The 68,379-nt window shown below is 36.0% G+C and overlaps 9 protein-coding genes and 1 non-coding gene across 18 annotated transcripts; 7 read left to right on the top strand and 3 right to left on the bottom strand.

The window, feature by feature from the left end:
* The first annotated feature begins 3,382 nt into the window (after positions 1 to 3,382).
* TRNAP-CGG (transfer RNA proline (anticodon CGG)) lies at positions 3,383 to 3,454 on the top strand. The gene has a single exon. It is a non-coding gene; the product is annotated as a tRNA-Pro (tRNA).
* A 150-nt stretch (positions 3,455 to 3,604) lies between these two features.
* LOC133873847 (probable small nuclear ribonucleoprotein G) lies at positions 3,605 to 5,973 on the top strand. The gene is made up of 4 exons (XM_062311627.1): positions 3,605 to 3,742; positions 3,890 to 3,912; positions 5,453 to 5,574; positions 5,691 to 5,973. The coding sequence occupies exons 1-4, from the start codon at positions 3,708 to 3,710 to the stop codon at positions 5,748 to 5,750; spliced, it is 240 nt and encodes a 79-aa protein (XP_062167611.1). The 5' UTR covers positions 3,605 to 3,707; the 3' UTR covers positions 5,751 to 5,973.
* An 8,699-nt stretch (positions 5,974 to 14,672) lies between these two features.
* Positions 14,673 to 19,380, top strand: LOC133873841 (rho GTPase-activating protein 5-like). Its single transcript, XM_062311621.1, has 5 exons — positions 14,673 to 15,469; positions 17,015 to 17,135; positions 17,366 to 17,485; positions 17,761 to 17,991; positions 18,624 to 19,380. The coding sequence occupies exons 1-5, from the start codon at positions 15,063 to 15,065 to the stop codon at positions 19,233 to 19,235; spliced, it is 1,491 nt and encodes a 496-aa protein (XP_062167605.1). The 5' UTR covers positions 14,673 to 15,062; the 3' UTR covers positions 19,236 to 19,380.
* Positions 19,381 to 21,148: 1,768 nt separating this feature from the next.
* Positions 21,149 to 23,599, bottom strand: LOC133873839 (putative pentatricopeptide repeat-containing protein At3g11460, mitochondrial). The gene has a single exon (XM_062311619.1). The coding sequence runs from the start codon at positions 23,597 to 23,599 to the stop codon at positions 21,668 to 21,670; it is 1,932 nt and encodes a 643-aa protein (XP_062167603.1). The 3' UTR covers positions 21,149 to 21,667.
* Positions 23,600 to 25,029: 1,430 nt separating this feature from the next.
* LOC133874231 (ABC transporter B family member 29, chloroplastic) lies at positions 25,030 to 30,740 on the top strand. Its single transcript, XM_062312100.1, has 10 exons — positions 25,030 to 25,651; positions 26,293 to 26,379; positions 26,466 to 26,573; positions 26,889 to 27,155; positions 27,480 to 27,563; positions 28,213 to 28,429; positions 28,542 to 28,627; positions 29,232 to 29,419; positions 29,640 to 29,769; positions 30,117 to 30,740. Exons 1-10 carry the CDS (start codon positions 25,061 to 25,063, stop codon positions 30,261 to 30,263), a joined length of 1,905 nt encoding a protein of 634 aa, XP_062168084.1. The 5' UTR covers positions 25,030 to 25,060; the 3' UTR covers positions 30,264 to 30,740.
* Positions 30,741 to 32,417: 1,677 nt separating this feature from the next.
* On the top strand, positions 32,418 to 38,170 carry LOC133872435 (replication protein A 14 kDa subunit B). 2 transcript variants are annotated; one of them, XM_062309939.1, is made up of 3 exons: positions 32,418 to 32,532; positions 36,760 to 37,018; positions 37,883 to 38,170. In XM_062309939.1, the coding sequence occupies exons 2-3, from the start codon at positions 36,763 to 36,765 to the stop codon at positions 37,945 to 37,947; spliced, it is 321 nt and encodes a 106-aa protein (XP_062165923.1). In that variant the 5' UTR covers positions 32,418 to 32,532; positions 36,760 to 36,762; the 3' UTR covers positions 37,948 to 38,170. The 2 variants fall into 2 exon arrangements, with proteins under 2 accessions (XP_062165923.1, XP_062165924.1); XM_062309940.1 differs by having other exon boundaries at positions 32,521 to 32,657.
* Positions 38,171 to 40,501: 2,331 nt separating this feature from the next.
* LOC133872961 (heterogeneous nuclear ribonucleoprotein Q-like) lies at positions 40,502 to 47,136 on the top strand. 2 transcript variants are annotated; one of them, XM_062310658.1, is made up of 9 exons: positions 40,502 to 40,689; positions 42,319 to 42,798; positions 42,880 to 42,996; positions 43,211 to 43,351; positions 43,525 to 43,698; positions 44,352 to 44,559; positions 44,656 to 44,837; positions 45,919 to 46,004; positions 46,856 to 47,136. In XM_062310658.1, the coding sequence occupies exons 2-9, from the start codon at positions 42,328 to 42,330 to the stop codon at positions 46,989 to 46,991; spliced, it is 1,515 nt and encodes a 504-aa protein (XP_062166642.1). In that variant the 5' UTR covers positions 40,502 to 40,689; positions 42,319 to 42,327; the 3' UTR covers positions 46,992 to 47,136. The 2 variants fall into 2 exon arrangements, with proteins under 2 accessions (XP_062166642.1, XP_062166641.1); XM_062310657.1 differs by having other exon boundaries at positions 40,503 to 40,689; positions 42,266 to 42,798.
* A 5,836-nt stretch (positions 47,137 to 52,972) lies between these two features.
* LOC133872209 (F-box/kelch-repeat protein At1g57790) lies at positions 52,973 to 55,456 on the bottom strand. Its single transcript, XM_062309655.1, has 2 exons — positions 55,314 to 55,456; positions 52,973 to 54,342 (listed from the first exon to the last, which is right to left on the bottom strand). The coding sequence occupies exons 1-2, from the start codon at positions 55,343 to 55,345 to the stop codon at positions 53,244 to 53,246; spliced, it is 1,131 nt and encodes a 376-aa protein (XP_062165639.1). The 5' UTR covers positions 55,346 to 55,456; the 3' UTR covers positions 52,973 to 53,243.
* Positions 55,457 to 56,233: 777 nt separating this feature from the next.
* Positions 56,234 to 63,857, top strand: LOC133874087 (probable galactinol--sucrose galactosyltransferase 1). 6 transcript variants are annotated; one of them, XR_009901202.1, is made up of 8 exons: positions 56,234 to 56,573; positions 60,816 to 60,926; positions 61,233 to 61,458; positions 61,815 to 62,429; positions 62,974 to 63,065; positions 63,149 to 63,256; positions 63,356 to 63,490; positions 63,580 to 63,857. XR_009901202.1 is itself a non-coding variant. In XM_062311918.1 (8 exons), exons 5-8 carry the CDS (start codon positions 62,974 to 62,976, stop codon positions 63,614 to 63,616), a joined length of 372 nt encoding a protein of 123 aa, XP_062167902.1. In that variant the 5' UTR covers positions 56,253 to 56,573; positions 60,816 to 60,926; positions 61,040 to 61,099; positions 61,233 to 61,458; the 3' UTR covers positions 63,617 to 63,857. The 6 variants fall into 6 exon arrangements, 4 of the variants coding, with proteins under 4 accessions (XP_062167902.1, XP_062167900.1, XP_062167901.1 ...); XR_009901201.1 differs by having other exon boundaries at positions 61,815 to 62,449; XM_062311918.1 differs by lacking the exon at positions 61,815 to 62,429 and adding an exon at positions 61,040 to 61,099 and having other exon boundaries at positions 56,253 to 56,573.
* Positions 63,858 to 64,877: 1,020 nt separating this feature from the next.
* Positions 64,878 to 67,631, bottom strand: LOC133872278 (F-box/kelch-repeat protein At1g57790-like). Of its 2 annotated transcripts, none has more exons than XM_062309755.1 (2): positions 67,441 to 67,631; positions 64,878 to 66,435 (listed from the first exon to the last, which is right to left on the bottom strand). In XM_062309755.1, the coding sequence occupies exons 1-2, from the start codon at positions 67,470 to 67,472 to the stop codon at positions 65,319 to 65,321; spliced, it is 1,149 nt and encodes a 382-aa protein (XP_062165739.1). In that variant the 5' UTR covers positions 67,473 to 67,631; the 3' UTR covers positions 64,878 to 65,318. The 2 variants fall into 2 exon arrangements, with proteins under 2 accessions (XP_062165739.1, XP_062165740.1); XM_062309756.1 differs by having other exon boundaries at positions 64,878 to 66,430; positions 67,441 to 67,551.
* Between the last annotated feature and the right edge of the window lie 748 nt (positions 67,632 to 68,379).

Below are 68,379 nucleotides of genomic sequence, written 5' to 3'. Positions count from 1 at the left end.
ATGGCATCATTGGCATGTAAAGCTGATAAGATCAATAAATAAATGGGAATTCATCATTTGCTGAAGAATCTATTGTGTTTGAATCAAATGCCAACCATTAAATATTGTTACTCTAATGCCCAAAACGACTCTTTAAATCCCAAACAACCATCTATACCTTATCCCTATATACCTAGCTAAAATTATTGGAGCCTAAATTCAGTCACTAATGAAAAGAAAAAACTAATCCTCCATTGGGTTGTATCACGCATTTTTAAACATCTTGACTCTTGGGATTACGCTAAAATTGTGTATTCATTAGATTAAGATTCTTTACAACTATTTGACCGACATCGAGAGAATTCGGATTATGAAACTTATTTGACTAAATAAAAATTGGGCAGCGCAATTATTTATTCGGTCAGATGAATTTTATAAGTGATCTCTTACAATCATTTATCCGAATTCTTTCAAATTCAAACAAATAATTATAGAAGATTAAGAATCCGTTTTCATTAGCTTTATTGGGAATTTCTATCTTTTCAAACCGCTCGTTTTAAAACTCTTAAACATACCTGAACGAGGACAGAGAAAAAAGAAGAGGATAGTTAGTCTAGAATCCAAGGAAGAGTGGTTCGTGGGTGGCATGACGCATGTTGGATGCCACAATTATTGGGGTAAATTAATCAAGTGTAGGGCATATTCTTGAGGATAATCATGGAACCACATAAAAAACTGAAACGCGTTAGGTGCAAAAAGACGTGCGAAGACCACAGAGAAATGAGAAATCTGGAGCGGCCGATCGAGGCCGGAGACTTGAAACAGGGGATCGTTGACATGGGAAGTGCCTCCACGCAGAAAAGGACACAGAGTGTAGAGTGTAGACGGGGGTGGGGGTGGCCCATGACACGCATTGACTCCGAGAGTGATGGCGATGCGATGGCGTGCCGGATGGTTCATGACCATTTGTACTTGAGAGCGTACCGCATTGGCGAAGACTTCTGGAACTTCCAAAAGCTAATCAACTAAAAAGATTGCCAAAAAGAAAGAGATATGTACGTCAACAAATCTGTCAATTTGCCAAAATAAATCCAATTTGTGGAAACGTTTTCTTTAAGGGCTTTGGTTGCTGTACTACAGCATCATAACATTAGCACAATATCCCTTCATACGAGGATGAAGTTTAGTGTTTGGGCTCTATCCTCATGTGAAGAAGTAATGTATACATGTTATGCTGTTGTAATAAAACTAACATTTCCCTTTCTTTACGTGCTCAACGTTTTTTATAACAAAAATGGTTTTTGTACAACATAAATGTGCACAATATTTACACAATAAGACATATGGGTAAGATTTTCCGTTGTACACATTTATGTTGTGCAACTAACACATCCTTTCCTATAAGGATGTGGCTTGCATACTGTAGTAAAAAACTACCTATGCATGCTATTGTGAAAAACAATACCGTTTTTTACTAAACAGTTCAATTTTTTGCTTCAAAAACGTTGCTTTAAAAACTAAATAATACAAAATTTATTAAAACTTTAAAATTATTAAAGAAATTATTATTATTATAAAAAAGCAAAAAATATTAAAAACCCACCCCATTTTTGGCTAAGGGGGTGGAGCCGGCTCCACCCCCCCCCCCCCCCCCCCCCCACCCTTTTGTTTTTAGTTTTTAATATTTTTTTGCTTTTTAATAATTTTTTTTTAATTTTAAAGTTTTAATAAATTTTTTATTATTAAGAGGACATGCCGTAGTGAAAAAGGGTATGCGGTAGTGAAAACTATTGCATGCAAGCCAGATTCTTCCAATAATATATCAAAAAATACTTTCAAATTTTATATATATATATTTTAATGACATGAAAATATGGGAACAAAGAATATTCTTGCAATTGGTTTGTCTAAATTGCACCTTTTTTTGTGGAGTTGTCTAAATTACGTGTAATTTGAACAAACAATTATAATACGCTGAACCGAAATAGGTTAACGAAAAATATGTTCAAATTAACAAAAATAAATAGCTCATCAAGAGATGGAGGCTACTTTTGGGAACGGGTTCAAAGCCCTTCATTCTGTGTCATCAAACTAGTAGGTTATCAATTGCTTTCTACCAATCATTAAATGAACTTCAGGATGATTGAAAAAGCAATCAATCCAAGGATTAGGGTTCTCTACCCTTAATCTGCCTGAATTTCAGAAAGGGAGGTTGAAGGATCTACTTGCTTTGGGGATACGGACTTTGCACTTTAGGTTGTCCATGACAAGTGAGTCCTATAATCATCTCTCTATGGGCTATCCAAATTTTATTTGAAATTCAGACATGTTAAACGTAGGGAATCCTTGTCCCAATCCAAAATAGGGTACTAAAAGCCCTAGTCAATCTCTTTATGCTATCCTTAATTCTCTCTGTTAAGATAATTGCATCACTAAACTTTAAATTTTAAGGAAAAATGTGTGTAGAGGCCCCTGTGGGTGGATTGTTTATCAACCAATTCTTATGATTTAAAACCAATTAAATCATTTCTTATGATATGCATTACTATCGAGACACCCTTTCTGTAAAGTTTTTCATGGTAAGTAATGTCACGTAAATTAGTAGCCACGTTATATCTAATCAAATTTTCACAAGTTGTACATATGTTTGAGTTAACATGCACCACCACATCATTTAAAAAATGACACAACATAAAAGGGAAAGGAAAAGAAAAAGAAAAAGAAGAAGAAGGTGGTTCTAAGTGATTGAAACATCCCAAACGTCTTTAAGAGGGTTGGACCACACTATTTGAATATTTGGAATAGTTTGGCCATACCAAATGATCAGTAGGGATGACCGAATGACTCCGATCTAACTTTACCAACAGCTATCTCCATGTATCCTACTATTAATTTGTCAAACTTCATGTCTTTGACTTCGTTGGATGTACCAAATGGAGTCTTAAGACATAAAATTCCACATTTTTTTCAAAAGATTTTCAGAAGATATATATTCTAACACCGGTTTTACTATTCCATGGATTGACTAAGTAGTCATCAATAGAACTTTCTTCACAGTTGCATAAAATATATGATTAACTAAAAGAACAACATGTTGAAGGTTATTTTCTATTCAAAGTGAATCTATACAAATCTATAGTCTAGATTCTCATACCAATAGTCAATACCTAAAAATAAAGAAACTCATCAACTAAACTTCCAAGCAATTGGGTGTTTTGTCAATATCCAAAGCTAAAAATCCGTACATATTCAACAATTTTCAAATTTATGACTTTTAATCATCAACCATATATTTTAAAAAAAAAAGAAAAGAGAGAGAAAGGGAGGGAGGGAGGGAGGGAGGGAGATTCCTGAGTTTCGAAATTTAAATTTCAATTTATTTCTCTACCTACAAATCAAAAGTGGGTGTTTGGTCTAGTGGTATGATTCTCGCTTCGGGTGCGAGAGGTCGCGAGTTCGATTCTCGCAACACCCCATGAGTCTTTTTGTTTTGGTTTTTTTAATTTCTGGTAGCCGTGCGCCGTGCGGCCCATAAGGGATGCGTTATTTATATGTGGGCCGAGTTTAAAAACCACACCGCCTAATCCAGGCCGTCACTTTTTCGAGGCCCAATGTCCATATATCCAATTTCCAATCTTCGCGTTCTCTCACTCTCAAACTTCCTCTAGGGTTTTGCCCAGTCTCTCTCTCTCTCTCTCTCTCTCTCTCTCTCTCGCAGAGTCTTCAACATGAGCAGATCGGGCCAGCCACCGGATCTCAAGAAGTAACCTCTCTCTCTCTCTCTCTCTCTCTCTCTCTCTCTCTAACACACACACGTGGGGTTTCTCTTCGTAATTTCGTTTTTTTTTTAAAAAAAAAGTTCTAGAGTTTTTTTTTTTTTAATTATTCTATTTTCATTGTTTTGCAACAGATATATGGACAAGAAGCTCCAGAGTAAGTTCCCTTTATTTTTATTTTCCATTTTGGTTTTTTTAATAGTTTGTAACGAATATAGATTCGCTGCTAAAACTGCTTAGAGCTTAGTTTTCAAGCTTGGGGTTTTCTTTGTTCCTCATCATTGTCTTGCACCCATTAATTCTTGAGAATTTTCTCTTATTTTGTAGTTTGTTTTTTTATCCGTAGTTCATTGATACTGCCCAAGTGTGAATGGGTAACGGTTTAACGTGTTTTGCTGAATTTCGTTCCAAAACATTTTGTGGCTGCTGACTCTTTTGTTGCTGTGTGTGTGAAATTAATTGTAACCGTGACTGGTCCTTGTTCATGAACTAGTTTTTCTTGTCTTAATCAATGGGAAAATAGATTTTAGATTGTTGTTGGGTTTGTCGAGGGGCTTTCACTTTAAGTTCGTTTGGTTGTCATTCATTGTAGTTTTGATTGAAATCTCAGATGTTACTTCCATAATGACATCTTTTGTGGGTGCTTTTGGCATTGCGATTTTGTAGATAGAAAGTGTGATTTTAAACTAGATTGCAGAAAATGGATTGTTTGGCATTGCGTTTTAAAAAAATTGCGATTTGCAAAAGTAAAAAATCTGTGTTTTCAAATTGCATGGAAGGATGTGATTTTTTGAAAACGCACAATTTTAAAGGTTAAATTACGATTTTAAAGGTCAAACTGCGATTTTACCAAACGCTTAATTGATTCTTTAAAAATTATGTTTTCAAATTGTACATTTTAAAATCGCTATTTTTAAATCACACTTTGAGAAATTGTAAACCCAAACGAATCCTACTATAAATCGCAATAATGAGTAATAAGTCATTGACATATCCTATGAAAGTCCTTGGCATAACAATTTTAAGTTCAAAAGTGATAATTTGCAGTGGTTTTTTTAGCATCATGTATTGATAGGGATCTTTATATTGTTTGAAATTCTCTTTTCAGCTTAATGTGTGGTAACCCATCATCCAAAGGCTCATGTTTATGGTGTCAATTTTGATCATGGGTTTGTGGATCACTTGTGAGCCAATTTACCCCTTGTTTGTGTTCTATTCAAAGTCTCGCTTTCATGAAACTCACTTGATATCTTGAGAGTTGATACTGTGCTTTTACATCTAATCCTCTGGGCTCATTTTGAATAACACAACATTCAAGATTTTTGACATGTCAAGTCCAGTAGGTCTCATCCCTAAATTCCTTATCAGCCTGGTTTCTAATTGTATTTTGATTTCTATTTATGGTGCCTCATAATATTGGATGTGTCCATGAGCAAATGCATATATAAGTGAGATACAATTATTATGTGTGCACTTGTGTTTGTGTGAGGCGTGGTGGGTTTGTAGCTGCCATCTGATTGCGTATGTAACCAAATTGTGTTTTCTTTGTAATTTGTAGGCTCATATATATCTAGTTACAACACTTTCATGGGCAATCTTCTTGTGACAAACAATGAGATATTGAAATATATATTCTTAACTGTACCAAATACAAATAGTTTGAATTATTGAAGCATTGGTGGTGTTGTATATTGCAGTCAAGTTAAATGCAAATCGGATGGTCGTTGGAACACTTCGTGGATTTGACCAGTTTATGAATCTAGTGGTTGACAACACCGTGGATGTGAATGGAAATGAGAGAAATGACATAGGAATGGTGGTAGGTCCCTTATCATTGTCCTTTTTGTGGCAATCTTTATAGTTAAACCACCATTAGAGTAGTGATAATTTAATAAGCATATACTTCTTTTGCTGATATTACTTTTACTGCTGCAGGTGATCAGAGGAAATAGTGTGGTCACCGTTGAGGCTCTTGAGCCAGTAAACAGATCTTAGTGGTTTTATAATGCTGTGGATTCTGTGTATGATCTGGTGTTTGTTTTGGACGCCATGGCTACTATTATGAGAAGGAAAATATTCTGTAATCTGGATTAGTTGCTGATTAGGTGGACCGTTTTTAGCCCTTATTTCTGCATTCCTTTTTGTTCTAGCGGACTTAATTGTGGTAAAGTGTATTCTATGGGTTCTGATGGAATGGCAACGACTTTGGTTCATGTAATGCTTATATAGTCTTAGAGCATATCCATCAATTGGAATTAAAATAGCTATTCAAAAAGTATCGATCTCTACTTTAACCACTGGCTATTTTAAAAATATTCCAACAATAATTTCTATTCTACTCTTCATTTTCTTAAAACATTGTTTTTTAATCTTATTCTTTATTTTTTATTTTTTCTCACTTCTCCCTCTCACTCTCCGGTCTCTCCCAACCCCAACCCATCTCCGGCAATGACGATACAGAGATCAGGTCAGATCTGACGGTGACGGCGTAGTCGACGGAGGCGTGGATTTTGGTGTGGGAGAGGAAGGCAACGGTGTGCTGGAGGTTGAGCATCTCGCCGCGAAGCTTATCGGGCTTGGTGTCAACGAGGACGAGTTCATTGATAGCCTCCACGTCTGCACCTGCCGAGCCTTCCTTAAATCTCTCAACTTCTACCTCCACTTGCCCACCCACACCCAAGACCCAGAATCGGTGTGATCGATGGTGGCTTCTCGAGCAGCAGGCGTTGCTTCTTCTGGGTGACGAGAATGGCCCAGCGTACGTGGAGGTCGGTGGGCAGGGGCATGTAGACGGTGTCGACATCTGGATCGTCAAGGACGGCCTCGTTCGGCGCTAGAGCTTTGGGAGGATCGGTCAGATCTTGGCGTCGGCGTAGAGAAAGGAGACCGGTGCCTATTCAGAGGAGCGGCGTCGACATCGGTGTCGGACCTCGTCTTCTCCGGTGGGCGAGAGAGGAGTGAGAGAAAGAGGGAAGAAAAAAAAATAATAAAAAAAAAAAAAAAATAGTATATATGTGAATAGTGAATAGTCATTGTTCATGAAATTAGCAAAAAAGTTAGAATAGTTACTCTGCTAAAAGAAGAAAAAGAGATAAAAGTAGTTAAATTTAACTTATTAGTTAAAGTAACACTCCTGCCGGAGATCTTAGCGGTTAGCTTATATGCTTTGCTTTGTTTGCTGTGTCATAGAACTTTCTACTCGGATATTTCTTTCAACTTATCATACATGTCGGATGTATATCGAATCACTTGAATAATATATTTAGCTATGGTCATTGAATAAACGCCTGAACTGTTTATGCGTAGCATATTATTAGGTTGTTTGTTCTAACGTTAATTCCTAAGATTTCTTTTCGAAACTATTAATTTCCAAGATTTGGATTAAGGACTGAGTCTCCATTCTCTCTCTAGAAGTCACCTTACATGATGTTATTAGTGGCTGGAGACTGCTTACTGTAATACGCTTCCTTCGGATAATGTCTTGGACGAAATTTTTTCCTAAATTGGATTGGAAATTGTTTTTTGTAATACAACCTATTACACTGAATATTTGTTCTTTGGAAAAAAATGTAAAATTATTTTTTAGAAAAAATGCAAAATTAGTTTTTGTGTGGTTCAGATTTGCAATAAATTTCATAGGGTTTAAAAAGTGGCTTGAAACATCTTATGGTAAGTATTAGTGGCACGTAACTCTCCAATCGAAACTTTTGTTTAAAATTTTGATGGAAATCGTTACATAGTCACGTTAGTACTATAATAAAGGACATAAATTTTCTAAAAAGAGTAATGAATCATTACTCTTTTACATATTTAAATGACACATATCAATTTTATATGTGGGTTGTATGAAATTTCCTACAAACCGGTTTGTAGGAAATTTCTGTCTTAATAAAAAAATAGAAGAATAAATGGATCCGGTCGATCTTGCCAAACCTACGGTTTTGAACGGTTCAACCACTCTGGAATCACATGACCAATCTAAGGATAGTTGAATCACTCCATAGTTTATATATATATATATTGTATTGTTATTGGTGTGATGTGGCACTCTGACCGTTTCTGTTAAAATTTCAAACCAAAGTTTGGGTTAGGGAGTTATTTGTCATTTATGCTTATTGCAAATTGGTGCAATTACATTAACTGGTTTTTGTATTTTTTTTTTTTAATTTTTAAAAAATGTATATTAAAATCACATACTCTAAAGACAAATGTTAATTTAAAAGACTGAATTGAAATGGTGACTAGCATCTACAATTTGCTTGAAGCTGTAAGTTTTTATTTATTTAATTATTTTTTTTTTTTGTTTGCTTGAAATTGCTATCATAAAAGGTAATTGATGTGATATAAAGTATAAATAATTTATATATATAAAAAAAAAAAAATGAAAAGCTTTTGTTTTGTATTGATTTTTTTTTTATTTGAATAGTAATAAAAAAAAAATTAAATATTTTTAAGTTCACAATTTTTTTTAGAAAAAATGAAAATAAAAGGAGAGGGGATGAGATGAGATGAGATGAGATGAGGATGAGAGGAGGTTACCAAAAAGGCAAAAAGAGCCAAGAACAGCATTTGTTACCGTTTTCGATTTTTTCCAGCTGGGTTATATTTCCAAGGATAAAAGCCGTGCACTTTGAGGGTACATGAAAAGGTGAACATGCGCGCAGCTGCCCGCCATGTACAGTTTGAATTTGAAATAGAGAGAGTCCCCATGGAATCGCAACGGCCGGGTGTCTTCTCTTCTCTTGAAGTTCTAAAGGCGTTCGCTTTCCAGTGGGTGTCTAATAAAACAGCTCGCCTGCCGGCCTTCTGTGTTGCTTTTTCTTTTCTGTGTACGTACGGTCTGATAACTAGAAACAAAGGCATCAATAAGCTTGTTGTTCGTTTAATGAAGCTTAATTAATTAGATTGAAACCAGCATTAATTAAGAAGTAGTAATCCAAGCAAAAACGGAAGAAAGAATGAAGGCAACGTACTCTCTGCATGTTTGCTTTTATTAATTATTAAGCTAAACACCAATCCTCTCTCTGTGCTGAATTCAGGCTGCTGCATGAAGTACTGATCGATAGTGATATTAAATATGCTCAAAAATCTATAAAAGAGTAAAAATAGACAACTCATCTCATTCTCACACACCCACAAGGCAGAATCTGTCTCTGTTAAAATAATACCACTAGCAAAAAAACAATTTCCTAACATGTAGTATTGTGTTTTTACAGCTATAGTTCTCTCTTTTCTTTTGTTTTTTCCTCTCTTTTCTTTTTTTTCTGTAGCTACAGTGCTATTGCTGATACAGAAGTAACAGAAATAGGTAATTTTTCTTGTCCATATTAGACTATTAATTGAGTAATTGAATTTACTTTCTTTTTTTTTTTTTATCACTTGAAAAAATGATGATTTTAAGGACAGATTTTCTCCAAACTGGGTTGGAGGAAGTTCATCCAACCCAATCTATGAAAATGACGTGTGTTAAAATATCAATTAAATAATTAAATTATCTACGGCTACTCGGTCTTATTATTCTTATTTTTCCTTGAGTAAGACGTTTCCTTCTTCTTTTGGATCTAAACAGATCTAGTTTCACAGTTTCTTGATCAAAAGGGCAGAAAAGAGGGTCACCTTAAAAGGAATTTACTTGTCACTATCTTTGGTTGGTTCCATGAATATATTAGTTAGTAATGGGCTGTGAATTATAAGTATACTTTGTACTCATGTGAATCGTTGAATCTAGATGTTGTAACTTTGCAGATATGAGACTTATAATGATTCCAGCATACAGAACCTTACCAAAACCAAAAATATAGTGCTAAATTAATGTATAGTGTTCACTAAATACTATAATGTGTCTATGAAGCAAGCATGTAATGATAACCGCATAGAAAAAAAAACATCCATAAATTCTTGAAAATTTTTACTTATTTGTTCTTTTTAAAAGCCCCGGCCATTTTTACATTCATGAAATTAGTCCAACGTGCATAATTTTTACTCCAATGTTTATTTGAATTGAATGTTTAGAAAAATATGAAAAGTCTTTAAAGTGCATAAATTCTCATTGTTTGCATTATGCATGATAGATAGAATTACACCCTTCACGAGTCTTCAATGTACAACAATTTTCTCTGCATTATGTTCTATTACAAATCATTATTTGCATTATGCATGATAGATAGAATTACACCCTTCACGAGTCTTCAATGTACAACAATTTTCTTTGCATTATGTTCTATTACAAATCATTGTTTGCATTATGCATGATAGATAGAATTACACCCTTCACGAGTTTTCAATGTACAACAATTTTCTCTGTATTATGTTCTATTACAAATCAATTGTTGTATAATTTATTTCCATTTTTCTCTTAATTTTTATTTAAATCTTATTATTTCATGTATTTGAATCAAGTGATAAGTCATTCTAATTGATATATTAAATAATAAAAAAATATATAATATAAATATTTAAATAAATTTAATTTAATTAATATTTAAATAAATTTAATTTAATTAATATTTAAATATAAGAAAATTATATCTCTTAAACTTGTCGTCTTAAGCCTCAAAATTTATCGAACCGGCCTGTCTTACACATAAGAGCATGGTTAGAAGAATTGAGTTTTACGATCCTAACCCTAGCTTATGGAGTCTTGTTACGAAGAAAATTCAGTTTAAATTAGAGTTTAACTGGCCAAGAATCAAATCGCAAGTTAATTGAATCAGAGTTACTGTCTAACAAAGACAAAATCTCACTACCAAAAAAGAGGAGTCTTATCTCAGAACAATTTATTCAATATGAGTTTATTAATCAAATATCTCTCTTAATTGGAGTACAAATCATACTTAAATATATTTATTGATCAAACCCTGACCTTAATTTAGGGCAAAACTCATTTATTGAATTACCAAAAACAATACAATTGACTATTAAATAAATAAAATAAAATAAAATATAAAACCTAAATACTAATAACCCAATTAAATAACCATATAACAATTCAAATTTTTTTCTTAATTATTTCATCAATTATAGACTTTTGCATCGATCTCTAAAAAATATTATAGTAAAAACGTTGTACCCATAGAAACAAACATTGAATGAATATACTTTGTGCTCATGTGAATCATTGAATACAATTTTCTATTTTTTATTTTAACGAAATATTTGAATATTTCATTGATCAAATATTACGAATATAAAACTTTTACATCACAAAGTATAAAGTTAAAGCAAAATCGTAGCTACCTGCTACGAGATTACATAGTTATAGATACAAACAAAATTCTTACAATAAAATGTTATCTATGACTTTCATTTTTCACTAATCCATTATCCATATACAAAAATAGTTAAATAGCATATCTGCTTCGAGCAGTCTAGATCTAAGACAAAGTAACCAAATATTCAAAAAAATTATTTAAATCGGCTGTGAGAGATAACCCTTCACACTTGACTAACCTTCATCCTATAAATCGCCAATGAGAATAAATCTAAAGAGAAGAAAATTCGTATTCAAAGCAAAATCACAACTATAGAGTTTAACCTCTACTAATTGGATTGGTTAGCTGTAAGTGAGTAATGTTCACTGAATAATCAATTGCAATCCAAGTATAACGTACGCAAGCATGTAAATATAATCACAATATACTGTTTGTTTAACCATCTGCCATCAATTATTTGAGGGGTGTGAGAAAAAGAATACCAAAGAGGTAAACAAGCCAATTAGAAGTTACTTAATTAGTGAAGTTATAATTACCCAAAACTCAGTTTAAACACCCCTTCTTCCCAAATATGGAGAGAACATGGCAACTGCCCTTTTGAGTTTTGAGCCATAATTATAAACAATTCTCTCATTAGAAATTGATAAGAAATTTTTGAACATTACAACCTCTTGAATCAACTTACACCTTCCCTTACTACTCCTAATTCCAACTCCAAACTTTGTAGTTTAATCATTGGGTGAATTGAAAATTTTATAAATCTAACAAGTATATCCGCTTTTATTGATAAAACTTTTTTTTTTTTTCGAAATAAAAATATTAACAAACAACCCAAAATACAAAACACTCAAAATTACTTTCATATTTATGTCACATCATAATATTTTTCAAAAAAAAAAAAATACAATCTAATAAATATTGACATACAGAGTCGATATCACCTCTACACGCTGTAATCATTCTTTTTTTATTTTTTGTGACGAGTAACCCTATCATTCTCAACCCAAATGATCATTGTTAGGTATTGAAACTCTTTGTACTCGTATAAAGATCGAGTCGGTCCAATAACTCTAATTTGGGCAATTCATTTTAAGCATATGCTCAAATTTTACCACAACATATTGTATATTAAAAATTTAAAACTTTCTCTTTCTAGTAACCGCTGACCTCTATCTAAAAACATAAAACTCATCTTTTTCCCAACAACCGCCGACCTCAATCTTTATTGTCACGGTCGATCACTACTACCAATCTCTTACCACCACCTCCACCACCAATCTTATTCCATAAGAATTGCAATCCATGTCATTCCCTTCTTCCCATGAAATTATTGCACTTTGCATAGTGAACTAATGAGAGGCACATATAGCGATTAGGACCTTATACAATTTCAAAAATTATAGATTCTCAAATTATAAAATTTAAGCATTAAAACGCTTAAAAAATGTCACATATTTTTAAAAATGTGACATGCTATCGAAACAGTCAGAACATGATAAAAATATACTAAATTTTTAATTGTAACGTGTTACATTTTTAATATATGGCGTTTTCTAAGCGTCTTGATCACTAAAACTATCATAAATTTCGTAGGTTTTTTTTTTTAAAAAAAAAAAATTATAAAAAATCTTGATCCGAAGGACTATGGAGAATCGATGCTACATGCTTCATGCTTGGCAAACTGGGGGACCCGGACGCTGACATTTTTGTTACATTATCAAGATCATTATTAAAAGCTAACTAGGTCTAGAAGTAGGTGGTCTTAACTCTTTAACATTAATTTAACCAAAAAAATAAAACAAAGAAAGCTCTTAACATTTACCCAAAAACAGTCTCCATCCATTTTGTAGTTGGTCTCCCATTGGTAATGGTATTTGGTCTTCTTCCCTGTCAGAGTCAGCCGTCAGGTGCTGTTTAGAAGACTTGTTTAATTAGACTATGCTTCCTCTAAACAAGTAAACGTAGGGTAATATTAGATGGAAGGTTTTAATTTTTTTTTTTTATTTCGAATTTTAAAATTATTATTGAATTAAAATTTAATAATAATTTATTTCAAATTCAATAATAATTTTAAAATTATATTTTTTTTAAGGGACAAAAATGAGACAAAAGTTTTTATTCTAGTATTACTCCTAAAAAACAAGCATATTCGGCGTCCAAAAGAAAAAAAATTCCTCTTATCTTATTGTGACGTCTTATATTGTATGGGTATATGAATAGGTATGTGCTTATATAGTTATATATATATTTGCATCATTCTTGACACAACGCGTTTTAAAGCCGTGATGATAATGAATTTATCAGAACTCTGCAGTTAAGCTTTTTTCTGCGAGAGTAATACAATGATTGACCTCTTGGGGAATTTGGTTCGAATGAGCCAAAAACAAACAATATTATGTCGTTAGGGATGGGTCGTTACAACTGGTATCAAAGTCATTGCCTAGCCTGAGATATTGGGAGCGTGCACAAACTCATAAAGGTCGTTAGCGGAGACGCTAGGTCCCAAAAGGGGGTGATTGTGACGTTTCACATCTCCGGGTATGGGAATGAGTATGTGCATGCTTATATGTATATTCGCACCATTTTTGATACAACGCATTTTAAAGCCGTGATGGCTATGAACATACAAAAATTCTACAGTTAAGCGCGCTTATACAAGAGTAGTACCAGGATGAGTAACCTTTTAGGAAGTATGCTTCAGAGAAGCAAAAAACGAACAATATTATATAATTGTGGTGGGTCATTACACATATCAAAGCACTTAGACAGATCTTCATTACATGGGAAGAAAAAGGATTTAACCAAATAAACAATATATTCTTAGAGTTAGGAAAAAATCCAGCAAAAAGGTTTAATGAAATTAATTAATATTGTGATAATTTTCACATATTATTTCTAGAATTTCTGAAAATGACGATTGGCGATAAACTTGGATGATGGTAAATATTTGCATGAATAGTATTATCCCTTTTATATCACTCACCATTTCTGCAACTTCTTAAAAATTAAAATAGTATGATCTACTGGAGGTGAATGTATTGTATAAAGTTCGTCGAAGATTGATGAATAATAATTATTAAGAAAATTATAACCAAAATTGTAATTTTTATTTCCACAATTGTGTAATACAAACATCCATGTACTACTCACATATATAAAAATTTATACATGAATTATTCCATCACAAAAAATTGTAAAGCCCAAATTCTAAAAGTGTCAGCCTCAATTCTTAAACATTTTCAATACAAGGGATATAAATCATAAAAAAAGCTGCCCGTTGAGCTGGTGGTAACTATCCAATAAACAATGTCGTGAGCACGCTGATTTGTGCTCCTGTTAATCTTAGTGGCAATTTAGCTGTCAAATGAATTGAAGAGACCAGAGTTTGAAATAATAGGGCAATCCTCCGATTAGTGGTGAGATGACTATATTTTTTGGTTGACACTTGACATGGACACATTATTAAAAGAGATGTGTTTGGTGTTATTCTCTTATTCATCTTTTATATATATTTTTTGCAAATTTATTATTAGATTTTTAGAATCTCACGCGTGGTTTCGCTTACCAAAATAAGGTAAAAATGGGATAAAAATATATTAATTTCGAACATTTTTGTTTTTTATAAAACAAGTGCCCAAACCGAAAGGGCGGAAGACGCTTAAATATCTTTAAGGTGATTTGGATGGCTTGGCTCTGAAGCAGGAACACTGCCCACCTCCCCTTTATTTTCGCAAACTGGAATACAAAAACCAATTCCTCTGTCATCATCTCCTCCTACTCTACCCTACAGGCTACAATCTCCATCCCTACCCTACCTTCTCTCTCTCTTCCTTGCTTCTTCATCCCTCAATACAGGAAAAGCCAGCCAGGACAAGGGAGAAAAAAACAAAAGGAGAGAGATTAAAGTGATGATAGTCACGTCTTACCCTCCATAGACCTTCCTTGAATCCAACTCTACTCCACATTCATTCCCAAATCTTGGTCTTCCGTAAGACACCCACAAGAAAATTCAATAAAAAAATCGATTTAGAAGGGAAAAAAAAAAAGGAGAAAAAAATAATAAAGATTGTGTCTTGCCCACAAATAATTGCCCAATATGACTGAGGTACTCCAATCCCCATCCCCATCTCACTTCCCTTCACCTTCAAGCTCTTCCACACCCAATGATGGCTCACACCCACATGCCCTTATTAACGGCCAGACAATAGAGGGGCATTTGGGAACAGAGGAGGAACAAGAAGAGGTTGGAGGGGGAGACAGGAAAAGGAAGGAAAGAGACAGAGAGGGAGATCAACTGTCTCTTTTGGCGCTTTTGGTAGCTGCTTTTAGGAAGTCTTTGATTGGGTGTAGCACTGCTGGGTCAGGGAAGCTCTCATCCATGGAGATTGGGTGGCCTTCCAATGTCAGGCATGTTGCCCATGTAACCTTTGATCGCTTCCATGGCTTTCTTGGCCTTCCTGTTGAGTTTGAACCCGAAGTACCCAGAAGGGCTCCCAGTGCCAGGTCTGTTTCTAAATTTCGTCTTCTCTTTCCATTTCTTTACTTTAGAGTTATTTCCTGGTTAATGGGTCACCGTGTTTTTGTTTGTTTTGAAAATTTGTACATGCTTCAAGTTATATTCTGCGTTTTAGATTTGTTGGTAAGTTGGATTCTTTCTTGATTTTTTTTTTTGTCACGTGTTACTTCTGTTGTGAAAGTTATGTTCTTTGCTTCATACAACTGGGTTGCTTTGGATTTTTGAAAAAAAAAGAAATCCTGTTTTGGGTTTATGCCCCCTTCTAAGGCATCAAAATGCTGATATTTTACATATTTTCTTGTTTTCACGAGTTGGAGTCTCTCTCTCTCTCTCTCTCTCTCTGCTTTAATTTCGTGTTAATATATGGAATTTTGTTTTGCTTTGGTAGTTGGTATTAGACCTAAACTTATCCGCTATTGTGGAAAATTCGCTATATAATGTATTCAATTCCACCAATATTCTTTCTATGAAGATATAATAGAAGTCTATGTTTACTCTTTTTTTTTTTTAACACAAATGTATCAAACGGAGTCATTTTCTGTTTGTCTTATAAGATGTCAGCTGTAGGTATCCTTCCTGAATACATACTGTATAATATTTGAAATGTAGTTTTTGATAGGGTTTTGTAAATTCTCGTATTGCTTTTTTCAAGCAAAAACATTATGCACATCATCTTTAGAAGCAGGAGAGTATTTCAAAGTTACTACCTGAACAATTGCTTTGATTTCGATTTAGGTATTGAACAGTGATCTGCAGATATCGTTTCTCCGGTTTAAATCCATTCAGCATCAAGCATTGCTTTTTTGTCTTTGACCTCTTATTAGTAGATTCTATTCCCCCATGTTTTGTCCATTTCCATATTACGCAATTTGGAATCTGACCTGCTTTTGAAGGCTGCCATTTCAAGCCATTAACTGAGATCTTTAGTGAATATTTTGCTGCTTTTTCTCAGTGATCTAAAGCTAAAACCAGATTAAATATTCTAATTCCTGTCTCTTGATCCATATTTTGACAGTTTCATTAGAGAAGGAAATTATGTGGTTTTACATGCCCAAAAGAAGTATCCAACTTTTTATTTTTTTTCTGATGGTCTCATTCTTGATTCTGCATGCTTAGATGTTCTTTCTTTTTCTCCTCCTCACTTCTCTCTGTATACCTACGCAAAGAGTTTTGTGTTTATCATTACCACCATAAATTACATCAGTCCCCTCCATTAAATTCTCATATACAGGAGAATTCATGCGCGGATCCTTGGTCACTTTCATTTTTTGATATATGTTATACAATATACTTCTGTTGTTTTTGTCCTATCAATTATTTGCTAAGCTAAAAATGCCATGCCAACCAGACAAGGACAAACACTAACTCAGAGGGGAAAAAAAAAAGAAGAACAAACAGTATTACTCAATATCCTGTGTTCATTCTTCCTAAACGTCTCTGATAGGTTGCAGACTTGCCGTTCCTGTTTAGTGTCATGATTATGGTGTCCAAGCTAATGTTACACTATTAACAGAGATAATTTTCGTGTGTAGTGCAAATGTTTTTGGGGTTTCAACGGAATCTATGCAGCTTTCATTTGATGCAAGAGGAAATAGTGTGCCAACAATACTGCTGATGATGCAAAGGCGGCTGTATGCACAAGGGGGCTTGCAGGTACTTGATTATCAATCCCTTGTTATCCCTTTCTTCTTGTATGTGAAGTAGAAGTGGTTAAATTTATTACAGTAGAGGTCCAATGATTACATCCTGTAGTGGCCAATAGGGCTCTCTTCTACCAGGAATGCTTATTTAATAAGATTTTATCATTTTAGCCCTGGAGCTTTAGAATTCTTCAAACTTTTCAACTCCAACAAACATTGAATAATTTGAATTCAAACATGCAGGCAGAAGGAATCTTCAGGATTAATGCTGAAAACAGTCAAGAGGAGTATGTTCGTGACCAATTAAATAGGGGTATGATACCAGATGGTATTGATGTGCACTGCTTGGCTGGTCTTATAAAGGTATGCTCTGCTGACTGATCTTCTCCTGATCAATTATTTAACCAAGAGACTTGTTTTGCAATTAAGAGATTGTGCTTCACTTGTGCCATTGTTTGCAACTTACCAGCTGAATTGCTTTTCCTTTGGTGGTCAAACTGTAAAAGGTGCTGGGTCATGGGTTGTGATTTGTGAATAATACTCCCGTCCCTCTCATCATGCTAGTGGATTCAATGTTGAGCACATCCTATTGTCAACTTCACATTTTAAATTAATCTGATGTTTTTATTCTCCTATAGGCTTGGTTTAGGGAGCTCCCAACTGGTGTTTTGGACTCTCTCTCACCAGAGCAGGTGATGCAATCGCAGTCAGAAGAGGAGTGTGCTCAGCTTGTGAGGCTCCTTCCCCCAATAGAAGCTGCTCTGCTGGATTGGGCCATAAACCTAATGGCAGATGTTGCACAACTGGAACACTTGAACAAGATGAATGCTCGCAATGTTGCTATGGTATTTGCTCCAAACATGACTCAAGTGAGTGAAAATTATTTGCTTTCTTAAATTTAAAATTCACATATTTGAGCCAACTCCATATCTGTGTTGTGTGGAGCTGAGATTTGACTGTTTCCATGTTCATATCTTCCTCAGCTGTGGTAATGGTTTTGCCATAAACTTTAGGACAATACAGAGTTTGTTAGGAAGGATGACAAACAGGGGAATTTTAGTGCACGCGTGAGGTATTGTAAAAGATGTTCTAACACTGACATTAACACGGTCACTTTCGATGGAGTAATGCTATAAGGAGGACTCATGTCCTCTTTGAGTCCTCCCAAAATTGATGCCTTTAAAATCATTATCGGATCAAAATCCAAAAGTGATATATCACACATTTATCGGTAATTTTAAAGTCCACATCAATTTTAGGAGGACATAACATTACTCCTTCCGATGAGAATTACCCAGGAGCATGCCAAAATCTTCCTAAGGTCAGATAATTGTGCAGGTGTTTATTAATCTCTACTTCTGTCACTATTTGTCAGATACAGTCACCATTTGGGCCTGGGTGCAATAATCTTGTTCTGCCATCCATCTATACTAAGAGCCTTATCTCTCACTAAATCTAGTAACAGCCTTTCTGAATTTTTTTTTTTTTTTTTGCAATGCAGATGGCAGATCCATTGACTGCATTGATGTTTGCAGTCCAGGTGATGAATTTTCTCAAAAATCTTATCGTCAGGACTTTAAAAGAAAGAGAAGAGTCTGTGGTAGAGTCGACTCCTGTTTCTCGCCTAGAGCCTTCTGATGAAGATGGTCATCAAAGCTCTTTTCAAACATGTCTCGAGGAGGCCGAAGAGGAGGACAAGGGGGATGAAGATAAATTCTTTGCCGCCGAAGAACCCACAACAGAGAGCCCTAGTAACACAATCCAAGGTGACTCCACAACTGAACGTGGAGCAGAAAATTTCCCACCTTCTAGTCAAATTGTCAATCCTAGGGGGAATCATTCTCTGGTCGATAATTGCCCCTGTGAGGTTCTATCTCAAGTTAATTCCTCGGTAACTGGACTTGAAGATGGTGGTTTAACAGGGCCAAGTGGAGGGGTTCGAACAAATATTTCCAAGAGCAAAACTAGCCTATCAAGTTTGTCGAGCTTCAAGAGGGGGTCCAAAAAGGTGGGCCTGATGTCTCGGTCAGGAGGTCCCGCAGAGAAGACCAAGGGACCCGGAATTGTTGGGCGCATAAACTCAAGGACAGAGCTGGTTGAAGCTTGGCGGTGAAGGGCATCGGAATGCTGTCCCCGGTAGGGTCGGGGAATTGGCCAGCAGGTGAAACCAGTTGGCTTGTTGTGTTTTCACCTTTGGAAATATTCGTGTATGATTTCATGTGTGCTTTTACACAGTGCTTCTGAGTGGGGTTTTTTGAGTACTTTTCTTGCTGTAACTTGTCCTTAACCAGTTCTAACATGTGTGTTTGTTCATGGTACAGTCTTTGATCAATTGAAATTCCTTACTCCCCCCCCCCCCCCCCCCCCCCCCCCCCCCCGGTAATGTGAACTCCACTGAACTCCCTCTTTCTCTCTCGAGAGTTTTTTTTTTTTTCCCATGAAATTGGTTCCAAGGAACCATAATAAAAAAAAAAAGAAAAGAAAAGAGACGTTCAAAGTTCAATAGTTTGCAGTCCCTGAGCTTGCTTAACCGCCTGTAATTTGACCATAAGTATAGTCATTGCAACTATTATCTATGTGAGGATTAGTTTTAAAACATATATGAGGACAAAGAATTTGTAGGTGTGGTATTTGATTGAATGCTAATTTGACGAGCTGTCTCTATTGGATCAACTCTTGATCATCATCAACAACCCCATAAACAGAAAGACATCAAGGATTAGATCATTAGAATAGCATCGTTGCATATGTTCTTGGGATAATATTTGTAATTATCTTGTAAAGCTGATGAACATTACCTGTAATATTCTGTAAGAGTTCTCTCTCTCTCTCTCTTAACCTCAAATCTTGAAACTCTAAAGAATCAATGATCTCATGGGTTTAGTTTTCCACGAGGAAATATTTTAATGCCGTTTATTTCACGTAATTAAATCTTTTATTATTGCACAGCTTGCTTGCTATAGCTTTCATAGTGCAGCCTTGGGCCCTTGGTTGTGCATTGTTGTTGTTGTTGGTGGTGGGGTTGAGGCGTAGAGTGAGTTACACGACGAATATAAGTTGCTTCCAAAGGAACTTCTGTGCTGCTTCCTCCCCACTGATCCTGGTGCCACTTCCATCTCCAATGTATGACACTTGGGGGCTAATAGAGCTGACCACGAGGGTGTGGTCTAGTGGCATTCGGGTTGTATTAGTGGGGGTTAGATCTCAAAGGTCGAATTCCGTAACGGGAAGCGCATGGGATTATTGGCTTAGGTGTTGCTAAAGTCCTTGGTGGGGTTGGTGGCTTGGTGCTAAGCTATGATATATGATTTGGAGTCATTCTAGTAGCCCCCTCCTGCCTTTTTTATTAGAAAAAAAAAAAAAAGAACCAAAAAAAAAAAGAGAGCTAATCGAGTTGAGTTATGAATGCTAAGCTCGGTTCGTTTAATTGAGCTAAGTTCGAGTTTATCACCGAGTTAGATATTTCGTCAAAACTTGGAACTTGAGCTTTTTTATGAGTGGCTTAATCAATGTATTTTTTTTTTTCATACTAATCTTTAGTTAATTACTTATTATTAAGATTTTATTATTTGAATTAATTAGATAAATTAATTCGAATCTCAAACAATCCAATGTCGAGTCTGTATATATATTTTATAGTATGTATATAAATTTATTATACACATAAATATACTCATCTATACATAAACATACATATTTCTACATTAAGACTCACAATCACAATAATTTAAGCTATATCTATTACATTATGGATATAGCTAAAGAATATCTATTCATTGATGATATTCTTTACGGTATAAATGTTGAGACCAGAAGCATTAGATTAGATAGCTAAAACGCTTTCTGTCTGAATCATTCCCACATTAAGTACCTTAGTGGTCTTCAATAAGAAATGAACCAATGGAATCAATTACGCGGCATGACCTAGCTTGAACCAACCCTTTTATACAAGCTAGGATAGCCCCTTGAAGCCTGAAGGTCATCTATCTTGCAACCCTTGAAAAGTTGGCTTTATTAATAGGATAAGCGAATTCAAATCAGTGAAATAAATGGAGAATTTCTCCTCAATAATAGACAATTATACTTCTCGACTACTTATCTCAAAAGCTTAAGCTAATAAAAAATTATGAATTTAATAATTTAACTAATATTCTAACACTAATAAATTGATTGAGAGTCCAACCGATGTTATTTGTTCGAATGATCACTAGGAAAAAAATATACCCTGTTTTGACCCACTGGAAACTTGTAACCTCCTTAAGAAGAACTTGGTTAAGATCCTTGTCCTCTACTTTCAGATCAATACAGCTTTCTTCGTGGCTTTGGTGCTCAACAATCCACAGCCGCTCAGCAAGAATTTGAGCAAATATTGGAGGCAGCCACCTTCAGCAAAACCCCGCAATCCCATGAATTTCCAATATTCCTGTTCAATTTACAAATTTCAAGCTTGAACCAGACGTGACACATAGCCATGCATAATGTCCATTATTTTGAGACATTTTGGCATGCAGCTCTTTCACCGGGGCTTGTTGATCTTGAAAGGTTTCACCAATAATCTTTGCAAGAACAGGTCCCATTCCTAAAATGGTGGAAACGAGTTGCATCTCTAACAACAAATTGACGATCAACAGTCTTGCTAACCAACTTTATAAAAAAGTGACAATTTTCACAGATCCTCAGGTTCTTTATCACAACAATCTCTGTCCCTGGCCTAGTGTTTAAGAGCCCAAATGCAATTGCCAGTTTTTCACTGTGCACTCCCATACCACTTAGAAGTTCTTCATTACTTCTTCGCTGTTGATCATTCTTATAAAACCCAACATGTTCCTTCGCTACATTTTCCAACTCATCCAACATTCTATATATCTCCCCTATTTGAGGATGAGTTGCATCCCCAGCCAAGAAAAGGTGAACCCTCCCTTTATATTCAACATAGCTATAACCAGGCTCCTTTTTGAGTTTTCGCTCTCTCATCATTGCTCGAACCTTCACGACCCCCTCCAAATTCTCTGCTTCACGATATATATTTGATAACAACACATAATAACCGATATTCATTGGTTCAAGCTCAATGACCCGCTCAAAAGCCAATTCTGCTAGCTGTATATTTTTATGAATTTTACAGGCACCCAAAAGGGCACCCCAAACTGGACCATCAGGTTTTACCTGCATTGACTCAATGAGCTCCTTAGCTTCGTTGAGTCGACCAGCCCGGCCTAAAAGATCCACCACACAAGAGTAATGCTCTGGACCTGGCTGCAACCCATAATTCATCTCCATTGCAGCAAAATAATCCATGCCCTTATCAGTTAGTCCTGCATGACTACATGCAGACAAAACACTTACAAAAACAGCTTTATCAGGTCTGATTCCAGTCCTACTCATCTCATCAAAGAGCTGCACTGCAATTTCCCCATGTCCATGCATTCCATACCCACCTATGATTGCCGTCCACGAAACTAAACTTTTCTCTGGCATGTGATCAAATATAGCACGAGCCTTTGCCAAATTACCACACCTAGCATACATATTAATCAGAGCATTACTCAGAAACGGGTTGGGACCAAACCCACTACACTGTATTCGCCGTTCTACCTCATGACCAACCCTATGGGCACCAAGGTGAGCGCAAGATGAGAGAACCCCAACAAGCGTCACGGCATCAGGATGAATCCCTCTCAACTCCATCTTCTGATAAAGGTCCAAGACATGTGTAGCCAGTCCATTTTGAGCATATCCAGAAATCATTGCATTCCAAGTAATCAAACTCTTTTCAGGCATCAAATTAAACAATTCCAGCGCAAAATCTACCGCTCCACATTTCACATACATTGTCAGCAAGCAATTCGCAACAGCATTATGAGTGTCCAACCCAGACTTCACACAACAACCATGAAGACACATCCCAAGACCCAAATGCACGGGAAGCGTACACAAAGGAACTAACCCCAACATCGTTACTGAATTAACTGAAACACCCGCTTCCCTCATTTTACAAAACAACACAACCCCATCATAAAATCTCGAGTTCAACGTATACCCAGATATCAAAGCATTGTAACAAACAGTCAGATTTCTTGATTCGTCACTTTCATCAAACAAGTTGCGTGCACAATCAACAGAAGAGGATTTACAGTACATTGATATCAAAGAGGTCTGTACAAAGGGTTCGCGCTTGCACCCGGTCTTGATGACGTGGCAATGGAGCTGTGCACCGGATATTGGGAGAGAGAGTGCGGCGCAGGATTTGAGAACGAAAGGAAAGGTGAAGGCATTGGGTGAGTCGCCAGAGCGGAGCATTTGGCGGTAGAGAGTGAGAGCTTCGGTGAATTGGCATTGCTTTGCTAGTTCTCTTAGGCGAGTGTTCCATGGGCTGGTTGTGATTGTGCCTGTGCCTGTGCCTGTGCTCGTGGTTACGGTGGTTTGGAGGTTCAGTAGTTTGTTTGTGCGAGAGATGAGCGATTGTTGGACAGTCATGGGCGGAGTTCACTCGCTGTAGGAGACGTTTGAATTTATTGAAAGTTTGGTCGTTTAGGATATTTTTGAAACGACATGACGTTTAGGAATAGCAAATGTTTGTATAAATGGGGGGAAAAGTATAGAACTTAACCATAACTCCTTACTTTTTATATATATATATAACACAACTCCTTTATTCTTTCTTCTTTTGAAAGGTCCTATTACATAATTATATGTACCTACAAAAGAAAAAAGAAAAAAGAAGTAAGAAGTGTATGAGATTTAATCTCAAATTTATAATATATTCAATTTATAGATATTTATTGGATCTTAAACAATGCAACATAATAAGAGATTTACTCCCAAATCTCTTCATTCTTACACACAATTACAATATTTACAAAATTATACTAGTTGACTCTCGTCTTAACATCAAATCCCTCTACCTGATAGGACCCGAACTAAAGTGACCCATTGGAGTTGGGTAACTAGGCCAAAAACCACATGTCTCATGAGTAAGGTGGATTGACCAACCAACAATTCAAAGAATAAGGAAAGGCGTGTTATAAAAGATAACCATCATGTCACCTCATCCTAATTGTCACACAATATTCTTGACAATATAAATCAGGCAACGCTTAATATAACCGACATACATATAGCACTACTTAACACTTAAAAACATTTGCAAGAGGCAAGGACCTAATAAGGATGTACCATATCCACATACGACACCCGGTAAAAAAATGTACCTCACTAGAGGATGTTAATCGGATGCCACGCCCAACTAGGATTATACCCTATAACTCGATAACACGTGGTTTAATAGCCTAAGATAAATTATACACTTAACACTTCCTATATATATGTCTAGTACATATTCATACAATTAAGTTTCAAATCTAACATTAAATTTGTAAGACCCAATGTAAATTTCATAAATCCAAAAATAAATTTAAAAATGAAATGTACAATAGATATAAAATACTTTGCATATGGAAGGAAAGACGGTTGACATACATTATGAACAACTTACTATTTTGACACTTTCCCTCTCTTTCATCTTTAAATCCCTTTCTGAATTAGGTATCAAAGATATTCTGGTCGGCACCTGAAAAAATTTCAAGCTTGCCTCTACTTTTTCTCACAAACATTCTTGGTCTGAGGTCGATGCTATACAATGTATATTTTCCTTAAATTTTAATAATTATTTTAAAATAATTAAGATTTTGTCATTTTAGCGTTTAACATTTTTATTAACTCAATACTATAATTTAAATATATGGTACTTTTATATTTTAAAAATAATAAACATTGATATTACAAAAAATAAAAATAAAAATAATTTAGAAAATTAATAATATGATGAACCTATAAATACGGCCCTCCTGTCTCACTGTCTTCTTCCCTCTGAAAATGCTCATGTAGTTCCATTCCAACTCCCGCATCCTCTGAAACACCAAAATCAAAAACAAAAACATGTCTCTGATTCTTCTAAACCCTCTTCCACCACGCCTTACATTCCTCAAACCCAAACCACTTCTCTTCCCTTCCACAAAACCCTCCTTCAAACCCCTTAATTCCACCAAAGTCCCCTCCCTCCTTCCCTCAAACCCCACCACCCAAAAACCCCATCACCACCCACTCTCCCAAACCCTCCAATCACTCAATTCCCTCAAACCCTACCTTCTATCCCAAGCCAAACCCATCCTCGCCGGCTGGCTCTGCGGCCTCGTCTCCGCCCTCTCCCTCTCCAAGCTCGTCCCCAAGGTCGGCAAGCTCTCCACCGTTTTCACCAACGTCGACGCTCTTCGACTCAGGGACGAGGGTTTGGTCTTGGGGGCTCTGGTCTTGGCCCGCCTGGTTGCTAGCTACTGGCAGCAAGCGCTTCTGTGGGACGCGGCGCTGAATGCTGTGTATCGGATTAGGTGTCATGTCTTCGAGAGGGTTCTGGAGAGGGACCTTGCATTTTTTGAATGCGGTGCCGGTTCCGTCTCGGCCGGAGATATCACATATCGGATCACCGCCGAGGCCGCGGATGTTGCGGATACGGTCCACGCTGTTCTCAATGTGAGTGGGGTTTTCTTTGTCTTTTCAATCTTTACTACGGTTGTAATGTGCTGTATATTAATGTTTATGTTGGACTGAAAGGGAAAGTGATCGGTTGGGTAAGAATTTTCCATTATAGGGAAAGTTGAGCTGCTGTGTCGATTCTTATGTGCGTATGGTTTTTGACTTTCTGTGGTTACATTTATTGAGAATTGTAGTCTCTAATGTCTTAGAAGTTTTTTGGGGAGATAAACACTGGGAATCTCCAAGTGAAACCTGATATAACTTGTTGGGATACTCAACTGGTGAGTCTATCGCCGAATCGGCTACAACTCCGCCTAAACGGAAGCTTCGTTGATTTGTCGTATGCTTAACATGTTGGGGAAGATAAATACATGCAGAGTCTCCAAGTAAAGCTTTGATATAACATGTGAAAAGTTTAAGCCTAAGCCAACTGTGGGTTCGGTTGTGATATATCGACTTCTCACTCTTACGACTACTACTCACGCGTATACTCAAACAGAAGTAGTATTTTATTTTATTTTTTTAAAAAAACTTTATAGGCTTTAGATGGCACACACATGATTTAAGTTAGTATCTATGATGTCTGTTATTGCCCTTTCTGTACTCTTAACTATTAAGTTTTTAATTTTTGATGGCAGACAATTGTACCTAGCACTCTGCAATTATCAGCAATGGCAGCACAGATGTTAATTATCAGCCCTACCCTTTCTTTGATTTCAGCTGTGGTGAGGAACAAATTAGTAGACTATTTTGTCAGTGGTTGTTTACTTGATTAAAGGGAGGTGACTAATTTTGTTTGGTGCGATTATAGTTAATTCCATGTATGGCTCTTGTCATTGCCCATCTTGGTGAGAAACTCAGAAAGATATCTAAGGAGGCAAATATGAGTGTTGCTGCCCTCTCAGCCTATTTACATGAGGTACATTTTATTCTGTTACTCAAATTTCCTGTGCAGCACTTCATGAATGCTTAAACTCGTTTTTTGCATGTACAGTTTGTTTGGGTTTTTTATTGCTAATTACTCTCACCTTTTGGTTGTTTCTGTTAATCTATAAAAATTGTTGAATATGAGTCTCTCTCTCTCTCTCTCTCTCTCTAATGTGTGTGCGTGTGTGTGGGTTCATCTATTGTTATCCTTTCTTCATGCTTGCATGTGTGGAGTTGCTAACTAAATCTTCTTTGCTATAACACATCAGCTGGTGCAATGATGTCATCTATTTTATATATGTTTTAGGTTCTCCCTGCTATTCTATTTGTGAAAGCAAACAACTCAGAGCTGTGTGAGAGTGCCAGATTTCGAAGGCTTGCTCACACCAACTTATCTGAACAATTGAATAAGAAGAAAATGAAGGCATTCATTCCTCAGATGATACAGAGTTTATATTTTGGAGCATTACTTACTTTTTGCGCTGGTTCACTGGTGGTTTCAAGTGGTTCTTTTGACAGCTGTAGCATGGTTTCGTTTGTGACATCATTGGTTTTTTCAGTTGAGCCAATTCAGGTAGTACTATATGCTGATAATAAATCTTTTTCCCTCTTCTTTTTTACCTTCCCCTTCATGAAATTTATTACCTGCTACTAACTTTCCATTAACTGCCCCCCCCCAAAAAAAAAAAGAAGAAGAAAGAATTAGTTCAGAAGTCTCTTGTTAGCACCTTTTCTTTTCCTTCTTTTCTTTTCTTTTTCTTTCTTCTTCTTCTTCTTCTACTTTTTTTAATGGGAAAAAACGGCCAGAGCCATTTTGCTAATTGTACTTTCTGTTATTATGCTTCAGCCGCTGAGGAGTTCTCTTAAGTTATCAATCTGAATATAAAGCATCACGCAGGGTGTGGGAAAAGCATACAATGAGTGGAAGCAAGGAGAACCAGCCATTGAACGCCTGTTTGATTTGACCAGGTTTAACTCTAAGGTAGGTTTAAGGTTGATTGATCTTTAATTGTAACCCTGAATATTTCATTTTAATTTATTTATTTATCTTGAGGAACACTCTTTGTGATTTTTTAACAAAACATTTGGCCCAAAGGATAGAATAGGATAGTTATTAGATATTAGAAGTTCCAAAGTAACATCGAACATCTTGTTTACCTGTGGTTATTTCATTCTGTTAGACCTTGATTAGATGCCTATTTGTCAAGCATGCATTTACATGTCATGTCTGGCTGATGCCTCATTTGCTCTCAGCATTAATTTAGGTGAAGGTGCCTCAGAGAATTGTTGTCTATGACCATCTAGGGCTGAGCTACTCTCTCTTTCTCTTTCATACTGTTAACCACTTCAAGAAAAGGAGAAGAAGCTTTCATGCTTCGGAACTGAGAAATTTTTGAATTTCAGTTTTCATTATAAAAGTAATGGCCTAAGGAATGACATTATTGAATACTTATAATGAATGCCTATACTCAGAAAAGAACAGGAAAATAAAGAACAGAAAGAGGAAATTTAACAATGCATGCTTGAAATCTTTTGTTGGCATATTTCATATTTGGACCAATATCTTCATACTCTTAGTTGCTTATCATTGTTATGATTGTTGTGATTATTATTTGCTTTGCTGAATACAGGTGATCGAGAAACCAGATGTCATTGATTTAGATGATATCACAGGAGAGGTGAAATTTTGTGATATCTCATTTAGATATGGGGATAATATGCCCTTTGTTTTGAATGGATTGAATCTCCACATCAAAGCTGGAGAGACAATTGCTCTTGTTGGGTCCTCTGGAGGAGGGAAGTCAACCCTTGTAAAATTGCTTCTTCGGCTTTATGATCCTTTATCTGGTTAGGCTTTTGAACTTCAAATAATTGCCAACTTTTACCGTACATTTTTGGACTTAGAAAAGTTACCTCTTACTAATCCAGAGTGCATATCTGTTCTTTACGTCTTAAACAGGCTGTATACTTATTGATAACCATAACATCGAAGACATCCGGTTGAATAATTTGAGGAGACATATAAGTTTGGTTTCTCAAGATATAGTAAGTTAGTGATGCCCGCTCTCTTCTTCTTCTTCTTTTTTTTGTGTGGTAGGTTTTTTTTTTTTTTTTTTTTTTTTTTTTTTTTTTTTTTTGTGGTGTTGGGGGGGGGGGGGGGGGGGGGAAGAGAGAGAATCAGACACTTATAAGAGCTTCACTACATGTCCACAAAATCAAGACCTCTTACTAAACGCTACAATGACCATAAGTTGTGCCAAACGCTTGTACCTTTTATTTATGTTCTTTTCCGACAAGTTCTAAGCAAGGAATTGTCTGATTTGCTGCTTTCATGTATCCATATAACTTTCATGTGCTTGATTGCCATGGAGTAAGTGGTTACTTCATATTAATTAGATCTAGGGAATAATTGGCGTACACCTGGCCAGCTCCCTAGTTGAAAAATAGTTTGTCGTATGGGGAAATAGTCTGTTCTGTTTATAGTCACTCAAGAGGCATAGTCCAAAGTTCCTTTTCAAGTGCAACTTTTGGCTGGTTTTAATTAAGATGTTCAAGAAATTGCTGTGGGAACTTTGTGAATTTGGAACATATGGTAATTTAGGGGAACCTTTTCAAATGGTTTATCGTGATAATATTTGTTATGTATTAGACATTGTTTTCAGGAACGGTTGCCGAAAACATTGGGTATAGGGATCTGATGTCCAAAATTGACATGGAGGGGGTTGAGCATGCGGCTCAAACTGCAAATGCTGATGAATTTATCAGAAAACTTCCAGAAGGGTACGAAACTAACATTGGACCGAGAGGCTTGATTTTGAGTGGAGGCCAAAAGCAAAGGTGAAGCTTTATATGTGAACTCTGATTCTGATATGATATCAAACATGATCCTCGTTGGCTAAGGTTTAATTCGATAACTGGGACAGCCCTGAAAATGAACGTCCAATTGGTTTACTTGATTAACATAACTTCTCATTTGCTGTGTGTAGCCGATGTATTTTTTTTCTTTTTTGAAAAATATATGTTGGTTAATTAACTACGGGCTTACTCATTAATGCAGACTAGCTCTTGCAAGGGCACTATATCAGAATTCCTCTATATTGATATTGGATGAAGCAACTTCTGCTCTAGATAGTAGGTCTGAGTTATTGGTGAGACAAGCTGTGGAGCGCATGATGGAAAATCACACTGTAAGTACAATAAGTAGTTCTATTAGTTTAAGCTGTATGGATGCATTTTAGTCAGGGTTTATACTTACAAAGTTTTTCTTAATATATGAAGTATCATCATGGCTCTGAATCTTTTGTTAACTTCTGTGCTTACCCACAAATGTGGACTAGCTCTGGCATGTGAACCCTTATCAATATTTTCTATATTGATTTGTTCTCCAATGCACAGCCGTGATCTATGATGATCTTTGATTTTTTTTCTTTTTTCTTTTTTCTTTTTCTTTTTTGTCTCTGTTAAAGCGCACGCGCACACGGACTATATCTTAATTGATCAAATATTGTGCTTAAGCTAGCGTATATGTCTTTAGGTACTGGTCATTGCACACCGGTTGGAAACAGTTTTGATGGCTAAACGAGTAGTCCTTTTGCGTGATGGGAAGCTAGAGGAGCTAACTCGCTCGGCTCTTTTGGGTGGTCACCATGACTTGGCGGCATCCACGGGGCTTGTGATTTGAGAGCACTGCAAAAGGTGATGGAAGGAGTGACTTTTTATTCAATGGGACCATAGGAATCAGTATAACCGTGACGAGCTCCATGGTCTGTGATGCGTTGTGTATTCATCTTCATCCTGAGAAAAAAAGCATGTCCCCACGCTGCAGTAGAAGCCAGAAGGCAGCAACGGTTGTCCTCCAAAGTTGCTTGGGAGAAATTCTTTAAATTGACATCTTTTCTTAGAGCATGTGAGAATTAAAAATGCATGGGAGAATCACATGCTCTATGAATAGATGTTAGTTTAATAGACTGGATTAGAAGAAATTTCGTCAACCCAATTTGGACGAAAACTTTCCGAGAAAAAATTTGAAAGGGCGGCTTCTTTATAATTTTCTTCTCAAACCTAAGGGTGTTCCCTTTTTGGTTACAGGGATTTGTATTAAAAACTAAGAAAACACAGTTTAGATGTCAAATAAAGATATATGGTTGACTGATTTGAAGTTTTGTTGCGTTTATATTTATTTGAAGAATTTGGATCTTTTATTGGATAAAGTCAATTATTGCAAGAATACATACATATATCACAAATCGGGCTCAATCTTTGGTACGCAAGGGGCTGCTAGTTATGCTGGGAACCACGCCTCATAAAGCGGAGGTCACTAGTTCGAATCCCCCACCTCCCTCTTGTGTGGACATGTCCAAAAAAAAAAAAAAAAAGGGGGGGGGCTGCTAGTTACCGTGAGATATCTTCACATATGAGCTGCTTATCCACCAAAACCATGTGATCTAAATCATAGGCCGTTCAAATCAATTTAGATTATCCAGTCAAATTATAAAGGAAGTAAAATGTTTAGGGTACTCTGATTTTTACTATAACTCTGTATAAACTGTTGTAATAGTTTATATAATATTTATCTCCTCAGTTATAATCAAAATCTTTGTAGTAAAAGTTTGAGTATCTATATTTTATTACATTGAAAGTTGATATGGCAAAATCTTAACTACATAAGTTGAAAATAATTTGGATTAGAATCAAAGTCAACTCCTTGTAAGGTGTTTGTGATTCACAGAGATCCGATTAGATATTTTAGAGCTTTTCTGATATAATTTTTAGCCTTTTGCCCTTTTTGGGTTGCTTGTGATTCTTTCTGCTTTTGTCGAGTTTTTTCTTTAAATTTTTTTTTCATAACAAAATTGAAAACAAATGGAGGAAAATATACAAAAAAAAAAAAATATTTTTACAACTATTTAAGAGCAATGCTACACGTAGAACAACTTTACAATTCTTTTACAACTTTTAAAATAGTTGGAATAAAACATGTCTACACTTAACTTCGATTTCTAAGAAAATGTATCCGATAATAGTGTGTTACGGTTTCATATCTATTGTTAAGAAGAATGTTGCATACTATATTCACATCATACCCTCATCTTATTGGATTGATGTAGTAATGCTTATCAATTTTTATTTTAAAAAATAATAATAATAATAAAATTAAGAACTAATAGAACGGGAGGTGAGATATTTAGCATTATTATATTCTTAAAATGTTAACCTTTTCAAACTTTTTCTTAGCCCACTGCTCACACGTCATTAAAGGGAAATGTTAAATACTACATCCACGTCTAACTCCCATCTTATTAGATTAATGTGGTAGTGCCCATCAATCCTTAATTTATTTTTTTTACTAGGGTCAATTCAATGGCAAATGGGCATCGGTATATTAACCTAAGAGAATAGGGGTAGAATGTAGGTGTAATGTATAACATTACTTATTATTAAATCTATCGTTGACGGTTAATTAATGCCTTAACTTACTTGCATAGGGACCTAGTATAAAAATGATAAAGTTTTTATTTAAATTGAGTTAAATGAATTTTTTTTAATTCAGTCTATTAAATTAACAATTATTTAAAATAGAATGGGATCCTCCTCATTTTAAATGAAAATTGATACGATCTGATTTACGATTAAGTTGTTTTGTTACAACTGAGTATGTACATTGATTCAAATGACATGACACCATATTGACTTTGAGGTCCATTGAATTATGTAAAAAAAAATGCAAATTAGAATTTTCCTCCATATGGAAACAGTGTAACACCACATGCAAATTAGATTAGCCATTGGGTCTTTTATTTATTTATTATTGTTTCTTTTACACGGGCGAAAAGTCTGCTTCTTTTTTCTTTTTCTTTTTTGGCCTTTCCCTCCACCTTTTCTTTCCCTCTTCTTCTCTCCCGCGTATTTCTCTCGGCTCCGCGTCTCTCTCTGTGTTTTTCGAGCTGAAGGTATTTCTCTCTCTCTCTCTCTCTCTCTCGTTACTGTTTTTAAGATCTTCTTCCTTCTTTCTTCACGAAGCCCTCATCGATTTGGGTCAAATTTGTTTGGGGTTTTTCTTCTTCACGACCAAAAGGTAATTTATCACCGATCAATTTTTCATTTTCATTCATAATTTTTCTGGGCTCTTTACGTCCACGAAATTTACTGTATTTTTGTTCTCTGTTCTTTTCGTTTTTGTACCATTACATCCGTGAAATTTCAAGATTGTAGTGATACCCATGAATTTTGAGATTGTAGTGATACCCATGAATTTAGTATACACCCAGTTCTGTACCTGTTAGCAAAATGCTACTGAAGGTCTGTACACAGAAAGAGAATGGATAATGCATTCCAGTGGGAGGATAGAATATTGAGAGGGAAGGATAGAAGAACTGGGTTAGTTCTACTAAGGGCCAAAAAGAGCTTTGATTTGTTGGGCTTTCAAAGTTCACTTCAGTTTTTTCATCGACAAATCTGGGTTTGGTTAGTGAAAGATGTTAAATTGCTGCTGCCAGTAGCTTTGTGTTTTGGTTTCATCCAAAATTATGTATTGTGTTTTGATTTGAGTATGCAGCTTGTCGGTTTTCATTTCTTTGTTGCTGTCATTTGCTTCTGGTTTAAAGCATTGAGTGATGATAAATGCACCAAGTCTGTGCATCAAAGCCTTGTCATGTTGAAATGGTGTTGACTGTTGAAACTGGTATATTTGGATGAGTTGTTGATTTTTTAAAGACATGTTCAATTTACTTTAGGTGAAGGCCTCGGCCTGATGTTGGGGTTTTCACACTTATCATTTTGGCATGGAATCGGGCATGCCACGCTTCTGTCATTGCAGATTAGAGATTTTTTTTTTAAGCTTCGTGCTGATTTCATTGTTATAAGAACAGCCTATTGATATATGGATTTTAAGCATTTGAGATAGTTTTATTTGGCTTATCATTTTCCAGATGGGGGGTTTCTTTGTTTCCATCAATTTTTGTGGATCGCAGTAGTTTGCTTACTTGGATTCTGACCTTGGTTGCATGTAAAGTCTAATTTTATGGATTCTTGTTCTTTTGTGGTTTTATAACTTACCCCCTTTCTCTTTTCTCCTCTCTATATGGATATTGTTTTTCTTTCAAACTGTCAGGATTGATATATCCTCCTTGTGGCCTTTCAGATACACTTGGCATGTTCTGTTAGATTTTTCTTCAGGGTTATATTATTCAATACTTGAAAATCTTTTCTGTTTACAGATCTTGATTGTTGGCTTTGACATCTAGATATGTAAATTGCACATCATTAATGTTTGTCTGTACAGCATATGTTTTTTCTTCTCAAGGGAAATATACAACTCTGCAGGCACAAGTTTTCTTCCCACTTATGAAGCATTTGAAACTTCAGCTATAACTCATTTGGCTCAAATAAGTTATTTATTTGCAGAGATTGAATTCATCTTTTTTAGTTTACTTTTTAATTCAGTTTATGGTTTTACACACGGAGATTGATTATCCAGCATATTTTTGTTGAGTAATGACAGTTTTAACAAAACGAGAGTTGAAAAATATGATCGTTTGAAAAAAGGACAGTCGAAAAATACAATACTTAAAAAAGTAATAAAAAAGAATAAAGAAAGCATATCTAGATAATATAGAGTTAGGAATAGATAATTGGATGTATGATGCTTTTTAAAACCTATTAGCTAAATTAGATAAAGTGAGTTTTTGTTAGCCATTTTGCATAAAAATTTGCATAAGCCATTGGGAGTGCTTTAACAAGGCGAAAGTCATGCTTGTTACGCGACCATTAGGGCACACTAAAATCAAGTCGATCTACTATGGGTTGCGCCCCTTTGCGCTTTTTGAATATACTTTACTTATAAAAAAAAAAAAAAAAAAATCAAGTCGATCTACTACACTATAACTTCCAGAACTGGAAAATTAGGGTTTTGAGCACGAAAAACCGAAGTGGTTTACGTCTAGGGCTTTAATTTGTTTTCTATTTTCCGCACTCAAGTAATTTCTCTCAACTTATATTCCTAATTTATTTTTGCTTTTTCTCATAGAAAAACTGGTCTTTTCCTTTCATTTTTAGTTATTGAATTTGGTTCTAATGGTTTATGGTTCTTTTAGCTCGTAGCTTGTGAATTCAGTTGTGGGTTGGTTCTAGGTGGAGCTGGTAGTGAAAACGATTTTTTTTTGGTACTTTAGGTTTGTAAATGGAAAGTGGAGAGAGGCTTATGAAGAGGTCAATATCGTAGATAGTGTTTGATTGGATTATGAAAGTACAAATTTTTTGTTTAAGGCCTATCAAATGAAGATTTGTGAACCAAATGTGCTTGTAATGTTTGTGTCTCTGATGGGCTGTAGTGTAGCCTGTCTTACTTAATTATTGGTGTTTGACTTCTCGCGCCTGATGTGGTATAGAATGAGTATGGGTTTGATGCTTTTAGGGCTGAGTACCAATCCCTTCGAGGGGTTTTCAGCCCTTACCGACGGCGGAACTGCTGGCTAGCGGTGGGAAGTTTCACTAACCGGCCGACTGATCAAGGGTTTTATTTTTCCAAATAGACCTTAAAATTTTATTTTTCCAAGAATTGTTTTCAGCATAGGATTTTATCAACTTCATTGCTCTGTGATTTTGTTGTTTTGAGTGGTTTTTGTTCATATTTATTTCCTAAAAAAATGATCTTTTATTTGTTTATTTATTATTATTTTTCAAAATCTTGAAACTTTTGCTCATACAGATTCTGGATTTAGAATATGTGATGCCTACAAATAAATCCAATAGCATCTTAAATCGTTATTAATACCGATATTTTCATGAATCCCATTAATTTGGAATTTTTGAATGGGAAACCGTGCATGTCATGCCTGTAATAGATTTGAGATGCTTGCTCGGAGAATGCAACTAAGATATAAATTGAAGATTTGTCTTGATTGGTTGGATTGGCAACAAAAGATTCAAATTTCAGGTTACCTACATATACATGGAAAATGTGTCTGGAACTGGAATTATTGTTGTGGACTGGACAAATACCATGTCTTCGTAGTTCATAATTAAACCTAATGACCGGTCTCTGGCTGCTGTCTTTCTATTCTGCAACGATTATTTGATTGAACTTTTCAAGTGCAGATCTTACCTCATATATGTATATTGCCGTTGGCTGGATTGTGTTACTGCATTAAAATAATCAATTTATAATTTCCAACGCATTAAAATGATTATGATTTTGGAAGCTCATCATTGAAGGGTTTGCAAAAAATTATTTCCTTCGGTATTTACTGAGAATCTGTGTGTGTGTTTACATATCTTCATTCACCTGTAAGTGTAATGCTTGTTAGAAGATTAATTAGTTACTATTTCTTCCTATTTTTCATTTTCAAATGCAATACATTGACTCTTCTACCATTGGTTAGAGCTTGCTTTACTATTACAGCAATAAGCAATTATTCCTCCAGTTATGTGATCTGTCTTTATGCCAACAAGTTATATGAGACCACCGATGTTATTAATTTGTTAGAATTGAATCAAGAGGGAGGCAACGAATGATAGCACAATGATTGTGAAGATCAAAATAACTGCGTTTAAAAGAATGAAGTCCGAGTCCTATAGTAATGTAAATTGTACTTGGTAAGTGCAATTCACTTGCATTAGTGGTGATAATATTTCGTAATAGGGCATATGGTAAGCCTTTCTCTCATTGGACTTATCCCATATGATTAGGTATTGTACTGCTGTTTCTACCCAACCACTACTAGAAGGCACGGTACAGTTTGAGCAAAGCGGTTGTTCTCCCCATTTCGGGATTATAATACCTGGCTAGATAAAAATGACAAAATGTTGTCAGCTGCTTTCTAGTTCTTTTCCTACTTCAGTTAGACTGTAAATTGCACACGTACCAGGGGTGATAACTTGTAGTATATAATTTTCAAGTCAAGAGGGACAAGGAAAGAAGTCATTTAAAAAGCCTAGCTAAGTGGTTATCTGGATCAAAGTAGTTTTGAGCCTGTTTCTTATGGTCTTTCTTTCTTTTTCTTTTTCTTTTTTCTTTTTTCCCTGTGTCTTACTAGAGACATTTGTAAAAGGCAATGATTTTTGTCAACAGATCAGTTTACAGAATTTCTGTAAAGTAATTATACCAGATAATATACATTTTCACTGGCTAATTATGTATTGGAGCTCTGGACTAAAGTTTTTCTTTATGTGGTTTGCAGGAGATGGATACATCAAACCCTGCAGTTTTTGTCAATGCGGAGCTGCTGCGCTTGTATGTTGGTCGTAGGGTTAGGGCGGTGATTCAGGTTCTGCGATCTGATGGTGGAGTTGTTACAGGAAAATCTACAGATGACAACCAGATACTTGTCAAAGGCTCTCCAACCTCTCCTCTCTCAAAGTTTGTTGAGGTTGTTGGTATTGCTGACGGTGAGAAATCCATCCATGCTGAAATATGGACCAACTTTGGTGACACATTTGGTATGTGCTTTTTACTAATTTTTAAAAATTCTTGTAATGGCGAGCTGAGCCAATGCTATCAACTGCATTTTCATTACTATTTTTTTTTTTTTTTTGCTTCTATCTGAAAGATTGCTCATACAGAAGTTTATACTGGATCCATAAGCACCTATGCCTTTTAGTAGAAGCTAGTTCATATATCTGTTAGCACTTGGACATATGTGTTGTTTATTAAACTTTTAGAATGCCCAAATACCCTTACATTTTATTGTCTGTGAAATAAATATGAAAATTAAACTTGTACTCTGTATCTGTTATCAATGGACCACTAATTGTTAGATTATAGTTTAAATTACTGCTTGATGGCCAGCAGATATGTACTTTCTCCATTAGTTAAACAATTTAATTGAGCAACCCCAAAAACAACATTGGCTTGCTCATATTAGTTCAAAAGAATTGTGGCTAATTTCTTATTAATTTCTGGTTCTCATTAATAAAAGAAATATAGCTTTGCTCTGAAGTGGTGGTTAACTCTTGACAAAACTATAATATGTTTTTTCTGTGATGAAAAGGTCTATGAAATTGGCTCTCTGGTAGCAGCTGGTAGATATAATTTTCTTTCTCCCATTCTTTAAAGCAGATGAATGTTCGTTTATAGGAATTACACAAAGACCAAGCCAGTTGAGAGTATTAATTGGGTTATCTTGTAGTGGGGCTTAGTTGGATGGTGCGGCCATTCCCTTCACATGTCTGTAATGTGTGCAGAAGTTAAAGTTTTGGCATAAAATTTATCTGATAGTTGCTTATTACTCTAGCTATGTTCTTGTCCTCTTGCTTTATATGATCTTTTTATGTTCTCTGAAGATAATGTTTGCTTTCTGGCAGAAACTCATACTTACAATCAGCTTTGTCAGCTTGCAAATGGGGAATTTAAACACATGTTCCTCTGAGGCACAAGTAGCTTACTTTGTGATACAGCCAGAAAGTTCTTCCCACCTACTAGCTTTAGTACTGTTCCATGAAATTTCTCAAACTTGAGTTTAGGTCTTCAAGTAAATTATCGATGAAGTGATAGCCAGGAATCAGATTTCACTGTTTGGCAATTGTTGAAATCTATCATGTTTGAACCTTGCGGATGAACCTCTGGTTTATATCAAAATTTTCTTCAACCTTCGACTCGTGTTGAAATTTTTAACATTTTTACCATTACTATTACGAGTCACTTCATTTAGGATGATGGATTTTTCCTCCAAATACTGTTTGGTTCTGGGTGCTACATTGGGTTCTTACTAAGCGAGTTTACGTTTTATAAGTGATTTTAAGAACCTCTAATTATAACTTTGATACCACTTTTCCTCGGGTCGTGACATGGGATTTGCGGGAGTTTGCTAGCCTATATATAAGACTTGCATGGTATAAGGGAAAATACGAAAATTTATTTCAATTCCACTTTGAAACGTTCTTTTTTATCATGTAACATGGTAGGGGAAATGGATGTTTTATACTATATTCTCATCATATCTTCATCCTACTAAGCTAATGTAGCAATGCCTATCACTGCTATTAGTCCTTATTACAAAACGAATTAATGGAAACTGTCACATTAACCTAGCAAAAGGGGGGTGAGATATTTAACATTATTATATTCTTAAAATGTCAACCTTTTTTAACTTTTTTTTAGCCCCCTAATCACGTCATTAAAGAGAAATGTTAAATACTACATCCATGTCCAACTCCCATCATCTACTAGGTTGATTTAGCAGTGCTCATCAACCCTTCATTTTTTTCACAATGGTCAATCTAAGGGCTAATGGACACTTATATATCAACCAAAGAAAATAGGGGTGGAATGAGGAAGTAGTGTGTAGCATTGCTCGTTATTAAATCATCATTGACGATTAATTAATGCCTTAACTTACTTGCACAGGAATCTCTTTCAGCGTAGTTTTATAAAAATGACAAAAAATTTCTTCAAATTGAATTGGAGGAATTTTTTTTCAATTCAATCTATTAAATTGACATTTATCCAAAATATAATAGGATCATTTTCATTTTAAGTGAAAATTGATAAATTTATTTTACGGTCAAGATTTTGATTTGTTAGAGCTGATGGTGTACATTGATTCAAACGACATGACATCATATTGACTTTGTGGCAACATATACATTGTTATATTTGTGAAATCTAATGCCCCATTTGTTTCGGCGTAAAATGATTTCTGGAAAATGGTTTCGGTATTTTCCGGTGTTTGGTAAGGGCGAAAATAATGGTCAACCGGAAAATGATTTCCGTTTGACTAAAAATGCTTAATAAATTTTGGAAAATGATTTACGCTTTTTAAAAGCGTAAATCATTTTCCATAAATGGTAGATGCAGTCGATTCTTTTTTAAACAACGCAGTCGACCTTTACGTTCAAGCAGTTGACTATTGCCGAATTTCGACAAGTCAGATTCCGACTCCGGTCGGTGCCGGAATTTGACAAATTAAGCCGGAATCCGGGAACGTCCAGCAGATGTCGCCGGATTCTGGGGATATCATGCCGGATTCCGGCCAGATTGGCCAGATTGGCCAGAATGGCCAAATCTCCGGCTATCTCGCCGGATCCTGGCCCGGATCCGGCTGTCTGGCCGGAGAGGCCGGATCCGGCCAGAACGGCCTAACCCCTGGCATCTGGCTGGATCCGACTGTTCTGGCCGAATCTCCGGCCGGTTTTCGGTCAACTGGCCGGGATCCGGCCGTTTTGTGCTGGATTCCGGCAAAGTTCGCCGGAATCCGGCGAAAATGGCCGGATTCCGGCAACTTTTGCCGGAATTTGTATATGCCAAATTTTAAAAAATATTTTTATATTAATATTTTTTATTTTGTGAATAAAATTTAATTTTTTTTAAATTAATATGATTAAATTAAAATATAAAAAATATTTGTAATTTTTCGTACGTGCCAAACACCGAAAAATGATTTCGACAGAAAAATATTTTTCTAAAAAATGACTTCCCCGAAATTATTTTACGACGGAAACCATTTTACGCCGAAACAAACGGAGCATAATATGCAACATAAAATCATTTCACTTGAAATAGAAAAAATCTTTACCCGTCTAAAATGCACGTGAGCCTCACATACATATTTAATAAAATCACATGCTTCTCATATTTATTTTTAGAAATACAATACTAAAACTACATATATTATTGACAAATGCCCGTTTAATGAACTGGTTTGGATGAACTTATCCTTAGAAGTGGGCAAAACCCGCCCAAACGGACCTATCTGCCCCGACCTGCAAAAGCCGAATTTTAGGATTAAAATTGCTGATCTGGGTTTAAATTGGATTATCCGTGTGGGACCGGTCACATGTATAACTTTTTTCTATCATCGTTATAATTATTACATGTCTGTTAGGGGCATCACTAATCAGCCCAAGCTACCCAAGACGGGCTTTACAGCTCTATAAAACGGGCCCAAGGCTAAAAGCTCAAAGCCCGAGTTCCAAGGCGCTTTAGGTAGATTTGAACCAACCATTAATGAAGCCGAAAGTCATGCTTGTTACGCGACCATTAGGGCACACTAAAATCAAGTCGATCTACTGCGCTAGAACTTCGAGAACTGGAAAATTAGGGTTTTGAGCACGAAAAACCAAAGTGGTTTACCGTCTAGGGCTTCAATCTGTTTTCTATTTTCCGCGCTCAGGTAATTTCTCTCAACTTATATTCCTAATTTGTTTTTGCTACTTCTCGTAGAAAAAACGTGTCTATTCCTTTCATTTTTAGTTATGGAATTTGGTTCTAATGGTTGATGGTTCTTTTAGCTCGTAGCTTGTGAATTCAGTTGTGGGTTGGTTCTAGGTGGAGCTGGTAGTGAAAACGATTTTTTTTGGGTACTTTATAGGGTTGTAAATGGAAAGTGGAGAGAGGCTTATGAAGAGGTCAATGTCGTAGATAGTGTTTGATTGGATTATGAAAGTACAAATTTTTTGTTTAAGGCCTATCAAATGAAGATTTGTGAAGCAAATGTGCTTGTAATGTTTGCGTCGATGATGGGGTGTAGTGTAGCCTGTCTTACTTGATTATCGGTGTCTGACTTCTCTCGCGCCTGACGTGGTATAGAATGATTATGGGGTTGATGCGTTTAGGGCTGATTACCAATCACTTAGGGGCGGTTTTCAGCCCTTACCGACGACGGAACTGCCGGCTAGCGGTGGGAAGTTTCACTTATCGGCCGACTAATCAAGGGTTTTATTTTTCCAAATAGGCCCTAAAATTTTATTTTTCCAAGACTTGTTTTCAGCATAGGATTTTATCAACTTCATTGCTCTGTAATTTTGTTGTTTTGAGTGGTTTTTGTTCATAGTTATTTCCTAAAAAATGATTTTTTTTTTTTATTATTATTTTTAAAAATGTTGAAACTTTTGCTCATACAGATTCTGGATTTAGAAGATGTAATGCCGACAAATAAATCCAATAGCGTCTTAAATCGTTATTAAAACTGATATTTTCATGAATCCCATTAATTTGGAATTTCTGAATGGGAAACCGTGCATGTCATGCCTGTAATAGATTTGAGATGCTTGCTTGAATAATGCAACTAAGATATAAATTGAAGATTGGTCTTGATTGGTTGGATTAGCAACAAAAGATTCAAATTTCAGGTTACCTACATATACATGGAAAATGTGTCTGGAACTGGAATTATTGTTGTGGACTGGACATAGACCATGTCTTCGCAGTTCATAATTAAACCTAATGACCGGTATCTGGCTGCTGTCTTTCTATTCTGCAACGATTATTTGATTGAACTTTTCAAGTGCAGATCTTACCTCATATATGTATATTGCTGTTGCCTGGATTGTGTTACTGCATTAAAATAATCACTTTATAATTTCCAACACATGTTCAATATCTCATCCTTAATTTTTTTCCCCTTTCTTTTTTCTTCGTGATTGCATTGTTCCAGATAGAATGTTAAACAAATAAACTGGCCATTGCTTTTGGGCAACTGCCAGTATCTAAATTTCGAGAAATTCACTGCTTCATAGTTTTTTTCACCTGTTGAGCATCACCATCCTCTTGATTATCATTCAGAATTCTCGCTTACCTGTCTCTGTACTTTTGTTACTATGTATGATCCCTTAGTTGAGAATCATTCAAATTGCAACTCCTTGGAGCCATACCTCATGGCAAAAATTCTGTCGAGATTCTTACTCTGCAACTCCTTTTGGCCTCTCATTGTTTCCACCTTTCCATATTTGTATTCTTTCTTCTGCCAGTGCTTCTGGCTTCTGGGCTTCTGTCACAGTTGCCTTGCAAGCTTTCTTTTTAGATACATAAGATGCCAAGGACAAGATCAGGTGCTGCAGCCTCTCATAAGCCAGATGTACCTGAAAAGCCTAGTGAGCCTGAAAGGCCTATAGAATCTGAAGAGCAGGTGGACCTTGATGGAGACAATGATCCTGAGGAGACAATGGAGGAAGAGGTTGAGTATGAAGAGGTAGAGGAAGATGAGGAAGTGGAAGAGGTTGAGGAAGAAGAAGAAGAAGAGGAAGAGGAAGAGATAGAAGAGGAGGTTGAAGAAGACGATGAAGACAAGGAGGCTGCTAAAGGAGTTGATTTACAAAATGGGCCACATGGTAACAAGGAGATGAAAGTCGATCAGGCGGAGGAGGAAGATGAGAAAAAAAAGCATGCTGAGCTTCTTGCGCTGCCTCCTCATGGGTCTGAAGTGTACCTTGGTGGAATTCCTTATGATGCTTCTGATGAGGATTTGAGGGGCTTTTGTGAGCCTGTAGGAGAAGTCACTGAGGTAATGTGTATTGTTGATTATAATATTCCTTGCCTGCTCATTTTTTGTTAAACTAATGAGATCTATATTTGATTAAAATAGGTTAGAATAATGAAGGGTAAAGATTCAGGTGGGGCCAAGGGATATGCTTTTGTGACCTTCAGAACCAAGGAGTTGGCTTTTAGGGCCATTGAGGAGTTAAATAATTCTGAACTAAAGGTAATTTAAGGACCTTTATGGTTATGCTCTTTCTCCTTTGAATAACCTCAGCCATGGCTTGGGATGACTACCACTGATGTGAGCATGCACGTGCATTCCACATTTGACTTGCGAGATTTATCACTTCCATTTGTTTGAAGATAAACTTGGAGTGTCGGACTTCTTCATTTCTCGTAGGATTGACTTTTCTGTTAACCCCCTCTTTCTTTGCCAGGGAAAGAAAATAAAATGTTCAACTTCTCAAGCAAAGCATCGGTTATTCATTGGTAATGTTCCCAGAAATTGGGGTGAGGAAGATATGAAGAAGGCTGTAACAGAGAGTGGGCCTGGGGTCATTTCTGTGGAACTGTTGAAGGTTTGTGAGATTTTATATCTTCTCTAATTTTTTACTACATTCATAATTGTTCATGCTCAAGTTACGCTTGTTTGCTGTGATAGCCAAATATATGATTTAAGACTATCGACATGATTCTTCATTTATGCCTCAATATGTTATAATTTTTCCTTGCATCTTCTTGACCAAGACAGGACCCACAGAATTCTTCCCGGAACCGTGGATTTGCTTTCATTGAGTATTATAATCATACATGTGCGGAATACTCAAGACAGAAGATGTCAAGCCCCAAATTTAAGCTTGACAACAATGCCCCAACTGTGAGCTGGGCTGACCCCAAAAATGCGGAATCTTCTGCTGCGTCTCAGGTCTTCTATTTTTTTGTACTATCATTCTGGTTATTTTGTCAATGAAATGATATGTAAATGATGGTATTTTATTTGATTTAAGTGCTGATCTACTTGAAGATGATCCTTTCCTTCTATTCCTTGCTGCACTGGATACGTAATACCCATGTTCTAATGCCCTTTTGTGCCCATAATTTTATCAGACAACCAAACACACCCACACCCCCCCCCCCCCCCCCCCCCCCCCCCCTCAACCCCCAAAAAAAAGAAAAAAAAAGAATAGGGTATCAAGCAACATCTATGGGTGGTTGAATCCTCTCTGCATAGATGTTGAAGTCTGTGTACTGTCAATAAGAAAGGGGCTTATGAAGCTTTTTAATGGTTTTGGGCAGTGCTCATAAACTTCTATTTTATGTGAGTAATCCCTCCCATGACCTCCTTGTGAATTCTCTCTATGTACGTGTAACATATTACCAATGAGCTCTAGCACATATGGCACTTCTTCACCCATAAGCATTGGGGTGGATGGTAAGCTTGTGGCAATAAGACCCCTTGAGTGTGTATGCCACTAAAAGAAAATGGACGTGCAGCATTTTCTTGTCAAGTGGTTGCCTTCTTACTTGTAATTCCAAGGTTGTGGTGGAGTCATGATTTAAGGAATTTGTTTGTTTCAGGTTAAGGCAGTGTATGTCAAGAATTTACCAAAAGACATTACTCAGGATTGTCTAAGAGAGTTGTTTGAACATCATGGAAAGATCACAAAAGTGGCTCTCCCTCCTGCAAAAGCAGGACAGGAAAAAAGCAGATTTGGTTTTGTTCACTTTGCAGAAAGGTCAAGTGCTATGAAGGCATTGAAGAACACTGAAAAATATGAAATTGATGGTAATTGTTTTGCTCCTTGCACCTTGTGCCCGTTCTGATCCTTGATTATGAACTAGCATTGTTGACAGTCTTTGTTGGATGTCCTCTGATTGACAGGTCAAGTTTTGGAGTGTTCTCTTGCAAAGCCACAGACAGATCAGAAGTCTTCAGCACCAAACACGCAGAAGTCATCCCTACTCCCAAGCTACCCACCTCGTCTTGGTTATGGCATGGGTGGTAGTCCCTATGGTGCTGTAGGTGCTGGATATGGTGCTGTAGGTGGAGCAGGCTTTGCACAAGTAAGATGCTTCTGCCCACTCCCCAAAACATCTGAGCTCTGCTTACTTTCTGGAAATAGTTGTTAAAGGAAGTTCTTAAAGTATTTTCAAAGGAAAGTATATTTACTTTTAAATTACTGTGATGCTTGGACAGTTCTAAGAGTTGTAAATTGCATATTTATCCATTACAAGGTGTAGAGAAATTGGGATCCAGTTGGGTGGATTATACCTTAGAACTGGCAGCACCTGATCTGCTCACTGCAGTAGTCTGTAGTGGGCCTAGTGGGCTCCCATATTGGTTTTTTTTTTGTTTGTTTGTTTTTTTTTTTTTTTCAAATTGAAATGGAGATAACTGTAACACTTTGCCCCTTATAAATAAGGTTGAGTTAGACTTGATTCATGGACTCTAAGGCAATTGTTAACTGTCGTTTAAGTATGTTATAATATAGTTATTATTCTTTCCTGATGTTTTAAAATTCAAACTACTTGGCGCATTCTGGTGTTTTGCCTAGTTTTGTTTGTCTTCATTTTACTAAAACGACTAGAGCATTAATAGTATGTAATCTTTGTTTTCCATCTTTAATGATTTTATATCTTCAAGCAAGAGTTGTGCTTCTAATACATGGTACATTATCTCATATTGCTAGTCTGTCACATCACCCCACGAAATATATAAAAGACATTATCATTACTAATTATATTTATAAACTGTAATTGGTTTTGACTGTTACAATGATAATGGAAAGGAAATTATATTAATACCAATGGCCTTCTAGCCTACTAGTACATCACCTGCCTTTTAAGGAGAAGTTGCAAGGTTCGACCCACCATGAGTGTGGGATTCATATAGATTGTAGGGTTATTCTATCATTTGTTAAAAGAAATAAATGTGTATATGCATAAAATTTGATTGGAACAAGCAATAAATCCTTATTGTTGATCTTCATATGTGATCACAACTAATCAAGGTGTTTACTTTAAAAGTATTGGTTTGTTTTCTTTGCTGAGAGGTGCATATTATAAATACTGAGAATTCTTGCAAATTTTCTGGTTGTAGCATTGTTTAGTTTTTACTGCTGATATAGGTGCGAAATTCTTGCAGCCACTGATCTATGGTAGGGGTGCAACTCCTGCTGGCATGGCAATGATGCCAATGCTTTTGCCAGATGGAAGAATCGGATATGTCCTGTAAGTGTAATATATTGGGCTTTTTCTAGTTAATCATACAATGTATGCCTTGTGTTTTTATTGTACTGTAAGGCTTGTTCTTTCAGTCCTATTACTTTGCTGCATTGTCTGCCAACCTTTCTTTCAATACCTGCTTATCTAGATAGTGAATCGTTACACTGGAGTATTTAGACCTGCAGTATTTGGTGTATCATTTGCAATTGCTTGTTTCAATGATCAGGTAGGTTATGACCGTCTATGTGAGATGCAATATAGTGTGTTGATCTAATCCTACTCTCTCCCTCTCTCCCCACCCCCCCTAACCCACCCACCCACCCACTAGTACCTGTAGAATCTGCCCCTTTCCCTTGTATGGTCAATTGCAAATGATACACCAAATACTGCAGGTCTAAATATAGTGTGTTGATCTATGTGAGATGCAATATAGTGTGTTGATCTAATCCTACTCTCTCCCTCTCTCCCCACCCCCCCTAACCCACCCACCCACCCACTAGTACCTGTAGAATCTGCCCCTTTCCCTTGTATGGTCAAATAAGCTAGAAAAGCCTTCTATATGTCATTACTAAAAAAGCCTAAATGCACTGGAAATTGTTCGTGCAAATCTTGAGGGCCTCTCGCCTAGTAATCTTTTATGGGGATGCCAAAGTCTCCACTTCTCCATGAAGTGTATTTGACGACTTAAAATGGTGTCAGTTACAGTGGCAGCAGTGATGCTGTTGGTATTGTGGGATGAATAATGTGCTTAGTAACTATGCCATTAAAGAAAGAAAAAATGGTCGAGAAATTCACTTTTCATTTTTAGTTCGACTCCGTACAGTTGAAGTTAAACTTTGTTTAATTTTTTGCTGTAGGCAACAACCTGGGATGCAACCACATACCCCTCCGTCACAGTCCCGGGGTGGCAGGACTGGTGGCAGTGGTGGCTCAAGTGGTGGAAGGCGCAGCAATGACAGCAGCCGTGGGCGTAGCCGGTATCACCCATATTAATTGAATCATTTTATGCCTGTATAAGAACTTATGTATTTGGGTTGAGCAGTTTAATTTGGCACTATACTATAGATCATAATCAAATACAAAGTCGGAAGTAATTTGTGTGATTTATCAAAAAATTAGTCATATATCATATTTCTTCCGGATGTGGGCTGAAATTCACTTAGTATAAAGCTTATGTGTTGTCTTAGAAACAAATTTATTTAATGCAAAATTGATCTGCACAATGCAAATGCTTGAATAATTCCCATTGGTCTAGAGGTACATGAATGTAAGAATGGGTAATCAAGAATTAAATCACGTGGCAGCATATTTATCATATGACAATATATACACCATTAGATCTATGAAATTTAATGTGAACTATAAAATAGATTTTTTTCTCTATTTTCTCAAAGAGAAATGCCGAGCAGGTGGAAAGAGGTCCAACTGCTCAACATCTATAGGCTGTTGTGTGCAAGATGCTTACTGATGCTTTATATGGTGAAGACGATTGTAATGCTGTTAGGCTTAGCGTGGGAATGCTCACCAGACAATGCAGATAATTCAGGGAGGGGAAAATGTAAGGGTAAGATAAATCGACAGATCTTCGTTCTAAAACATGTCTCAACGTCCCTGCATAGGCCCCATACGAGGGTTCTATGGTAATAATGGTATGGCTCTTTGCAATTGAAATTTGAGAAACTTTTGGAGGATGATGGGATTCAAGGGATTTACTTGTGTTTGGGATAGTTCGGGGTTAGGGCTTACCTGCCTTTTGCCTGGGCTCCCTGTATTGGTTGCAATTCGACGTAACCAATACTAATTCCTTTCAGCCTGCTCTTCAAAATAATGGACCCGAGCAAAATTACTATTTAGTGTGTTAACTGCGATGTGGAAGACAAATCACGTTGAAGTATGTAATAATGCTGATTGAAAATTCCGCATCTAAATAGATATAAAATTCATGGTTAGACACTTACTACTAAAAGTAAATACAATAAAAATCACTTCTAATGTTCATCAACAAAATTACAATTTACATACATAAAAAGGGAGAGGAAAAGAGAGAAAAATAGAATAAAAAAAAAAAAATTGATACCAAATTATTACCAATATTGATGCCACCCAAAAGCAGCTTCTTTTTTTCTTTTTCTTTTTCTAATTTTAATTTTAATTTTATAGATACCACCCAAAAGCTTCTAGTACCAAGTATATAGGTATTGAGACTGGTTTCTTATAAAAAGATAGTGGTGTCGGTTTAAAACATAACAAAAAATGAAAAAAAGGAAGTGCTGTTTTGGACAAGGATTTTCTCCGAACTAGATAGGAAGAGCTTCCTCCAATCCAATCTATAAAAATGTCATGTGTCCATTTTGCATTTGAAAATCACATATTTTTTTAAATAGTAAAGACAAAGTTGGAAGAGACATGATTTTTTAATAAAATTTCTTTCTATTATGTCATTGCTATTTAAAAGCATGTGCTCACGCATATAAAATAGACACATCGCAATTTTTTAATTTTTTAATTTTTTTTTTTCCTCCTACTCTGAAAGTGCAGCTTTAATGTACATTATAGTTGAGGTCGGCAAGTGACTTAAGTTAAAAAGGCTTTTTCACCCTTTTTTTTTTTTTTTTTTGAAGGGAAAGTGTAAAGATTTCATTAATAACACCCCAAGGGTAACGAAAGTACATATTGCAAATAACGGGGACTTAACATAATACAAATGCCCCATAACAGTTACCCAAATTACAGATTATATCAACAGCTGCTACTAATAAGCCTAGCCAACAGAAATGTGCCTCTACGTTGAGATATGAACCTCTACTTGCACTATGGAGTCGGTCACAAAACTGTGCTTAAAAGCAATGACCAGACTAAATCAAACCCAAAGCAAGCTGTTAAATACAATCTGTCCAAAGCAAAAAAACACTCAAAGCAGGATCTGCCGTCGGAGGAAAAACCACCGGAGACGACGCGTGCAATACACGCGCCGCCAACGGACAACCCTTGCAACCGCCTAAAGCAAGGAAAACCTCTGGGCACCACCCTGCACGGCAAAGATACGGAACATGGCCATCACGCGCGGCCCAAGGTACAAAGAACACCCTGGCGCGTGGAAGCCACGCGCCGGTCACCGTTGAGCTACCCAGCCGTAGAAGGCAGCATCTGAACCAGAGGACGTCGATGAGCACAGCAAAGGGGCGCGTGTCGACTGGGGGGCTGTGAAACAGCGCAGATCTGGCCTTCAAATGATGAAAAAACTGTAAACCAACCAAGATTTCGCCAGCCACCGAAGCGACGGAATCTCCTCCTCCGACGCCTCTCTGAGATGTTTTCCTGCTAACCGAATGAAACAATTAAAAAAACTAAAAGACTACCCAAACCTCCATACTCCAAACGGACTAGGAGGACTAAAATCCAACACCGAACAAGTCCGGGGGACACAAAACTCCAAACAGCCCTAGTGGCTGGGAGACTAGCTCAAAAACCTCTCTAGCCCGAAAAGGCTAAGAGAAGAACCAAACAAAACCGGGAGGAGGGAGGAGCCTCCCTCCCCCGGCAAGCAGCTTGAAACGGAGGGAAGGTCAGAAGAAAGGCTTTTTCATTTAAAGTATTCACATTCGGCAGGGCTGGCTCTTCCACTAGGCGGCCGCCTAAGGCCCCAAAAAAATAGGTTTATAAGAAAAAAAAAATTAAAAATTAAATTAAATAAGGCCTCTGCAACTTTCTTTACAAAAGAATGAATAAGCCCCCCCCCCCCAAAAAAAAAAGGTCTCTCAACTATCTTCACAAAAGAAATAATAAGGCCCAAAAAAAATATTAAATAAGGCCTCTGCAACTATTTTCACAAAAGAAATAACAAGACCCCATAAATTATAGAAAGAAAAAAATAAATAAAAAATTAAGCCTCAGATGCGATCATGGTCCCCCTTCATAGAACCCCTTATCCTTCTTTTTCTTTCTTCTTTTCCACCACTTCTTCTCTTGAAGAAGAAGAGAAATAGAATATAAAGAGAGAGAGAGAGAGAGAGAGAGAGCTGAGAGTATGAATGTGGAGTGGCTGCCGTGCGAGAGAAGAGTCAAGACAATAAGAGTTGCGTCATGTGTCATGATGTGGGGTGTCACATCATCATGACACATGAGATGCAGTCAGCACTGTACACTTGGGCTTTACTTTTTGGTTGTATAACTCTTTTTCTAATTTTTTTTTTCTTTTTTTCACCAAGAACGTGTGGATGTGCCACATGTTCCCTTTTTTCTTGGTTTTTTTTTTTTTTCTTTGGTCATTGTCGTGATAATTTAGGCTTTACTTTTTTTATGTTTTCTTCTCTTATTTCAGGTTTTATTTTAGACAAAAATAAAATTTTAAGTAGATCACTTGTGTTGTCCCTCTCGATGCAAGATAAGTTTGAAAAAATTCTCAATCATCAATAGAAAATACTATAAATTTATTTTGAATAATAAAATTGTTTAACAAAATATATATATATTTTTTTTGTCTTTGCTTTTATAGGTTGAGGAAATTAGATGATCTTAAGAAGTTGAAAAAGATCTTTTATAAAGGTTCTATTCTTCTTTTATTTTAATTTTATATTATGGATATATTTTTTTTTTTTTATAAATAATTTTTGTTATAACTGTTTGCTAGAAATATGCAATTGAATATATAAAAAAACTGTAAAAAATAGAAGAATAAACAAATTAACTGAAACTAAAAATAAATTATATAGATTTGATACTAGCAATATAATATTAAATTTTAAAAGCTATAAAAATAATTTTTAAATTAAAATATAATATAAAAATTAAAATAAATTATATTTATATTTATATAAAAAAGGCTCCAATTAAAATTATTGCCTTAGACATTAAAATATATAGAGCCGGCCCTGACATTTGACTCTTTAAAATTTAGTAAATTTGTCCAATAAAAGCTCACATTCAACTACATTGATCTTAGTAAAAGATGCTTTAGATTCATGTGGTTTCAAGTTGATGCCAAATAAAAATGATTTTGGTTATAACTTAGGGTTATAGGATATTTCAACTTGGGATGCATTTTACTTGGCAATTTTTTTTTATGTTAAATACTTATATAGATGGGTTACTTTTTATTGGCATTTGAAGCACATCCCGTTATGAGCTAGGATACGAGAGTAGAGGGTATTAATATTATTTTGTAACTAGGTTTTTTTTTTTTTTTTTTTTTTTTTTTTTTTTTTTATTTTATATATATATATATATATATATATATATATATATATATATATATATATATATATATATATATATATATATATATATATATATATATGTTGTCGATTGAATAGAATATTAGAATCAAGCAATCAAGTGTAATCCAATTTCTATTTGAGAGGAGAGAGAATGGGAAATAAAAATGTACAAATTTATTGAATATTGTAGCATTTTGCAAAAAACCTCTCCAAAGCAGGGAGTTTTTTAGTAACTTTTTTTTGCTGTGGATCTAGCTAGATTAGCTAAAAGGTTAATTTGTTTAGTGGGATGTGAGGATAAATGACTTGAACTTGAATCATATATATATATATATATATATATATATATGGGGAATGATTGGGGGGAAGCACTTGACCGGCTTTCTCCCCTCACTTTTGAATAAACAAATTCATTTTATTCCAAAACTGATTTTTTTTTTTTTCTACAATAAAGTGGGTTTATTTATTCAAAAGTGTGGGGAGAAAGCCGGTCAAGTGCCTCTCCCCAATCACTACCCTATATATATATATATATATATAAAACAAAATTCATCTTGGATTGGACCCTGTAAACTACACGATAAATGATTATGGAGGGATTGCGATTAGACAGCCATTGAGTGTGGCTCTTTTTTTTTTTTTTTTTTAATTATTATTTTTCTATGATTACAAAATTTATTGAAAAATCCCAAAAATGGGGCCGAGCAGTAATACACTCAGTATTCAAGGAGAAAAATTAAATTTGGTTCTTTATTGCATTAACAGAGAAAGAGCCAATGCAAGATAATATACATTTTCTCTTGCTTAAGTGCATAAAGTTAAACAGTTTTTCAACTTTTAGAGAGTAATTAAAATGAGCAATGCTATACACTACAATTTTATTTCATTTTTATCATATTTTACTGATGTCACACTGCCAATCAACCCTTAATTTTTTTTTATTTTTTATTTTTTTGTTTCTTTTTTCCAGTGTTGTTCACCACTTTTTTTTTCTTTGTAGTATGAGACTATTAAGGACAGGTAAAATAGAGCCATGTACAGGACATACATCCTGGAAAACAAAAACAAAACAGTGTTAGCTTCAAAAGTTTGATTACCTGATCAGCACTCAAAGACACAAAATGAAACACAGATTAATTCTTTTAATACGACGTTTATGCTTATGATAGAGTTTTCTTCCGATCCAATTTATAAAATTGCTATATGTTTTTTGAGCATATGAGAAGTATATATATATTTTTTAATTGAAAAAGACGTTAACAAACTTGGAGAAAACTCTATTAAAAAAATATGTGCATCTCACGTGACAATTTTATAGCCTGAGTTGGAAAAGAAAATTCTAACCCTGTTTGGAGGAAACTGTCTGCATGGTTAATAAGTAAGTTGCCTAGAGGCTAGACAGATTAGCATATTGCAGTATGCTGTCCATTCTGTTCATATGCACTGAGGTTCTCTCATCCCAATTCTAAAATATTCCAGTTGATCCTCACTCTTCTCCACTCTTCGTTCTTTCTTTGTAAAATTCATGCATATGATAATAAAGTAAAGCCTGAAGAAAAAACTTCTCATTTGTGACTAGAATGAGATTATGGGCAGCATACTCACTACCATGAGACCCACTTTGGAGATCGCAAAAAATCTCAAAAAGGCAAAGATATCATGTAATCTACAAACACAGAAAGTCAACATGTGCACAACAGCTTCACGTATTATATCACCATGTAAACTCTATTTTATATGTAAGTAACAATTCAGAAATTATTTCAATCAGAAGTTTTAAGAATTAAAAGAGAAAATCTAATACATACTACTATCTGGCAACATTTTGCACCTGACAGACACTTACGATAAAAGAAAACAGAAGTCCAACATTAGTTCTTCTAGAAGTATAACAAAGTCACTTTGTGGGGAAACTAGTTATACAGAAATCTAAGCAATATAACATTCCATCAAATGCAGTTACAGCTAAACATATTAATAAAAAATTTCTAAATGTTCAACTAGACCATACTTCTGCAACTAGATTTCTTCAGGTGAAGCTTGTGAAGTCTTGGGGCGGTTCAATCCAGATATTTTCAAAAGGATCTTGATCTCCCCAGTCATGACACTGCTTACGCGGATAGTATCTACAACTGTCGAAAGAGTATGATATGCAACGCTTCCCATAGAAACGAACTTTAGGGAAGTAGACACTGTTTCTCATCAGTCCAGAAAGGTCAGTTCTGGAATGAGACGACAAGAAACTCGCAAAAAGTGTGACACCATCAAGGGTTTTCATCTCTTCCCATACCATGTTTCTCCGATCCAGCTTAAACATAATAGGGTTTTCACTAGCACAAGTATAAATAACTAATATTTCTCCTTCATGCTCTGCCATAAATTTTCCCTTCCACCAATTTTTGGCAAAAAAATTCTCAGGGCATTTGGGTGGAGGCACAGCAAGAACATTCCAAGTACGTTGCAGTGGGTCAAAGACCCCTAGCCAACCAGTGAGACTCAGACAATAGAAAAGTCCATTGCAGAAAACAAACTTATTCCAAATACTACTAACAAAGGGCAAACGATTTTGGTAATTAACAGTAACCCACTCTGTTGCCCCAGGATGGCAAGTGCTAACAGCAACAATTGTGGGGCTGATGTGCTTAACCGTAAGAAGCATGCAGCTGCTAGATGTTGGGGCACAAGAGAAGGCAACAATCTGATAAGTCAACTCAAACCTGGGCAATTTAATCACTTCGCGAGTAAAAGGATTAAAGAAGAACATGCGATGAGATCTGGGTCTGTATAGCAACAACCAGCCATCTTTAGTGTAGCAAACCCTAGACCCATTCAACTCGGGCAGCTCAATGGAATGTGTCCTGCGGAGTGACGGGTCATAAAATTCATACAAGTTACCATACTTTGGGAAGTACATAAGCCATGGTGATTGATTTACTACCCGGACAGAGATTGAAACTGAGTGCCATCTCTTGCAAACAACGGAGGCACGAACGTTTTCCTCAAGGGTTAGACGGGAGATAATCAATTCCAAGAGTTCTGTGGGAAGGTCAGACCAAGTCTGCAGCTCCAATTTCTCTTTCTTCTCTTTCATTGTCATTCTTTTATTTTCAGTGACCGTTTCGGCTAACCTATACATGAAACCCCCATAAGTTCTAGTATAAAACAGTCAAATAGAACCAATAATGAGCTTGAAATGCCATAGTGAACAACAGAATGCTACAAGAAATGTAACGCAAGACACAGCTTGGAACTCCTGAAAAATCTTAAAAGGTGAAACTAAAGACCTATAGTGCTCAGATTGCAAACAGTTAAAGAAACCCCAAAAATTGCACATTATGCACTTATCTGAAACTCATTTCTTATTAGTGATCCAGATTTGATTGAATGCACCCCCCCCCCCCCCCCCCCCCCAAAAAAAAAAAAAAAAAAAAATTCAAAAGAAAAAACCACACATAGAGTAAAAAGGAAGTCAATGATCTGTAGCAGATTGGATCTCCAACAACAAAAGCTTGAAATGCAATCAATTGACAACCACCCTTAAAGGGCTACTAAATTGCATACAATTCAAAGCTATGATAAGAACTCGCCCCTTCATTTTTCTTCTTTTTAATTTGTTATAGGCCCTTCATTTCTTATCCAAAACACTTGTAGATTAGACTAAAACCCAAAAATCTATTACCTTAATATAGCCACAGATTAAACCCGTATGAAAAAACCCAACAAAGTTTTCAATTTGACTCTGAATTTCAACACTTAATATTCATGATTATTGTAAATCACATCGGTATCCATCACAAACCTTAGTTTGATCTAATCTGCAAAACCCCAGAACCATTCATAGCCACAGATTAAGACCCAGTTGACAAACCCATCAAAAGTTTCTGACTTAACTCCAAATTTGAACAATTCAGACCAATAATTGTTGCTAAAACACATTGGGTATCCCCACATAAACCTCAAACTGATCCCTTAAACCCTAACATCATGTTGCACATCCTTAACTACAAGCAAGTAAACTGTTCAAAAGGGAGAAAAAAAATTCATTACAATTCAATTTGACTTTAGGCAAAATATTAAATCTAAAAAATAAAAATCTTACGATTTCAGCTTCCTTCTCTTTTTCCCAGCCATTGTGAGAACTAAATGAAGCTGCTTCTGCTTAGACAGAGAGAGACTTTAGAGAGAAAGTTCAGAGACTAGAGAGAGAGAGAGCGAGAGAGAGAGTGTGTGTATGTGGAAGTGGTGGTGGCAACACGTGTGAATCCGTAAGAATCAGGTGCGAGCTTTTCTACGCTTTCAGTCTCTGTGAACGAATCAATGGATGCCAAATAAGAAGGATCTCACGTGGCTATCACGTGACATTATTTTTGTTGACTTTATCTGACGTGTCAAATATGTACCGGCTTCTTTTCGTGTAAGGGTGTGGAGGACTATATACATGATGGGAACTATGCTTTATAGCACATGGATACTCATATGATACTCTTGACTGTTATTTTTTATTTTTTGGTAAATAATTAAGGAAATTATGTCTCAAACCTCTTTTTCCCTTTTTTTTTTTAAATTTTTTTTTTATTTAAATATATATATACTTTAGAGAATTATAAAAAGTGTGAAAGAGGCCTGCACAGTGATTTTTCTTTGAACGTGAGTACAGTGTTTTTTCCTTTATGGTGCGGTTTTACGATTTTGCCCTTCTCGTTCCTTATTAGACCTAAATAGGCAGGGTTATTTTTGTCTTTCAACATCTTCTTAGATTGTGGAAATTACTATGTTGCTCTTGTTTACCCTTCGGATGGCAGAAAAATTTACTGGGTTATTTTGTCTTTCACTTTCAATTACCGATTTGCCATTTGAGTTTGTAAAGAGCCGCGTTTTTTTAAGGAGTATTTGGTCTTTTCGTTCCGCCCGTGTTTACAATTTTGCCGTTATTCGTTTTCATACAAATCTGATATTTTCTTGGTTTTTTAGGTATTTCACGTCTCCTTTCTTCTGCTTCCAGCATCTTCTTCTTGCTTCTTCGACTGGTCTTAAAAATTTTACAAATTTCTCTCAATTTTTCCTTTCTCCTCTGACACCAACCATACCGAAGGACGATTTGGCAACCAAATCCATCCACAAATCGCGACGGCCAGGGGATGGAGATGAAAATCTTTGCTCAGAGAGTTGGAGGCCCTTCATATCCATTCGTATGTAGAGCCAGAGAGCTGAATTTTTGCTTGAAAATCCGGCGTCCCTATTCCGCAGCGAGAGAGAGAGATAGACGTAGATATTAATGTTGTTCGGTTTTGAAAACGCTTTTCTCTGCAGAATTTATGGTTTCTGGATCTTCGACTACCTTCGCCGCATTCTCCCTCAGGTTCTTGTCTCTCCGTTCGTCTCTGTCGCTGTCGCTGTCTCTCTATCTGTCTGTGTGCATGTGTGCTTATTTCATTATAGTTCATTTTTAAGATTTTTGTTTGTGCTACTATGGTACTTATACATTAGGGCTCTGTAATGTGCTTTCTTGTTTATAGAATATTTTCTATGATTTAGATGGAAATGGATATGAAATTGGAATGGATATTGATGGATTTGTAGAATGAAAGAATGGAATGGATAAACTGTATATTGAAATTGATAAAAGGTTGACTAATTCGAGCTTAGTCGGGCTCCAAGAATGATGATTCGAGCTCACCCACTCCAAGAACTACACAATTCTGAGAATTCCCTTACACAATCGATAACCTTTCTTTCTCATACATTGAGCTTTTATACTCTTAGCCTACGTCTGTTAACTAACTATACAAAAGTCTAAAGTTTGACTATTACAATTATATATATCCCTTATACTATTCTATCCTTTACGCTACACACTCCTTCAAAGCATCTTGTGGGCAAGATGCGGGGTGAAAAGAAAAATACCCGGTCGGTCCTTTTGCTAATTATAATCAGCCCGTTAATAGCCATGCTCAATTGAACGAAGAGTGGAACATTTCCCAAAAACCACTTCTTCTAGAATTCTCTAATGCTTAGCTAAATCCCAACTTCAACGTACTGGTACCCCTGCCAAGTGTTCATTTTTACTTCTGTTGCCATCTACTCATACTCATGCACGTCGCTACACTGCCCAACATCTGAACACCTTTACTGCCCAACAGATCACTTGACACACACACTGCTCAAGGCTAACTTCTATTCCTCATTTCCCAAGAGCCATCGCAACTTGCAATTTCACATCACTTTTCTGGCTTTCACACACTGCTCCATGTTAAACACCCAACCTTCATCTTCTTCATCTGCTTCCAACGTGAGCCTCTTAAACTGTGCATGCAAAATCATCCGGTACAAGAGATTGTAAAGCCAGTGGTAGAATCGAATGTGAAAAATTTCCAACGCCATCTATGCTTCCACATAACAAAAATCACACCATTCTCAGTCAAGTACTGGAACACACAGGAGCTCAAAATGAGAATCGCAGTCTTCTGCTTCATTCCTCGCCACCAAGTCAGCTCCTGATTCCAGCTGGGATTCCTATCTTCAGGATAGAAATATGTCTTGCCGGTAGGGGTGTAAGATGAGCTCGGCCACTCGTCAGCTCGGCTCGATTCGGTTCGGTTAAACTCGATTCGGTCTCGGCTTGAATAATAAATGAGCCGTTCGTGAACACAATAATATATTCGAATATTAAACGAGACATACTCGTATAAACTCGGCTCGATTCGGATAGACTCGGATAAGCTTGTATAAACTCGCATAACTTCATTTTTACAATTTTTTCTTAGTATTATTTTAATTTTGTAATAAGAACATCTTAAGTAAAAATGAATCATCATCCAAATATGATAGATATAGCTTGAATTATTGTTGTGAGTTTAATTTTATAGATTTGTGTGTACATAAGTGTGTTTGTGAGTATGTGTGGTTATATGTGTTTGTGTGCACACATGTAATTTGTGTATGTGCATAATAAATTTATATACATACATATAAACTCGAGATTATATTATTTAAGATTCAAGTTAATTTATTTAATGAACTCAGATGATAAAATTTTAATAAGACTTGATTAATTAATGATTAATATGGATTTATGAAAATATAAACAATCATGATATTTACTTTATATAAGAAATGAATAAGTTAATTGAGCAGCTCGTGATAAGATCGAGCTCGACTCGTATTCGAAATAAAATTAAACGAGCCAAGCTTGAACAGAATATTTCGTTCGATGATAAATTCGAATTCGACTCGTGTTCGAAATAAAATTAAATGAGCCGAGCTTGAACATTCAATACTCGATTCGACTCGGCTCGAATACAGCCCTACTTGCCGGGATTAAAAATCCAGCAGCCGCACCTAAGGAAAAAGGATTTCACACCTGGATCAAAGCTCCATCTGCCACTCCAAAAGAAGAAGACACCAGTAATCAACTTTATTTTCAGCTTTTTATCAAACACCTTAGCCGCATCATAAGGTATCTCCCTCTTTGGAAAAAATATTCCAACATTGTGCTCCAACAAATCTTCAATTTCACCTTTGGTCACAAAATCAACGCGACGCTGATTGCCGAAGGTCTTCAATTGCACCTCCGTGGAAATCTTGACCCTAATTTCGGAACCAACTTCATCGAAGCTTGCCGCCGTTTGATCGTCGACGCCCTCGAATGTTTCAAGCCTTAACGGCCTAGGTATGGTCTTGATCTTTTTTTGTTCTTGAAGTTCTTCTTCCACGGATTCCATTTGAGAATCGGAAGCCACATGTGCGTTCTCTTCAGGGTCTTGAAGATATTCCGGAACACCAAAAACTTCTAACTTTTCAATTGTCTTTATTTCTTCAGATAATATGTTTCTGCCTTCTTCCAAAATTTCAGGTTCTTGAAAATCCTCTATTTCTCTTTGTTCCATTGATTCTTGTTCTTCTTTCGGTTCTTGAATTTCCTCTTCAACTGATTCCGCTTGGGTCTCGGAATTTACATTTACGTTCTTGAGTTTCTCATTTCTTGTCTCTTGATTTTTCGCACAATTTCTTGTTTCTTGATTTTTCTCCCCAAAATGTTCTAACTGTTCGTCTTCATACCCTTCTTCTTGTGCAACATCTTGCAAACTCGCAACACAATTGTCCCCTTTGCTGAAGCACTCACGCAATTTCTCCATCGCCTGGCGTAATTCCTCATCAATTTGCCTCCTTCGTAAAATCTGTTGCTGCACTTTTTGGTTTGCATCCTCTTCTTCTTGCATTTCCTTTCGAAAGTGGTACTTCAATTTTCCCACAAATGATTCCCAACTCCCAATCATCCCAAACCGTTCAAGGTTCGTAAGCCAAATGTCAGCTTCTCCCTTCATATGATATCCAACAATCGGAATTCGGTCCCTAACTGGAATCCGATAAAAATTAAAGAACTGGTTTGCCATAAGAAGCCATGAATTCGGATTTTTACCTGTGAAGGTTGGAAACTTCATTTTGATCAAGCTGACTTCTCTGTTTCGGACTAGATACGTCTTGAAGAAAATTTGATACTCTTCTGCCATGGTAGGACCGTAGGGCTTTGATACCACTTGTAATGTACTTTCTTGTTTCTTAGGATATTTTCTATGAGATAGATGTAAATGGATATAAAATTGGAATGGATATTGATGGATTTGTAGAATGAAAGAATGGAATGGATAAACTGTATATTGACATTGATAAAAAGTTGACTAATTTGAGCTTAATCATGCTCCAAGAAGAATGGGTGATTCGAGCTCAACCCAAAAGCTCCAAGAACTACAATTCTAAGAAAATACTTTTAACACTTTCGATAACCTTTCTTTCTCATACATTGGGCTTTTATACTCTTAGCCTACGTCTGTTAACTAACTAACAAAAGCCCAACTATCTAACTAACAAAAGTCTAAAGTCTGACTATTACAATTATATCCCTTATACTATTATATCCTTTACAGGCTCTGGATTTCGTTTTATTTGGGTGTGTTTTATTTGGATTTTGTTTGATTGGTGAGAAAACTCAGGAAAAGGAGTAGGGGTAAATGGGGAATATTCGGGTAACCATTAACAAACATAGTATTCACACCCTAGACACAAACTAATTTTGGTGTATGAGCCTCATTCAATCTGAATGTGTTTTGTTACTCCTTGACTGCGGGCAGTGACTCCTAATGTGTTAAGTTGAATATTTTGGTTTATTTCGAGAAAGCATTTACAAATTTGAGGTTGTTGCATACTGATGGGTGGATTTATGGGTTTTTCTCTGTTGAATTATGGGTTACTACAAGCTTGACTTGTAAAAATTTTGGTCAATTGGAAAAGAAAATATAATTACCCTGGTTTTAGTTTCTTCTTTTTTCTTTTTTTTTTTTCTTTTTCATTTTCATTTTCTGAAAAGAGCCATAATTTCCACTCTCAACTCTCAATCTGTGTAGTTTTAGATGGCATCCTGTTATAAGCATATTATATATAAGTTGACTTGCATTTTATGTGCAGACGATATTCCCTGGGTTATTATGCTGTGGTCATGCTTACTTTCAGTTAACTGCACGAATTTCAGTTGCTTGACCAAGTTTACTTCTTACTGAGTCCAAGATATATCAAATCATGATGGTGCTTTCTTATAGTGTCGCAGGAAAAATGAAGCCCATCTTCTGTGGAGATTTTGAGTATGACGCACAACCATCTGATCTGGACCGGCTTTTCAGTAGAAATGGGAAGGTTGAGAGAGTGGATATGAAGTCTGGTAAGATCTCTCGCCCATCTTGCATTGGCTATTTATTTATTTATATATGGTGCGAAATGGGAAAGCATGGAGGATGAAATGGTGCTGATAAAAGTAAATTTAGGAGAGTTAAGGGGCAGGTAATTGCTATAATTTTATGTCCTGGGGCACTACACAAGTTGATTCACAGTAAGGTAATCGCTTGAGCTTCTTGCAATTATAGGCTTTGACTTGTTTGAAAAGAGACTCTCTCTCTCTCTCTCTCTCTCTCTCTCTCTTTTCTTTTGTTGAATTTCGACCAAGGAAGTTATTTGGTTTGTTGTGTAGATCGGCATTTTCTCAAGAATCAAACGAGAAAATTTCAAAGGAGAAATGCAGTATCAGTGAGTGAGGGTCATGAGGATTGTGAACATCTAGCAGTTGCTGTTAAGAAACTCTCCCTGATGTCAACAACTTAATTGGATCATGATCAGTTAGATCCATTTGCCACATTGTTATCAATGTGTGGGCAGTCATCTCCTTCAACGCTAAAGAATGCATTCTCCAAATATTGGTTTGTCTCTTATCCCACTCCCAACTTGCTAATGTGTTCATGAGTAGGTATTTTACATACATGGCACGCCTTGCTTGATTTCCTTTTTTATGCTCTTTTATATGTTTGTCATGAGTTATGTGGATAAATTTATCTGATATTTTTATTCAAAAAGTCACAACTTCTTTATGTGTAACTGTTTTGTGTGCTGTTTCTTCCAAAACAGACTATTATGACACTTTTGTGATTTCATTCTCAAGGTATATTTTCATTTGTAATCCTTGGTAGAGTAGTTTGTACTGTCTCAGTTGGTTGAATTTACGCAAATCTAATTTTTGTTACTTAATATGGGTTCTCATTGCTTCATATGCTTTCAGAACTTTTGACAGCTTTAGCTGTCCAAGCAAGGGGGAAAAAAATGGAGGTTAATAAGCAAAACAGAAATTTGCACTGCTTCATGTGGTAAAACTGAACTTTATATTAATGCCTGGAAAATTTTCCGTGACTTAAAACTCTTTTGGGCAATTGTTAGCTTTACTCCACCAGATGGTTTCTGGTGACTCAGTTGCTGGGAAATTGATTCAAGGGAAGAGTTTATGTATTGGGTTTCTTTTGGATACAGTTGTTGGGAATTTGTTGATGTGGATGTACTGTAAATGCGTGGAATTTAATGATTCCCAGAATTTGTTTGATGAAATGCTGAAGAGAAATTAATGTTCTTGGATGTAATAATAGCGGGCTATGCGACCTCCGCGGGTTGCAGTTTTGATAAGGAATTGGGGCAGGTGGTAAAATATATACAGAATGATGGGGTGAAACCCGATGGGTTTACAATTTCGAGTCTGCTGCCTCTTTGTGGCGATGATAGTGGGAGATGGGATTATGGGAGGGATTGAGGGGAGGGATTGAGGTTTCTTGCAGGAGATCCCGCTGTTGAAGGATTTGAGGGGAGTCATTTGGTTTTTGTGGTTGCTGGACTAGACCCATTTGATGTAATCACAAATGCAGTGAAGTAAGTTTTAAGTTTTATCCACCTTTATAAATTGGTAATACCAATATCCCTCAATTTCTGTTCATTGTTTTAAATTTCATGTCTAAGTTATCCTTGAAGAGACATGTACACATTTCATTTCCTTTATTTTGGAATTTAGAAGAAACATTCTTTTTTAGTGTTTTTCCTTGAAGAACCACTTATAGATTTAAGTACTGTCACATACCATGTGAATTAGATCACTCGTGTACATGTACTATACTAGATCTTATCCTCTTAGACTTTTTGAATCTGTCCAACAGACCAGGTTTTATTGCAGAATTTAAACTTAAAGGAGCAAAATGCTCTTTCTTTACACATATCTGAACTTTAGAATACATCAATTTATGTACAGGAGTGTTGAGAAACAATTACAGACATTTTCTCATTGTGAGAGAAAGAACGTATAAAGTATCCTCTGGCTGGAGTTCTAATTTCATATCTAACTTTATACATTTTCATATCTAACTTCATAAGTTCTAATTTCTTTATGTTATATGCTTCAGATGCCAGACATGTTGAACTGGTTTGGCTGGTGTACATGGGATGCTTTCTATACTGATGTCACTTCAGAGGGCGTAAAGCAAGGTTTAAAGAGGTATTGATTTTCTCATCATGGGTAGTAGTTTAAGTAACATGGATGGCATCATAGAAAGATACTAACAAGTAAAACTATTGCAGCTTAGAGAAGGGTGGAATTCCTCCAAAATTTGTTATAATTGATGATGGATGGCAATCAGTTAGCATAGATCCCACTGGCACTGAATCCAAAGCTGATAACGCAGCCGAGTGAGTGCTTTATGCAAAAGACTTTTCTTTCTTTTGTGCGGCCTTTTCTTTTTTTTGGCTAACAATATATGTCATTTTTGCTGTCTTCCTGTCGTTCAGCTTTGCAAACAGGTTGACAAATATCAAAGAGAACCACAAATTTCAGAAAGATGGCACAGAGGTTCACGGAGTAGAGGATCCAACATTGGGACTTCGCCACATTGTTGGTGAAATAAAGGACAAACATGCTTTAAAGTATGATTCTCTTATTTAGATTTTCATATCTTTTACTGCTACTTTATTTTATATAATATTTATGCTTTTTTCATTTTTGGAATTGCCAGGTACGTTTATGTGTGGCATGCAATAACAGGGTATTGAGCTGGTGTTAAACCTGGTGTTACCGAAATGGAACACTATGAGTCTAAATTGGCCTACCCTGTTTCATCTCCCAGGGTTGTATCAAATGAGGCATGCGAAAGTTTAAAAAGCATTACATCAAATGGGCTTGGCCTTGTGAACCCTAAAAAAGTTTTGAATTTCTATAATGAACAACACTCATATCTGGCATCGGCTGGTATTGATGGTGTTAAAGTTGATGTTCAGAACATCCTTGAAACTCTTTATTTGTTTCAAAAATTTAATATATACTTGTTCAATAATCTGGATATTAAATCTATTCTACAATATATATATGTTAACAATTATAAAGATACATAATACTGGGAATGCACGTGCCATCCAACTAGAGTATATATATATATATATTTATTTATTATACTAAAATTCTAGTTTTCAGTAAGATTACATTAAGAATAGTACCTTTTTCTTTTTTCTTTTTTTCAGAATAAGAATAGTATTTTAAATATTTGTAAATTGAGACGTCCTTAAATATTTTCAATGAAAGATCACATAAACCATATGAAAATAAAATTATGCATGTAATATCAAAAAATTAAGACAAACTATCACTAACCGACAATTGTTCTCCCCAAACTTCAGATTACGATAATTTCTTTCTAGCTATCATAAATTCTTAATAAGAAATGCAAGAAGGAAGGCTCGTGTCTCATTTGTGTCATTTTAAAATTGATGTATCTTTTAAAATTACTATTTGATCAAAATATAATAGTAGTTTATTACAAAATTCAAATTCCTTAACAATTATGACATGCATTATGTCTGATATTGGGTGACCAAGATTTGCAAGTTCCTTACCAATGAATTTCATGTTGTTTACATGAAAACATGATTAGCAGGACAATCATTTTCACTCATACGAGTAGTGTTATATTAATCAAATAATAGTTGTGTATGAGTCGATTATGACCTTAAACCATACTTCTTTTCTAATGCATCCATCAATCCTTTTGCTATCTCATACTCCTAAAAGAGATGAATTATATTATCCTTCATGCAATGGAGAATGGTGGGGCATTTTTCATTAGATCATTTTATACCAATTTTTCTTGCTTTCTAACAGATAGTTGGTACAAAAAAGTCTCTTCAGAATTGTTGCATATAAAATGTCGTCTACATGGCAATATAATACTTGAAGCTGTTCGTGTGCGTAAGTGTTGCATCCGATAAATTTTTCATCAGACATTTCCTGTTAAAAAATGAATGAAAAGATTGCAAAAGATTGGAGGAAATGTCTACTTATCCATTCAGTTTTCTTAACAAGAGATCTCCATTGAAAAATTTACAAGATATAAGCCAAACCTGTAAATTATATAATATCTTTTCCTTTTGAGATGTATTGCCATCTTCGAAGCGGGTCTCATAATTGTCAGTATGCCGCCCCGAACCTCACTTTAAGCACAAATAAGATTATACACTATCCGGCAACATTTTACTTCTAACGGACACTTATGATTAGGAGTGTTCAAGTGGGTGGTTAAAAACAGCTCCACATCCGCTATCCGCCTATTTACATGGGTTAAGGGGGTATTTCCTAAAAGTGAAACTTCTTATACAGAAAATTATAGCAATTAATATAGCTTTTTCCATCCAATGCAGTTACGGCTAAACATTTTAATAAAAAAAAGTCTCTAAATGTTCATCTACCATCATACTTGTGCAACTAGATTTCTTTCGGCAATTCAGCGAAGCTTGTGAAGTCTTGGGGCGGTTCAATCCAGATATTTTGAGGATAAAGACCTCCCAAGTCACGCTTCTTACCCGGATAGTATCTACAATTATCGAAACGGTATGACATGCAACTCTTGCCACCGAAACGAACGTTGGGGAAGTAGACACTGTTTCTCATCAGTCCACGAACGTCAGTTCTGGAATGAGACGACAAGAAACTCGCAAAAACTGTGATACCATTAAGGCTTTTCATCTCTTCCCATACCATGTTTCTCCGATCCAGCTTAAACATAATGGGTTTTGCACTTCCTGAACAACGATAAATAAGCATTATTTCCCCTTTATGCTCCGTCATGTAAGTGCCCGGCCGCCATATTTTCAACAACTTCCCGTCGCGTTTGGGTGGAGGCACAGCAAGAACATTCCATGTACGTTGCAGTGGGTCAAAGAACCCTAGCCAATCATTGGAACTCAGACAATAGAAGAGTCCATTGCAGAAAACAAACTTATTCAAAGAATCAGTATAAAAAGGATAGGGCAAATGATGTTGGTAATTAACAGTAACCCACTCTGTTGCCCCAGGATGGCAAGTGCTAACAGCAACACTTTGTGGACCCATCTCCTGAACTGTAAGAAGCATGCAGTTGGTAGAGGTTGGGGCACAAGTGAAGGCAACAACATGAAGATACAACGCAAACCCGGGCAATTCAATCACTTCGCGAGTAAAGGGATTGAAGAAGAACAAGTGATGAGATCTGCGTTTGTATAGCAACAACCAGCCATCTTTAGTATAGCAAACCCTAGACGCATTCAACTGGGGCAGCTCAATGGAATGTGTCTTGCAGAGTGAGGGGTCATAAAATTCATACAGGTTACCATACTTTGGGAAGTACATAAGCCATGGTGATTGATTTACTACCCGGACAGAGATTGAAACTGAGTGCCATCTCTTGCAAACAACGGAGGCACGAACGTTTTCCTCTAGGGTTAGACAGGAGATAATCAATTCCAAAAGTTCTGTGGGAAGGTTAGACCAAGTCTGCAGCTCCAATTTCTCCTTCTTCTCTTTCATTGTCATTCTGTTATTTTCAGTGACCGTTTCGGCTAACCTATACATGAAACCCTAATAAATTTCTAGTATAAAACAGTCAAGTAAAACCAATTAATGAGCTTGAAATGCCATTGTGAACAACAGGATGCTACAAGAAATGTAACGCAAAACACAGCTTGGAACTCCTGAAAAATCTTAAAAGGTGAAACTAAAGACCTATAGTGCTCAGATTGCAAACAGTTAAAGAAGCCCCAAAAACTTCCACATTATGCACTTATCTGAAGCTCATTTTTTTTAGTGATCTAGATTTGATTGAAATATTGAATGCAGTAGACCCAGGCCCAGCCCCCCCCCCCCCAAAAAAAAAAAAAAAAAAAAAAAATCAAAAGAAAAAACCACACAAACATACACCAGAGATAGAGTAAAAAGGAAGTCAATGATCTGTAGCGGATTGGATCTCCAACAACAAAAGCTTGAAATACAATCAATTGACAACCACCCTTAAAGGGCTACTAAATTGCATACAATTCAAAGCTATGATTAGAACTCGCCCCTTCATTTTTCTTCTTTCTAATTTGTTATAGGCCCTTCATTTCTTATCCAAAACACACGTAGATTAGACTAAAACCCAAAAATCTATTACCTTAATATAGCCACAGATTAAACCCGTATGAAAAAACCCAACAAAGTTTTCAATTTGACTCTGAATTTCAACACTTAATATTCATGATTATTGTAAATCACATCGGTATCCATCACAAACCTTAGTTTGATCTAATCTGCAAAACCCCAGAACCATTCATAGCCACAGATTAAGAACCATTTGATAAACCCATCACAAGTTTCTGACTTAACTCCAAATTTGAACAATTCAGACGTATAATTGTTGCAAAAACACATTGGGTATCCCCACATAAACCTCAAACTGATCCCTTAAACACTAACATCATGTTGCTCATCCTTAACTACAAGCAAGTAAACTGTTCAAAAGGGAGAAAAAAAATTCATTACAATTCAATTTGACTTTAGGCAAAATATTAAATCTAAAAAATAAAAATCTTACGATTTCAGCTTCCTTCTCTTTTTCCCAGCCATTGTGAGAACCAAATGAAGCTGCTTCTGCTTAGACAGAGAGAGACTTTAGAGAGAAAGTTCAGAGACTAGAGAGAGAGAGAGAGAGAGAGAGAGAGAGAGTGTATGTGGAAGTGGCGGTGGCAACACGTGTGAATCCGTACGAATCAGGTGCGAGAGTTTTCATGCTTCAGTCTCTGTGAACGAATCAATGGATGCCAAATAAGAAAGATTTGGCGTATGCCAGCATCGTGTCTTGACTGTTATTTCTTATTTTGGTAAATAATTGAGAAAATTATGTCTCAAACCTCTTTTTCCGGTTATATATATATATTAAAATTCTAGTTTTCAGTACGATGACATTAAGAATAGTACCTTTTCTTTCTTTTTTTTTGGTAAGAATAAGACTAGTACTTTAAATATTTGTAAATGAGACGTCTTTAAATATTTTCAATGAAAGATCACATAAACCATATGAAAATAAAATTATGCCTATCATATCAAAAAATTAAATGAAAGAAAAAAAAAAAGAAAAAAAAAAAAAGGTCTATATAATATACTCACCTCAAACTATTACCCGATTGACAATTGTTCTCCTCAAAATTTATATTGCGATAATTTCCTTCGAGCTACAAAAAATTCTTAATGAGTAATGCTAAATGGAAGACTTATATCTCATTTGTGCCATCCAAAAATTGATATAGCTTTTAAAATTATCATTTTATCAAAATTTAACAGTGATTATCACAACTCCAAATTCCTTAACAGTTATGACATGCATTTTGTTTGATATTAGGTAGGATTGGCAATTTTTGATACGACCCGCGAACCCGACACGAACACGACACGGGAAAATAGGGTTAGGGTTTACTGTAATCGGGTTCGGGTCATCGATTATGACACGATTGTGACCCGATTAAATTAAATAAAT

The sequence above is a fragment of the Alnus glutinosa genome, chromosome 7 (assembly GCF_958979055.1).
Source record: "Alnus glutinosa chromosome 7, dhAlnGlut1.1, whole genome shotgun sequence".
Taxonomy (NCBI): domain Eukaryota; kingdom Viridiplantae; phylum Streptophyta; class Magnoliopsida; order Fagales; family Betulaceae; genus Alnus; species Alnus glutinosa.
This window is presented reverse-complemented; position numbering and strand designations above follow the sequence as displayed.

What these genes read in the sequence shown, in the direction of transcription:
- LOC133873847 (XM_062311627.1), top strand. Translation starts at nt 3,708, where the DNA reads ATGAGCAGATCGGGCCAGCCACCGGATCTCAAGAA. An exon ending in CAGCCACCGGATCTCAAGAA is followed by an intron (nt 3,743 to 3,889) that starts GTAACCTCTCTC and finishes GTTTTGCAACAG; the next exon opens with ATATATGGACAAGAAGCTCC. An exon ending in TATGGACAAGAAGCTCCAGA is followed by an intron (nt 3,913 to 5,452) that starts GTAAGTTCCCTT and finishes TGTATATTGCAG; the next exon opens with TCAAGTTAAATGCAAATCGG.
- LOC133873841 (XM_062311621.1), top strand. Translation starts at nt 15,063, where the DNA reads ATGACTGAGGTACTCCAATCCCCATCCCCATCTCACTTCCCTTCACCT. An exon ending in AGAAGGGCTCCCAGTGCCAG is followed by an intron (nt 15,470 to 17,014) that starts GTCTGTTTCTAA and finishes TTTCGTGTGTAG; the next exon opens with TGCAAATGTTTTTGGGGTTT. An exon ending in TTGCTCCAAACATGACTCAA is followed by an intron (nt 17,992 to 18,623) that starts GTGAGTGAAAAT and finishes TTTGCAATGCAG; the next exon opens with ATGGCAGATCCATTGACTGC.
- LOC133873839 (XM_062311619.1), bottom strand. Translation starts at nt 23,599, where the DNA reads ATGACTGTCCAACAATCGCTCATCTCTCGCACAAACAAACTACTGAAC.
- LOC133874231 (XM_062312100.1), top strand. Translation starts at nt 25,061, where the DNA reads ATGTCTCTGATTCTTCTAAACCCTCTTCCACCACGCCTTACATTCCTC. An exon ending in GCTTTATGATCCTTTATCTG is followed by an intron (nt 28,430 to 28,541) that starts GTTAGGCTTTTG and finishes CGTCTTAAACAG; the next exon opens with GCTGTATACTTATTGATAAC. An exon ending in GTTTGGTTTCTCAAGATATA is followed by an intron (nt 28,628 to 29,231) that starts GTAAGTTAGTGA and finishes GTTATGTATTAG; the next exon opens with ACATTGTTTTCAGGAACGGT.
- LOC133872435 (XM_062309939.1), top strand. Translation starts at nt 36,763, where the DNA reads ATGGATACATCAAACCCTGCAGTTTTTGTCAATGCGGAGCTGCTGCGC. An exon ending in CAACTTTGGTGACACATTTG is followed by an intron (nt 37,019 to 37,882) that starts GTATGTGCTTTT and finishes GCTTTCTGGCAG; the next exon opens with AAACTCATACTTACAATCAG.
- LOC133872961 (XM_062310658.1), top strand. Translation starts at nt 42,328, where the DNA reads ATGCCAAGGACAAGATCAGGTGCTGCAGCCTCTCATAAGCCAGATGTA. An exon ending in TAAATAATTCTGAACTAAAG is followed by an intron (nt 42,997 to 43,210) that starts GTAATTTAAGGA and finishes TTTCTTTGCCAG; the next exon opens with GGAAAGAAAATAAAATGTTC. An exon ending in AATCTTCTGCTGCGTCTCAG is followed by an intron (nt 43,699 to 44,351) that starts GTCTTCTATTTT and finishes TGTTTGTTTCAG; the next exon opens with GTTAAGGCAGTGTATGTCAA.
- LOC133872209 (XM_062309655.1), bottom strand. Translation starts at nt 55,345, where the DNA reads ATGGCTGGGAAAAAGAGAAGGAAGCTGAAATC. An exon ending in AAGAGAAGGAAGCTGAAATC is followed by an intron (nt 54,343 to 55,313) that starts GTAAGATTTTTA and finishes TTTCATGTATAG; the next exon opens with GTTAGCCGAAACGGTCACTG.
- LOC133874087 (XM_062311916.1), top strand. Translation starts at nt 62,974, where the DNA reads ATGCCAGACATGTTGAACTGGTTTGGCTGGTGTACATGGGATGCTTTC. An exon ending in GTAAAGCAAGGTTTAAAGAG is followed by an intron (nt 63,066 to 63,148) that starts GTATTGATTTTC and finishes AAACTATTGCAG; the next exon opens with CTTAGAGAAGGGTGGAATTC. An exon ending in AAGGACAAACATGCTTTAAA is followed by an intron (nt 63,491 to 63,579) that starts GTATGATTCTCT and finishes TGGAATTGCCAG; the next exon opens with GTACGTTTATGTGTGGCATG.
- LOC133872278 (XM_062309755.1), bottom strand. Translation starts at nt 67,472, where the DNA reads ATGGCTGGGAAAAAGAGAAGGAAGCTGAAATC. An exon ending in AAGAGAAGGAAGCTGAAATC is followed by an intron (nt 66,436 to 67,440) that starts GTAAGATTTTTA and finishes TTTCATGTATAG; the next exon opens with GTTAGCCGAAACGGTCACTG.